This window comes from Emydura macquarii, unplaced genomic scaffold, assembly GCF_026122565.2.
Source record: "Emydura macquarii macquarii isolate MOO-44397 ecotype Brisbane River unplaced genomic scaffold, CSIRO-AGI_Emac_v2 contig_3470, whole genome shotgun sequence".
Taxonomy (NCBI): domain Eukaryota; kingdom Metazoa; phylum Chordata; order Testudines; family Chelidae; genus Emydura; species Emydura macquarii.
In genome coordinates this window covers 3033001-3101260 of record NW_027133607.1, presented here as the reverse complement: position 1 = coordinate 3101260, position 68260 = coordinate 3033001, and the positions used below count along the sequence as shown (strand labels likewise).

The window sequence follows — 68260 nt, the reverse complement described above, 5'->3', positions numbered from 1 at the left end:
CCTTCTCCCTCTCCACACCCACCCGTCCCAGCCCTGGGGCAGCCCTGAGCTGGGTGCAGGGGCCCCAGAGCGGCCTCCCCGGCCCTTGCAACCACTGCAGAGGCGAAGTGGGACGGAGCCAGGCCCGGGTTCAGCTGCCCCCCTCTGGCCTTGTCTGTCCCTTTTTCTGGGTTGTCTCTTTCTTTCCCTTCCTACTTTTCTTTCTCCCCGGTTTAGTTCCCCTCCATTCAGCCCTTTGTCCGTCCCCCCTCCCCAGCCCCCGGCTCAGTCCCACCCAGGTTTAAAGCCACCCGCCCCGCGAACGGTTAACCAAATCGCATTGACCCCGCCGCAACCGGATCCGTGCCTCTTTGACACTCATTTAGGAGCGCGCAGCGGCAGAGCGGACCCTGGACAAGTCCAGCCTGAAACCGAAGCCCTCGGCGAGGGGGAGCGAGATCGGGAGAACCTGATAGCTGGAAACTTGGTCTCTGCAAAGGCTCCCCGGACATTTTAGCCCGGATCAGGCGTCCGTGGAGCGCCAGCTCGTCGCCAGGCGGGGTGTAAACGTTAAATGTTAGCTATTTGTTCCCGAGATTGGCATGAAAACCGAGTCTTCCCCCCCCCCCCCCCAGCCAGGCGGCCGGCCCCTTCCAGCGCCCCACAGTCGCTCATTCATGGGGCGGTTTAATAACCCGTCCAGCTAATCGCATCCCCGGCACCCCCTGGGCGGCGCCCCCCCCGGCCCAAGGCGTCTGCCCGGGGAGGGTAGCGCCAGGCTTCATGAGGGGGGGGTGGGGGGGGGACTCTCCGCTGAGCCTGGCCGGGAAGGCGAGGGGCGAAACATCAGCCCCCGGTTCTTCGGGCGATTCGGGGCACTGAGGCAGCTGGATCGGGGGGCGGGGGGGGGGGGGTTGCCCACCGGTAACCAGTCCCCTGACCCCAAACTTTCAGCCGCTGCTGGAGACACCGGCTCACCCCCTCTCAGCCAGATCGAGCTGGGGGGTCAGCACTCAGTAAAGGGCCAAATCGATTGGAGGAGTTTATTTTATGTTCCCTTTCCCCCAACTAACACCCCCTCCCCGCCCATCCTCTGATTGTAGGGGACGATTCGGCCAGCATCAGCCTCTCTCCAGCGCTGCGTGTCGCAGGGAAGTGAGGATCCAGAGGAGATTGTATCCCTCTCTGGCTGCCAGGATCCCACCCTTCTGCTGCAGAGAGGCAGATCTTTGTTTTCAGGCCCAATGTGAGAGGAAATGGGTCGGATTCAACGTGCATCTCCTTGGCTCCGTAGTTTATAGATTCCGAAGCAACCTTTTGAAACTGGGATTAGTTAAACTGCGTTCTTGTTTCGCCCCCTCTTATTCAGTCCCCCCTCCCGGTCCCCCCCCCCCCGTCTTTGTGAGACTTTCCTGCGCTGCAGCTAAGATATACAATGCTCCATCGGAATACGGTGATAGTCAAGATCAAAAGTGGCATCGATTGAAGACCAAATGCGCAGAAAACAAAGGGGGGGGGGAGGCTGGAAGATGTTCATCAGCTAATTACAGCTGCAAATATTATGCAAATTATTCTTGGCAGAGCGACGGGGAAAGCGAGTTTAAGTGCGGAGATAATGCTGGAAAATTGAATGTTCATCTGGCTATGGGACGCGGTCCAATAAACTCCAGTAGTCTGTTTCATCTAGGGCAGAACCGGTTTTCGTGTGCATGTGTGTATAGACAAAAAAAAAAAAAAAAAAAAACCCTATCAGATCATCTGCACTGCACATGGGGGGGCTGAGAAATGACTGATATAACTGAGACTTGAAACCCCTGCACAAATAGTGCCCGGGATACACTATATAGAAATCGGAGCATTTGGACGCAGCCAGAAAACCCCAGATATAAAAAGCTGATCAGATGTTCCGCCGCTGTGTAGAGAGAGATCCTGGTCCCTAGACCTCCACCAGAGCAATTCGACCATTTCCTTTAAGGGACAGGATCGGAAGGGGGGAGGGAGGTTCATTCAACCCCACGTTGGGACCCTTTCCCTGGATAAAGGACTTCTACCTGGTTAATGGTTAGACACCGCTCCCTGTGCCTGGAGACACATGAATGGGTCCGAGCAACTCCGGTGAACGTAAACCACGCAGCAAAACGCTGAGCGCCAGCATGTGTTTTCTAAATCCTCGATCTAATAGAGATGTAAACTACCCCGGGTATAAAAAAGAATACACAGAGAAACACACCCCTCGTATGAAATTGACTATGGACGAGGGTAGATTTTTAGACCCCATTTTCTCTTATCCGATCCACCCAATTAAGAACAAATCATCCTCTGACATCCAGTCTAGTTTATCAACGTTATCCATTGAGAGAGGGCTGAACAAGTCCGAATGGTCCTTTAGTTAGAACAAAGCCAAATTAAATCGAGATTCACTTTTCTGATGCGTTCTTATTGCAACGTGATTCCCAGCCCCTACCACGAGAAGGTGAGTCGTGGCTGACGGCAGAAAATAATATTTGAAACCCAGCACGTCGATATGGAGGGGCAGATATTTGAACGGCCAGTTCTTTAAAGGAGTAAAACGAACGCATGAAACTGTAGCAAAATAGCATCAGATCCTACCCTCGCCTGAAACACACACACATCATTTCAGGTGAACACGCCCTTTAATTTCTGCAATGGGAAACAAACACAACTCAGGGTTCATTTGCATACAAAGCAACCAGAGCTGTGTCTCCACTTTGTGATAGAGGGGTTGGGTTGGTTTTTTTTTGCTTACAAGTCAGGCGATTGATAACAGAAATGTCTAATCGATTTTTTTTCTTATGTGTGTGTTTGTTTGGATACGGGGCGGAGAGAGAATTTAACGTTATTAGCGGCTCCCTCCTGAAAAAAAAAAAGAGATGCAAATGACTTTTTATCTTAACTCGGCTCCATGCTTTAGTCAATGTCTATGATTAATTATCTCCCTTTTTCATAAAAAATAAATCATGTAAAATTAGGATCTCGCTGCTTATGAGAAAATAAGCAAGCCCTAGTTTGAGGTCGATTTTGTTAATTTCAGCCTGAAATTGACACACTAATTAAAGCGCCGCATATACCCTTCTCCTTCTTCTTCTCCTCTATCAGATCTACCTTCTATTTTCCCAATTAAAAACTGTTAAAAAAAGGGCAGTTGCTCTGCCCCCAGGATAAAAAAAAGCGCCCCTTTTTCACAACATTGCCCATCGCTTCCTGCCATCAGATTCATTGTGATGTATTAGATGCAATAAATTATCCCATGTAACAAAACATTGGGAGCTGAAAGGCTGATAATCTGGAAAGCAGAGATAAGGATTCATTATTCCGAATCATTATGAATCCAACATTGCCTCTGACTTCTTTCTTAATCAGCTCCTCTGATCCTGGATATGTGAGCAGCACAGATAAGGAAAGAGTCATTTATAATTCTGCACCTCGTCTAATATTTTAAAATAAAGTCAGAGGCAAGAAAATGCTATAAAACACAAGCGCCGAATGAAAAATCACTTCTGTGTTGTTACAGCCGCAGTAAGATTTAATTAAAATTCTCCACTTCCACGTGCTTTATATATTTTATATCTTTTTTTTTTTTTTTTTTTGCATCACGTCTATAATTGATAGGAATTTGCAATCGGGGTTATTTGCTGGACTCCGGCTCTGACTTTATTTCCAAAGTCCTTGATTTGGGGGGAGGGGGGGCCAATAACTTGAATTTTCATTTCCAAGCTTTCCCCCACTGCCTGTCCCGCCCCACCTTTTTTACACCATGTCATTAGGCCGATCTCCTGAATGTCCAACGCTCCGTCTCCTGGAAATCGTTTTAAAGGGAATATAGTGTGCACACACAAAGCACAAAAATCAATGACGAAGCGGCTGGCTCGGAAATATCAGATGAAGCTGTTTAGCTTGGGACAGAGAGATTCTAGAGATGAATTTACACGATCAGCTGCGGATATTTCTTTCGGGGGGGGGGGGAGTTATTGATTTCTGGGCGGGAGGGAGGGCAGAGAAGATCAGTTTTTAAAAAAGAGAAGTGGTGGGTTGAATGATAGAGAATAAAACATTCCTGGGCTTTGCTGAGCACCCCTTCCTCGGAGCGCAGTGGCTATCAGTAACAATGACACCGCTTATATTTATGGAGGAGCCGACTGCAAATCTTTGGGTAGCTGGATCCTAAAGACATTTTGTTGATGTGGGTGCTTATTTCGATGTATACAAACAGAAAACGTCTGTGCGTGTGTGTGTGTGCACCTCTGTGTAATGTGTGGTGTTGTGTGATTTTCACACCCACTGCCACTTTAGAATCATTGACTTATTCTGAAAACGCGATGAATATTTTTTTTTTAAAAAAACCCCCACCCGGGTATCTAAATATTGCTCTGATGTATTTTCGGAGGTAAACTGCAGACAGCGAGGGCTGAGATATTTCTGATAAACCCTGCGTGCCATTTAAAACCTCATTAGCGCTGTTTAACCTCTGCATCGCCAGCCATCATATCTGGAAAGGAACTTAACGGTGTGGGTAACTGCGGAGACGCGCGTGTGTGTGTGTGTGGGGGGGGGGGGGAGATCTGCAGAAAAGCCTTAATACGGGCTGAATATTGAAACAAAAGAGACGGTGTCTGGATTGTTTTTCGCCATTTCGCAGGCTAGTGACTTGCTCAGGAGCCAGGTAAATCTAAGGAAGTTCAATATTTCCCTCCCTTCCCTCTCTGCGGTCCTGGGTAGACCCAGCACACTGCAGTGACATGTTTATTGTGACTACATATTTCCAGCCAGACAACTTCTTGGGGGGGGGTCGGGGGGGGATGAGCTTCTGCAGAAACCGGCTTTAATTGTTACAACCATTTAACCAGCAACACGATGACTTAAATCCACCGCAGCAAATAATTCTGTGGGTTAATGATGGGAGGAAACAATCCCGTCATTAATTCTTGCCATGTTTGTATTCCCAATTCTTTCTTTCTTTCTTCTTCTTCAAGAACTGAGCAGGGGATAGTCTTTTCGGCTTACTACTCCGTGGTTTTCACCCGATTTGGACTAACCAGCCCATATGTGTCTGTGTGAAATCTACCTGCTGGGTTCCAGCAGTGTGGTTTGTCTGTTTTTATTTGGATGTCATCGAGAAAAGGCTCGCCTCGGCCGCCCTAATTATCTTGAATTGATTGCCTTAATTGAATTTGCTTTCTAAAGATAGAATTGGGGAAGCGATCGCGTTACTCTTCACCTTACAAAGAGTCACTTTAGAAAGGCAGATAGCACATTCCCAGCGTCAGCAGAAAAAAGAATCCGCGCGGAGTGGATTTTTTTTTTTGTAATGATCGATTTACTCCCTGATTTATGGAGCACAGTTTCAACTGGAAAACAAACCACGACCAAAAAAAACCCTCCCACCCAAAACGAAAACCCACTCCGCGGTGTGTCGGTTCAGCTGACCCGACAGGAGAAGAGGAAAGGTGCATTTCCTGTCAGGCTTGTTCCGAAGCCCGTGGAAATGGATGGAAACCTGGTTTTCAACAGGGCCTTTCGCAAGGCGGGATCGCGGTGCCGTGTAAACGAGCCCACACCTCGCTTGGAAGTAGGCACCGGCTCATTTCCTGAAGCCTAGGAACAAACACGACATCTAAACCCAGGCGGAGGAGGAGGAGGAGGAGGGTCTCCCCCCCCCCCCCCCCAACCTGCTGGTAGTCTCTGATACTAAAGTGAAATATAAATCGTGGCAAAAAAAAATAATCTAGTAGATTTCAGGGGCTTCTTTTTAGTGGCCCGACTCTGGTCTATTTCCAAGAGGTTACTCGGTAAACAGGACTGTCCGGCATCTGTCTGTCTGCCAGTCCCGCATCTCCAGACACGAACAGAGATCCTTACACCCAGACAAGACAGTCACACCGCGGAGGTTTAACTCTCTTCTGCACAAAGAATTGGACGCGAGGGGAACGTTTTCTCCCCTCCTGGGCCGCCCTGCCAGGGGGAAAGGTTATAACGCTGCGAAGTTTTACAGCGAGCAGAAAAGGGCGGTTTGATTTTGTTTGATTTGTATTTCCCCCCCCCCTCACCCGGCCCCCCAAACGGGAGGTTGGGAAGGGAGCCGCACACAAGGCGCCCCCAGAAAACCGCAGGCGTGTCTGCAGGTCCCGTGTGGAGCCTGACTTCACTCCTGATTTCACTGCACCCCAGCTGGACGGCCGCACCTCCGGGCCAGTGATGGAAGGGGCGACATCTGGATCTCCCGGGCAGCCCCGCCTTTGGTCTTTCTAGCACCAACGCGACCCAGGTGTAAATGATACCTCCCCCCCCCCCAGGTTGGGCGAAATAGAAACGATTCTAGCAACGATCTCGGGGGGGGGGGGGGGAAGCGCAGGATTGCAACAGACACGTGCTTGTTTCCTGTCCTGTCCCGTAGGTAGCAGGACTAAAAGAAACAGGAGGCCATGGAAGTGCGCGGGTGTTACTGTCGCAGAGGGGTGCTGCTGCGTTTTCACGTGTCGAAGCACTGAATCAGGGCCCGAAGATCTCCGAGCCACGTTGCCTCCTGCATTAGCGGCGAAGAGCTCGCGGCTGCCGCTGAAAATGCAGAGCTCAGGAGTGGGATGTTCTCCTAGGAATGATTCATGCACAAGGGGCTTCCCCCTGGCAGAGCAGAATAAGATGAAGAGGCTTCCCCCCCCTTCCCCCCCCCCAGGTACAAACTAACTGGCACAGGACCAGAGATCTATGTAACCACACACACGCACGGGGTTTAAAAATAATCAGCGCCGGCGTTTTACTGTTCTGGGGAGGGAGAAACTTGGGGATTCTTGTCTATTTCAGTGCCTCCAAAATGTAACCTCCTCGGAGCAGAGACAGCTTCTCAAACTGGCGGCGCTTCTCTGCCGTGGGCGGGGGTTTTGAATCTTGCTCATTTCAGTCCCCGTTGCTTTTTAGGAAGTTCGCCAGCGGATTTTTGACAACGGCTGACGTGTGTCACCTCCCCGGAGGAAGAACTTCGGACAGGATTAGGTCGCCCTTGGAATGGCTTGAATGATAAGATGCCGATCTCCAGGTGTAATTCAAAATCCGCCATTACATTGGGAGTGTGTGTGTGTGTGTTTTCTCTGCAGAGCTGCGTGTTTGTGACTTTGTATCAATTTTCTCGTGTGTTTGGGTGGGAGTTGTGAGCTCTGAGTGTCTTGTCTGTGGATCTCCATGTACGAGTGTGTAAGACTATTTGTTTTCTCTCTGGTTCTGCGTGTGACAGAAGAATTTGCTCTCCAGATCTGTGTGTGTGTGTGTGTATTTTCTCTCCAGATCTGTGTGTGTGTGTGTGTGTGTGTGTGTGTGTGTGTGTATTTGTTCTCCAGATCTCTGTGTGTGTGTGTGTGTATTTGCTCTCCAGATCTCTGTGTGTGTGTGTGTGTATTTTCTCTCCAGATCTGTGTGTGTGTGTGTGTATTTTCTCTCCAGATGTTTGAGTCACGCTGTAAAGTGCCTTACAAAAACCAACCAAACCCCTGAACACAATACGAATCAAAGCCGTCAGTGGAGCCGCTTTTCCTCGAAAGCTTTTGACCTAAACTGAGCGAACTCCGGTGGTATTTGTACCCTTAAAACAAAACCCCTTTGCCGGCGTTACAGGCTTCTGACAGCGGCAGCTTCGCCTGGCCCATGTTACATCACGTTCTAATCGATTTCCAGCCCCAATACCTGCCTCTTTACCCCCCCCCCCCTCCTTCCCCCAGCCCATGTGATTCGCAGGATGGGTGTGTAATGGCATGCCCATCATATTTCTCTCACTCTTTCTCTGCCCTTTTCCAACCCGGAAGAGCTCTGCTCTTCTCTACAGCCAGGAGGAGGAGGAGGAGGTCAGAGATTCGGGTGGGTTTTCAGAGGATGCGGATCACCCCCTTTTACTTCGGATTGGAAGGGATGCCGGCAGCAGCAGCAGCAGAGGCGACAGGAGCAGCTCGATCTGCCTGGCATTTCGGCCTTTAGATCTTCTGCAGCTCAGGACAAAACAAGAAGCAGCTGCCCAGGTCAGTGCGCATTGAGATTCTCCCCCCTGCACCCCCCACTCTGGCTCGTTCCCGTCTGCACGTGGAGGGCATTAGGAGTGATCCCGGCTCACGCTGGCTGAAATGTAACCCGGCCCCACTCCTATTTGTCTCCAGTCACTCGGGCTCTGTGGATTTTTCCAGTGACCTTGTGGGGAGACACAACTTGCCCGAGAGCTTGTTACCTCCGCAGCTAGGGATGGGAACAAAGCCCTGGAAGAGGTCGGCAGCAAGGTGGCTTTGCCCGTCGGTGCCAGGGCCCCCAGCTGGACAGCCAGGGCCAGCGGCTGCTTTTGCATTTTGCACCGCGTTGGGCTGTGTAAATACTTGTGTCTGGAGGGAAATGCGAGGAGAAGTGTGTACGCGGGCGTGTGTACCTACTGTGGGGTGTTTGACAGATGTGCAAGTCATTCGAATCGGGAGCTACAAGCGAAGTGTGTGGAAGGCAGTGAATTCACCCGTGTGTACACACTCTCCCCAGACACACATTCTTCTGTTTAGATCGAATTTGTCGCGCTCTCACACACACATTTGCCATCACATCACACCTACATACGTGTGTACCAGGAACAGTGTACCCACTGATCTCCGTCACACACCTGCATGTGCCTGTACGTAAAACCCCACACTCCACATTCTACCAGAACACACACAATCACACACACAGAATCTCTCAGCAAACTCCCTGGCTGTATTGTGGACGCCAAGCGGAGTGTGGTACATGTCGGTCCTGCTGTCCGTGTGATCTGCTCTCTAAAGTAAGGTAGCTAGTCTGGCTGGAGGTGTCAAGGTGGTTTAGACAGGTGCCTTGAAGGGAATGGGACCTGTCTGATGGATAAAGATGATTTCCCTGCATCCCAAGGCGTTTCTGGTGCTTCCTCCTGCGGGGTATTCAAACCAGTAATTGGGTGCCGAGCAAATGTATCGGAGTGGTAAGAAATGAACATTAGCTGTAATTGGGCTCGTTCAAAAAATGTCAGCTCCTCTTAGCTTCATTTGTCCAGGGACAGACGCGGGAGCATTAGGGGATGGATTCGAATGTAACCGGCTAATTAATAACCATTGGATTGACTTGTGTTCTTCATTATTCATGGACCTCGCTTGTAAAGCTGGGTAGACCGGGTCTTGTGTGTAAGACTAGTGTCATTGTGTTGAGTATTTCCAGTTGTATACTTGTATCTATGTGTGTCTCTGTGAAGTTTGTGTGTTCCGCTGTTTATGTCGCTGTGTGTGTGGTTAATTAGGATTTGTGTTAATGTGTTTCCCCTCCTCACTTGATCTAGTAAGTTTGTTTCCATTCTTGTGTTGTTCGAGCCGGTATATTAGTAATGTACGTTTCCATTTCTCTGTTGTGTGCGTTTGTGGCTAGCGGCTGTTGTCGTCTCGGTCGTGTGTGAACTGGTGTGTCTTTCGGTTCCCATGGGGCTTTCGGTTCCCGGGCTGTTAGTGTGTAGTTCACTCGGTGTATTGTGTTAACGTGTGTTCAGCTTTGTGTTGTGTTCGCTCGTGCATTAGTGCGTGCTGCAGCGTGTGTGGGTCTGTTGTGGAGGTGTGTGTGCGGTATGTAGGGGACAGACTCGATCGAACTAAAACCAAATGATCCAAAGTTCCCTTGAAATGCCTTAAAAATTGCTTAGGAGAGTGAAAAATCGTCGCTGTTTAGACACGACCCAGCGATCACTTCTTAGCAATGACCCGGCTTGAAAACAAGGAAAACGCCCGGTTCTGTCTGGGAGATGTTAGGGGGGAAAAGCCCCCCCCGGGAGAGCATTTACTTGGGGCAGATAATGTGTCTTCAGGCTGAAAATCACTTTCAGATTCAGCTTCCCACCGAGCAGGGAAAGCGCTGGAATATGACGGGGTGAAACAGATGGGGGGGAAATGTCTCGTTTTTCTAAACTTCCTCTCCCTAGATCTACGGTTGTGATATCGGAGAAATTATCGTTACCCGACCCACACATCGTCAGCGAAGGCTACATTTGCCAAAGCACAAATTAAACCAGATCCAGCTTCTGTTTTCGTGGGGAAAAAAAAAGGAACATATTCGATGCGTGTGTACACATTTGAGTGCGTCTATATGTAGCTAGCTGGAGAAGTGTGTCATCTATATGTATCGTGCACAGCACGTGTGTACGTGTGTCCTGGGGTGGCTGCCGGTTTTTGTGTGTGTCACACCAAAACACACACACGTGAATACATGTGCAGAAAGGAGCACAGGGATTTATTTTAGGATACACAGAATTTAGTTTAGGAGATGGAGGCACTCTGGATTCCGGTGGAGAGAATTACCATCCCCGAGGAGAAGGTCGCTTCCATTTTTTTTTTGTATTTAAAACATTCTGCTAAGCAGAGAAAAAAGATCAGGTTTTTCCTCCAAAAAAGAACTAGTGTCTCCTTCAGTCCTGCTTTCCCACCTCTGTCTTTTTAATTGTCTTATGCGCCCCTGGCCAGATGCGAGGCTGATATGGCAGGAGGATTTCTTTTTTAAATGATTTGTAAAGCCGATTATAGTTTCATTTGTAGCCAGTTTGTGGGACTCCGAGGAAAGTGTCCTTCGGAACTAAAAAACCCGCCGCTGGACTAGCTGCCCTCCAGTTTCGTTTACATGATTTCAATTCACCTTCGAATGTACAGATCAAACTGGCCCTAAACGGCTAGTGATGGAAAGGCGATAAATCCAGGGTCACACGCTTACAATTCATTAGGGGCAGAGATTATTTGGCTGTCTTCAAAGAAGACGCTTCCTTCCAGGAGAACCCAGGCTGACAGCGGCTCCGGCACAGGGTGAAACCGGACTCGCTTTTTAATTCACTTCGTCAGCTCTCAGCGTTTAGATCGAGCGGATGAGTTGGGGGTTTTTTAGATGGATTTTTTTTATTAGGTCTGAGTGCTGATTCGAAGAGCTAAAATAGCTCGATTTGCTGTTAGACAGTCGCAAGCATTTCCCTCGGTGGCAGTGAATTATCTTGCTATATAGCCGGGTTTTTTTCTCTCCAGAAATCTTTCCAAAATACTGTTAAATCCCTAAGCCCCTGCGTCTGAAAGAAGGGTGGGGAGGGTTGTTATATAATAATTATTCTCATATTTTATATCCCCGGGTAGCTTTGCTTGCCTAATACGGTCCCGATGAGCGGCACCGTCTGTGTGTTAAAGATGTATTTCAGTCGGAGGGGGAGTGTGTGTGTGTGTGTGTGTGTGTCTGTGGGCCGTGTGTGTGTGTGTGTGTCTGTGGGCCGTGTGTGTGTGTGTGTGTGTGTGTGTGTGTGTCTGTGGGCCGAATGTGTGTGTGTGTGTGTGTGTGTTGACCCCAGTCCGGTTCTTTCAAGCCGGTGCAAACACCACAGCACTGGCCAGATCCCTCTGGCTGGGAGATGCTGAAGAAAAACCGAAGCGCAATTGACCAGGTCTGAGCTTGAAACTGACCCGCCTGGGCCCCAAACGCTGCTCTCGGGCGGGTGTCATCACCCGTCCTGGAGCAGAGCTGGGAGGGGAAGGTGGGCCAATGAAGCCGGCCGGCCGGGCACCCCGGCTTTCCCCCGGCTCCTCGCTCAGTCTCTGCCGTGCCGTTTGGGAATGTACAAGAGGGAGACAAGGCGCCTCTGGGACTCGCGGAGCCGGTTTTGATCCTTTCTCAGACTTCGTGTCCCGGGGCAGTAGCCCTTCTTCTCAGCTTCAAAGGGGGGAAGGGGGGGGGGTCCGCAGGAAAAGGACCAACCCCTCCCCCAATTTTCATTCTTGGAATTTGTTTTCTTAAGACAGACGAGGGGTTTCCCCCTCTCTCTACCCACCCACCCACCCACCCACAATTCATTGGGGGTTTTTTTGCGGGGAGGGGGGTGCAGAGAGGGGAAGGGGCAAGATAATGGGAAACGGTGTAATCGCTTGTTGATCTTTTCTCTCTTTCAGTCGGCACGGCTCGGTTGCCTCTGTTTCTTGTGCGTGTCTGCATGTTTTGTGCTTCCTCCTGGTTTGCAAAGGAGGGAGCGAGATGAATTATTAGAAAAACCCTGGGGCTGGTTTCGGAGCAGAGAGGAAAGCAGAAGCGCGGAGCTGGGGGTGGGGGGCGGCGAGGGGGGGGGGCAGCACCTCCTGGTCCATTCTGGGCAGGCTTTACTTTAAAAATCAAATGCAATGAAAGGAAAATCCTTAGATCTGGCAGCGCTTCCTGCTTGTGGTTCCTTTTCACAGAGAAGTGTGTGTGTGTGTGTGTGTGTGTGTGGGGGGGGGGGGGGCAGATAATTTCTGGCGGATTCATTCCGCCGGCGCGGGGGGGGGGGGGGGGGTGTTCCCCTCTTCAGTTCTTTGTTCAAACTGAGACCAGCTCAGCAGCACACAGCCCCATCCCAGCCGCTTCGTTCTCGCCCGCAGGAATTTAGGGGGTCGATTTCTCTGGGTTTAAGTGGTGGCATCTTCTGTTGTCTTCCTCCTAGGGGGTAACAACGCAGATCTTCGTAGGCTGCTTTATGACAAGGAGCTCCCCCCTCTTCCCCCCCCCCCCACCGTGGAGACTGTAGTATTGGGCCCCTCGCAGCCCCTTTCCTACCCCACTCCCCTCCCCGGCCGAGCACAAGTTGTTTTACACAGCAAAAAGTCTTCGGAGCTGTGCCCTGGGCCGTGTCCTTTGCATAACCCTCCGATCCGTAGCCCAGGGCTGTTTATACAGCTTTACCTGTGCTATTCTCGTACCCTGTAAAAATCCCAACCCAGCACACGTAATTTAATCCGCTTTCAGTCAATTGTAGTCTAAACGGCTGCGGGGAGGGGGGGGGGCTTTTTCTTCCTTTGCCCACCCCAAGGAGACACAGAAATTCGGACCAGGTGCTGGTAACAGGGATGGGCACAGAACCAGCCTAGGAAGCAGCTTCGAGGGGGAGAGAGACTTTTAGGGAAAGTGGTTTCCCAGCTGCTAACTACTGGTTCCTACTCTCCCCCCCCCCCCAGCTGTTCACACGGGCACAGCTATTGATACGTTCCTTGCTCAGCAAACTCAGGTCCTGTAGTTTTGGGGGTAAGGGGGGCGAGCATCCCGGGTTGGGTGGGAAGCGTCTGGGTGCTATAGAAATCTTCGCAGTGAAAGTGGAGGAGAGATCGCGCCTTTCTTGAACCCGTAAGAGGACAGGCTTGTCCGCCTGTTGTGTGTGTGTGTGTGTGTGTGACGGACCTTTGACAACCACAGCGCCCTGCTTCTCCCGAAAACTGCCCCCTGCCCCTCCGCTCCAGCGCCTGCCTGGAAAGATCTACAGTCCGCCGTGTTGCGTGATCTCAGTGCCACGTCCCTCACTTTCAAATCGAATTAAACGCCTCCCCTCCACCCCTATTGTTTTGTTGCTAATTGCTCCAACAACGGGCCCCTGTTAGAGCCGAGCTGTCAATTAAGGCCCCTGCTGGGGTGGGAGGAATGATCTCCACTGCTCCGCACTCAATTGGACAAAAGGAACAGGCCGGGCTCAACTGAGTCTGTCCCGTGTAAACCTGTAGCCACTGCGATCAGTACTGCGGGTGTGATCAAGGGTTGAATCCGAACTCTCTGAGCTCCCCATAAGAAGTGTGATATTCATATTCAGGGAACCACAGTCAGTGAATATATTGTCCTTCCATGATCATGGCTGTTCTTTTATTATTGATGCTGTTATTAAACTATATCCCCTGCCTAGGAAGTTCTGGAGTATTTGGGACTAATGAATACACACTTCCCTATCCTTTTCTACATCATAATTACTAATACGTGTTTTAAGTACAACGCTTTAATCAGAGGCGTTCGCTTTAAATCAGCCAATCCCAAATCCCCATCACATTTTGTTTTCACCCCCCCCCCCCTCTCTCTAGTCTCAAGAGAGGCGCAGATTATTTCAAATGAAAGCTGTGACTGATGTGTGACAGACAGGTTGGGCTGCAGGTGGAATCAATCCAGGGTCCTTTACAAAGCAGAACTCAGTCGTCTAGCTAGAGAAGTTAGATTTTAGGCCATTCTCGTCCATGCATTACGCCGTGTAAAACTGCTCCAGAAAGTGCATATTTCTAATCCTACCCCCTGGCCGTATATGATCAATGTTCGCTCTCATGCACATATGTATGTTGGTGCACTGCATTGAAACGTTCCTGCTCCACTTCTCCTCTCAGTCCCTTATGGAAACGCGTTTCCGAGGCTGCCAGAAACACAAGTTTGCTTTACTGGGATTAGCAACTTTACGCTCTCTACACGGATATTCCTTTTTTACTAGCTCGCTGTACGTCTGCAAGTGTATGTGTGCTTGGCTATACAACGCTTTCCAAACACGGTTTGATCTCACCTACCCTGGCGTTTGCGCTTTGAAGACACTGATTGTACTGCCATGCATAACCACAAAGAATTTTCATTCTCATCTTCATTCTTTTTTGGGGGGTGTGTGTGTGTGTGTTAATTTCCAACGCAAACGGCTCTAGACACTTCCTCTTCCCCTCAGGGGCTTCCCATCCGTACAAGGGGGTCCTCAGAAAATGCTCATTGTCTCATCACGAGACGCACTGCCATCTTGTACAGTCAGAGAGGGGAGAAGGGGCTGGCTTTTAAATGACCCTCCCCAGCCCGAAAGAGAATGAAATTGAGGGGGAACGGCAGGATCCCCCCCCCTCCTGGGATCCCTTTAAGCAATAAATAATGACATAAAATTAAAAACAAGGAAGATCCAAGTAGAACCCCTCTTACCTACAGGAGCCAGCCTGGGCCGTGGGAGAGAGCCCACGCTTTCTGCATCCACGCTCAGCTGGTGAAATTGACTCAGGAGCCGCCTGCAGAGAACAGGCTAAGGAAGTTCAGATACAGACAAGGAAGCCCGAGATGCCAGCAAATGTTACGGGGGGAAAAGAAGGGAGGGATCTTGCCCCTGTCTCCCCTCATCTCCAGTCCAGAACCTGGGGGGAGGGGGATAGAGAGAGGGCAGCAGCAGGGAAAGGGCATCGTCTGGACACATTGGCACCGTTACTTGGCATGCTGAAAAGGATTTACTAGAGTGGGGCCAAACCTCGTGCGCCTCAGATGAATGAATGCGCAGGTTCTCGTGTGTGTGTGTGTCTGAGCCCCCCTCCCGCCCCGAGAAGCGCCCCTCTCTCTAGCCCCTGGCCTGCCCGCCTCTTGCCCTGCTAATGGGCTCCCTGGCACGCCGAGTGGCTGGCTTCCCCTCGGCAGCAGGGCTCGGCCCCTGACGTCAGTGCCCGGTGGCGTCGGCCAGGCTGGCCAGCGAAGGGCGATGCAGAGAGCATCAAAAGAGCAGCCTCCCCTTTCCCAATTACACCCTGTCAATCTAGGAGTAGAAGGGAGGCGGGGGGAGAAGCCGGGGAGCAGACACTGAAGACCGCTCCTTGCAGCCCAGGCTCCGTTGACACAGAGCATCCATCGCCTTAGACTCGGCCCGTGCCTACCTGACTGCAGACAGGGAACGCGCCCTGCATGCAAGCAACAAACAACGCGCGAACCCCCCAGCACAGCCAGAAATCCAACTCTGCCACGGTGCTCGGCGACGTACGTGCGTTTAAACTAAGCCGATCCAAAGGAGAGCGCGTGAGACTAACTATTGGGTGATTCGATCATCTGGTTTTATGGTATTAGTTAAAAGCACTTGGACTTGTTTATATTCTTGGTCCTCTCTCTTTCTCTTTTTTTTTTTTGTAAACGTCTTGCGTCCACAGATTTCATGTTCTCACCGGCATGGATAAAGGGATAGCTAACCGCTTACTCTTGTGAGCACAACAGTTTGCCTCCTGTTTTGCCTCCCTGTAGCTAAACCTCAGAACTGCTCAACTCAGAAAAGTAAATGAATGTAGGTAGCAGTTTATCCGCTACGAAATAGATATACAAATTAGAAAATATAATCCTTGTAATAAAAACAAATACACAATAATTGATTTTAATTATTATTATTTTATAAAAATTCTCTCTCTGTCGTTTGTGCACGGAGCAATTTCCAGTTTGTACATTAAACATGGACTGAATAATTTAAGGTGTGGAGGACTGACATATGCGGAATGGTTTTATACCTCTTTTGGTGCTGTGGACCAAATCGATAAGGGGTTGGCCCGAGAAAATTAAACAGAGGCAATGAACGGAGCTGTGTGGAAAAAAATCTATCTATCGTTGCCTACTACAATATATATTATATATAATATATAAAATATACTATAATTATATGGTATACTCTATAGTGTATATAATATTATATATATTATATACCATGTTATTATAGCATATATTATATATAGTTGCCTACTAGTTTCTTTTGCTTTCGTCTTTGAATTTCGCCCCCTCTCCCCGCTCCGTGCACAGTTCTATTTAGTTCATTTATTTAATGGACACTCCGCTATTTTGCAGTCTCCCAAGGGGGAGCCATGTAACTTGTTGCCCGTTTACACGGCCGGAGCCCGCTCCTGCCTCTGAGCCACTAGGGGATGCAATGGCTCAATAGACAGAATTGCCAGAGTCGGTTCGAAAGCGCCCAGCCAATCAGGAAGGACTTTCGCAAGCGGCCACTTCCTGCTCCTTCCTGATTGGTGCACCCCTCTTGGCAGGAGCCAGTCCCGGCCCGGCTGGTCCAGAGAGCTCGCTCTCACCCACGGCGCTGGGTCTGGGCGCTTCAGTGGCGCACTCAGAGCAGGCATGGGTTCTCATGGGCCATTCATGTTTTAATGATGCTTTTTGCCCGCTTGTGGCGATGAAAGGGGAGGAAGGGGAGCGAGGACTTTCTCTCCCTCGCCCGTGGAGTTGGAGACCCGGGTCGGAGGCTTGCTCTCAGCTGTGCAGCGTTGCCACTGGCTTCCACCAGCAGCAAAGCAAACCCACAGCACAAGGCAACAACCCCCGAAACAAACTCGTCCCTGTCCCCTCCCCCCCCCCGGTCACTCTTGATTTGGTGCTGAACTCCGCTTTGTTTCCTGGAGCTCTTTGGATTTGGGAATCTGATGTAATAAAGGAACAACGCGGAAAGAAATGTCTCTTCACGTTGTTCCAGCATGTTGATATAGTTAAGGAGTTCCCTCTCTCTCTCTCACAGACACACGCTCAAATATTTATATTTTGGAGAGGGGGAGGGGAAGAACAACTAACTCCTGGTTAGTTCCACTTGCAATGAACTATTTGACCCGAAAGGGGTTATTTAACCAATTATATCGATATTTCGAGTTGCACAAATATCCTTCACCTGCCCTCCAAAACTCTTCCGAGAGCGACTCCAGTCCCCACAGGATAACTTCCTCGTGTCAGGGTCGTGTCTTCAGACCTCAGGTTCTGTGCAGCGTGTGGACGAAAGAAGTGCATACGCGTGTGCCCGGGAAGGTGCACAGACCCTCGGCTGCACAGAAACTAAAGATCAGAATAGTAACAAGACGCCTGGGGGATGCCCTGCTTAGCACGTCTATTTCAAGTGCACTATTCTCCCCCTGAAAAAGGCTCGTTAACTCTTGCTCAGTGTTTCCAGCCCTGACGAGGGTTTTCTTTCAAATACTTTCCGGTCACGGAGGTGAGGGAATTTTTTTTTTTGGGGGGGGGGGGTGGGGGGGGGAAGGGAAGTAAAGTAGAAAGGAGTCAATCTAGGTTGCAGTTTCCTTGTGTTTAGGACCTTGTCCCCTCCTCAGCCAATGACAGGCTCCTCCCACTCCGTGCTGATGACAGTGGAACCTCCTTAAGTTGCGTCTCGCCACAGCTGTCTGTGAGCATTGAGCCGGCTGGCGCCATCGTGCTCCTTTCAGAAAGAATGCCTTCCCTGTAAAAAAAAAAAAAAAAAAAAAAAAGAAGGAGGAGGAGGAGGGGGGAGAGCGAGCGAGCACAATCTGATCTGATCAAGCAGTTTCAACTTCATCTCTCCTGGGTCACTTACTACTTCTCCACCAAGGTTTGTGCTGAATTTCTTTAACAACTTTTTTGTTTGTTTTTTGCACAGGACTTTCCCCCCCCCCCCCCTCTTGCTTTCTTCCTCCCTTCGATTGCACAACAGGGAACAAGCCCTGGAAATGCTCTGGGCCCCACGGCAGCGAACTGGCCCCACTTCTAGGCAGACGCATCTCTGGTGAAACTGACCAACCAGCTTAAAAAAAAAAAAAAAACCCAGTAAAAGGGCAGCAACCGCCCGCAGCGACGCCTGCGTCTGTAACTCTGATCTGTTTCATTCCCCGGCTGCACAGAGAGAGATCGAAAGAGAAAGAGAGCGTGTGTCTCGGAGTAGAATAGGTGGGTCCGATGCTTAGGACGGGAGGTGGACTTCCACAGATCGCTGTTTATGGAGGGGCTTGTTTTCGCTTGCCTAAAAGTCAGGTGATAACGTACCTAAGTATTCAACCACGTTTCTCTCTCTCTTTCTCTCTCTCTGGCTCTTTCCCTTTCCTCTCTCTCACTACAGGTGATCAAAGAAGAGAAACATCTGCAAAGAGCGGACGATATTGCTGGGATCTCGCTTCTTATATATATATATATATTTGTTTGTTTTCTATTTTTTTCATCTGTTTGGAATCGATTATTTTTTATCATTTTAATTAAAAAAAAAAGAGAGAGAGAAACTCTTATCTCCGTCCGTAAACTCACCGCCGCCACCACCTGCCCGCTGAAAGCCTCCCGAGCTTCGCCCGAGGAGGAAGAGAGACAGCGCCGAGCAGCGAGAGAGAACGATGGAGGTGACAGCCGATCAGCCCCGGTGGGTGAGCCACCATCACCCAGCGGTGCTGAACGGGCAGCATCCAGACTCCCACCACCCCGGGCTCGGCCATTCCTACATGGACCCGACTCAGTACCCTCTGACGGAGGAGGTGGATGTACTTTTTAACATCGACGGACAAGGGAACCACGTCCCTTCCTACTACGGCAACTCGGTCCGAGCCACGGTGCAGAGGTACCCGCCGGCCCACCACGGTGAGTACCTTTGCCCCCGGTGGGGGGTGGCCAGCGGGCAGGGCAGGCCGGCTTTTGAGAGCCGTTTGCAGGCGTTTGCTCCGGCCCCAGGACTGCGTTTTGTGTGTGTGATCTCACAAACTGCCCGTGGAAAGCGGGAAGGCAATATGGGGCGGGCAGCGATCAAGGGCGCCTTTAACTTATCCCAGGAAGACCGTGCTCTGCAAAACTCCCTCTTCGTGCCTAAAATGCCAGTTTGGCCTTTCCGCGGGGGCCTGTGACTAGATCTATATTATATATAAATCCTGCCAGGAGCAGCGAGATCCGAGTTTTTCTCCTCCAGTCCATCCGCACCATAAAAACAGCAACCGCGTTCTTATCAGTGCCAAAACCGTCTCACTCCGGAATTCGTTGGGTTGGGTTGTCCCAGATCAGGAACGAAAAAGTAGCCGGTGCCAGTCTCCCTCTCCCAGCAGTTCAACGCCATTTGGATTGGTTTCGGATTGTGTTTTGTACTGACATGTAGATGTCTTTGTATTGTTTTGCCGCTTTGTCAGTTAATATTGGGGGCAAGGGGGGGTAGATATGAAATAGTAATTGTGCGTTGCGGGCTGGGATGTTAAATCCGCACTTCCTGGGAAGATGCGAGCCTTTATATTAAATCTTCTGTCACGTTATGGTGTGCATTGTAGCTGGATTTACACCTCCGGTGTTGCATTCGGATGCAGCACGTCCATGTCATTGTGTAGGTAGCTCCGCGTAATGTGGATTGAATGCGAATTTACTGGCGCTAGCATAATTCACACGCCCAGCCTCGCGCACGAATGCACCGGGGGAGAGGCGTCTGCTGGTTTTACAGGGCCTAAATAGATTTCAAGATGAATCTTCTGCCTCCTGTTTCAAAAGAATAACTGACACGGTTCATCTCGAAGCACCGGAGGTCTGTCAGTGATTTGAAAAGCAGGGCATAACCTCCCGAGCGTGTAGCGAACTCTGGGGGAGCCCTAGATTAGAAATAAATTAGGGGGGCGAAAAACCCGCCCTAAAATCAAACACAATTGCAGAGAGAGAACATAGCAGCTAGTCCGGATTCACTGAACGGCGTGCAGGACTTCACCCACTTGTTGAGTATTAGTCTCCGTTCAGTAAATGCATTGTTCTGCTGCTCGAGTCTTGCAAATAATTATTGCCAAGGATCAGCAGCTTTTATCCTCCCCTCCCAATTTATCAGCAGAAAGTGGAAATGCGGTCGCTCTGATGTAGCCTGTGTATTATTTACTATGCTACTTCCTGCGTACGATAATGAATTTTGACCCTTCATGTTCAAATAACCCACCTCCCCTTCCTCTAGAAAATTGACTTTCAGTATTGTTCACAAATGGCTAAAATGATAAGAACCTGGGGCACAATGTAAGGTCATATATCTCTATGTCTATCTATCCCTATATCTCTATATCTGTATCTACATATCTATCTCTGTCTCTGTATCTATATATCTATCCCTATACATATCTCTATCTCTGTATATATCTATCTATCTCTGTATCTCTATCATCTATATCTATATATCTATCCCTATATCTCTATATCTATCTCTGTCTCTGTATCTATATATCTATCCCTATATATCTATCTCTAGCTCTAGCTCTATCTATATATATCTGTCTCTATATCTCTATATGTATTACTCTGTCTGGCTATCCCTGTCTCTAAATATCTGTATCTATTTCGATATCTATAGCTTTCCAACGTATGTAGACATAACACAATAGCTATAGATTTGAATGCCTCTGTGTAGATCAATGTATCTTTAGAAAGATCACAAGAAGCACAGGATGGGTGCTCTCCTCGGGAAAAAAATATGGTTTATTTACATATTTAAAAGACGAAAAAATAAATCATGTAAAATTCATTAATTTTTTTTTTACAATCACGTACAAGAATAAAATGGGCGAAGTGGACTGCAGAAACCCAGTGCAGTATTAGGGAGCAGAGGTGTCTATTTTAGGATACAGTCGGAACATTTCTAATGTAAAGATCTTTTGAGGCCGTTGACACGCTGTGCGTGTGTGACATTGTCCTTTTTCTGGCTCTCTTCTTGTGGCTAAAATATCTCCCTGGCTCGTAGTTCAGAGTTACTTCAGTGCAGGGAATGAAGAACTGAATAACAGCTAAAAAGTAGCCGGAGTGGATTCTCCTCCGCGGGTTTGTAGGTTTATGTGGGATCTTCACTGAAGAGGCCCTGGCACGATTGATTGGAGAGGAAAACGGAATAAGGGCTTGACAAATTCATAAGCAAATAGCCCAAGACTTGACTCCCTTTTGCCCTCCAGCCAACCACACGCGGGCATCGCTCTGGGCCTCGGTCCGGCCACAGATTCACACACCCGCTTGCTTTTACGCGTAAGGGTGATGCCCGGGGTGTGTGTGTGTGGGGGGGGAGGGCTACTCCTGCTCGTACAGTTAAGCACGTGGGTAAGTCTTTGCAGGATCGGGGCCTTTAAGCCAGCCCATCGAGTTCATAGATCTTGGTTCCCTCCCTGCCGCCGTCTTCTCTCCCGGTCTGAGCCCCGGGAGCCAGGGAGCTGTGTGTGGACTAAGTTTTCAGTTTGCCCAGGTCACTAAAAGGGCTGAGGTTGGTTGCAAGGAGACCGGGGGGGGGGGGGGTCCTGCGTGTGCTGGCTCGTCCCTGCGGGAGTGTAACCTTGCCTGCTTCTCTTCTTGCCTACCAGGGAGTCAGGTGTGTCGCCCACCGCTTCTGCACGGGTCTCTCCCTTGGCTGGACGGGAGCAAAGCCCTGGGGAGCCACCCCAGCGCATCACCTTGGAACCTGAGCCCCTTCTCCAAGACCTCGATCCATCACGGCTCCCCGGGACCCCTCTCCGTCTACCCGCCCGCTTCCTCCTCCGCTTTATCCACCGGCCACTCGAGTCCGCACCTGTTCACCTTCCCTCCGACCCCTCCCAAAGATGTCTCCCCGGATCCCTCCATCTCCACCCCGGGATCCACCGGCTCCAACCGGCAGGACGAGAAGGAATGCATCAAGTACCAGGTGTCCCTGGCTGACACCATGAAGCTGGAGTCCTCTCACTCCCGCAGCAGCATGGCATCTCTAGGCGGGGCCTCCTCTTCTGCTCACCACCCCATCACCAGCTACCCGGCCTATGTCCCAGAATATGGCTCCGGACTCTTCCCCCCGAGCAGCCTTCTAGGGGGCTCGCCCACTGGGTTTGGTTGCAAATCAAGGCCGAAAGCACGTTCAAGCACAGGTAAGGTTCTTGGATTATTCACCCCGGGACAGGGAGGGGGAAAACTAGGGGCAGGCCCTGACCCCACACGAGCAAGGCTCAGCCGGGGGAAGGTGGTACCCGAAGGATGGTTTCTATCTCCTCCAGAACATACTAGGTTAGCCTCCCGATGGGCCAGATCAGGACCCCCCTCCCCAACCAGCCCAGAGCCAGGAGAGGGGGTGGGAAGCCATGTGCAACGGGACCTAGTCAGAAAACAAAGGTGTGTGTGACGAGGGGAGGGGAGAGGACATCAGTACAGCTGCCCGCACACTCAGGGGGGGGAAAGGCTGGAAAAGTCCCAGCCGGAGTTTACACCCCGAGCTGAATTCGATGGACGCTAATCCGCCCACCGAGAAATACATCGACGTCAATCTGGTTCAGGCCGTAGGCCTGCCTGCTTCCAGGAACAGGATGAATGGTGACAGCTCGGTTTGTAGCCCCGGCCGTCCCCCTCCAATCCACCCCGAAGCTGCCGTGGCCATGGCCTCTGCCACTCTCGTGTTTGAAGTGACTTGGCGGAGCAGGACAGGGTTAGGGTCCCCCCCCCCCCAGGGGAGTTGTCACAGAACCCAGGACTCCTCGAAAATCGCCCTGCATTTACTGGCGCAGTGGCTTCGCTGGGCAAAGAGGAGAACAGACCAGCTGGGAAATATTCATCCTGCCTCCTCACCCCTCAATCCAGTTTGTGGTAGCGCTGGGAAGCATTTTGCAAAGGGGCGTTTCTTCAGGCTGCGCCGCTGGGGTCTCGCTCCCAAATATCTCCTGATCTGGATTGAAACCAAATACAGACATTCCCTGATCTCTCTGTGTGGAGGAAGGCACCATTAGTCAAAACTCTTTTTCTCCCCCCTTCTTCCGTGGAGGCTGCTCGCCGGGTTGCCTGGCATGAATGCGATCAGTTTTCAGGGTTTTTCCAGGGTGACATTTACTCTGACTGTCTGGGCAGGGACTGGCTCTATTTAGCTGAGATGTTTTAGCTAATCCAATTATTTTCAGACTGCTGCACGCGACAGTTGCATTGTTTATCCAGCGCCAGGAACTTTAATAGAGTCCGGATGCGGTTAGAGTGACAAAAAAACCCCAGACCTGCATGTTCTGTACATGAAAGCAGACGGGTGTGTGTGTGTGTGTGTGTGTGTGTGTGAGAGAGAGAGAGAGAGATGGAGTGAAACAAAAGAGAGGGAAAAAGAGTAGAACAGTGAGAGGGGCTGGTGCTGGCCGATTCAGTGAAGAGAACAAACCGATCAGGGTATCAAGGGGGGAGGAAAAAAAATCGGCTGTTGGGGGAAGCAAGCCCCGGTTTTCTTGTCTGGGTGGTAGACAGGCGGCAGATCAGATCCCTCCTACCTTGTCTGGGAGACGAGCCCCCCAGCCCGAAGAGCCGGGCGGGCGGCTCAGCGAAGAGATGCCCGAAGCAGGGCGGCCAGGTGGCGTTCGCAGCCGCCGCCGTGTCACAAAGGCCCGAGCAGCGTTTCCAAAAAGCTCCGGGCGTGCGTCGTGGGTTGGCGTTCGCCCCTGGCTGCGACGGCTCCTTCGAGCAAGGTGCCTGCGGTTTGCATCACCCAAAGCCAGGAGCAGCGCCTGGTTTGTGCCGGGGTGGGGGGGTGCCGCTGTGCATCCCCCCCCCCGACCCCCGGCTCGGGGCTTTAGCTGGATGGGAGCGGTGGGTGGGCGAAGGGGAGCGGAGGTGTCGCAGGTGAAGCAGGAGGGAGGAACGGCTGCTCCCTTGGCGAGGCTGGGCTGTTTGCAAAGTCTCGGGCTGCAGCGTTTTGGAAAAACGGTTGCAGTTTGTGGTTAGGGCGCGGATGCTTTTTTCCCCTCCTCTCTCTCTCTCTCTCTCTCTCTCTGTCTCTCTCTTGAATGCAAGGATTGCAATGGGCCCAGAGTGTGAACCCAACACGCCGCTGCCCCCAGCCCTGCCCGGGGCCTCAGATGGGCCGGGAGTGAGTGTCCTGAGAGCAGCGTGTTAGAGACCATGGGGGGGGGGGGGAGCCCTTTGCGAGGGGTTGTCTGTGGACACGTCTGTCTGTCCCACTGGGGTTCGTGCACCCACGGGCCGGAGCCCGGCTCAGGAAGAGCCAGCGCCTTGCACACAGCGACGCTCTCCGGCTGGGGCTGGATCCCCCCGGCTCTCTGCCCCGCAGCGAAGGGCCACGCTCCGCCGGGGCTAGGCGAGGGCACGGGCCAGGGCTTAGCACGAGAGAAGCGGGGGAAGAGCCCGGCCGCGGATGAGACGCTTGGGGCGCGATAGGTCCCAAGAGGGGCGCCCCGCGATGGGATTGCCCGCGCTGGACTCTCTGCGAGCCCCCCCGGGTTCCCCGTCCCGGGCACATGCCTCGGGAAAAGCCCTGGATGTGTCAGCTCAGCGCTTTCCCAGGAGCCGAGCCCCCTTCACACACACACACATGGGGGGAAAGGAGGAGCGAGCTCCTGCCCCTCTCTGGTTTCGGTGTCGGGACGGCAGGATCGGGCCCCTCGTTTATGATTAGCACCATGAGTTGGGGTTTTTTTTTTTGGTGTGGTGGTTGTTTAAACCGGGCCCAGTGGAAGGATTTTTAAAGCGGTTTTTGATCTCAGCTTGCAAGAAAATCTGAGGTTGACAAACGACCTCTTCTTTTCTTTCAAAGAAGGAATCGAAATAAATTGTTTGCGGGCAGGAGGATGGGTCCCTTCCAGCCCCTTGCTGAACCTATCTGTGCTGGTTCAGCAAAGCCCTTGGCACCCGGCTCTCTTAAACACTCCAGTGACCGGAGCGAGAAGGCATAGCTTTCCTGTTCCCAAAAGCCTAACAGAAAGATTTGAGCCTCAACAGTTACATCTGCCCCCTCACCTTTGATCATCCTCGTTTTTGCTCTCTGAGCACATTTGTTCGTTTGCAGAGGATCATCTTTAACGGAACCAATAAGCACAGTCATCAGTACATTTCAGTATTGAAATCAGAGCTCTGGGGGTGTGTGGTTAGAGTTTAAAAAAAAAAATGGTTTGCCTGAACCAAAGCCAGGATTTTTGGTTGTTGTTGCAATTTCAACCTGACTTTAGCTAGGCAGAGGAAAAAGGAGGCAATGGAGACTTTACTTAGGTTAAACAAGTGGCAGTAGTAGAGGATCTAACTTAAAACGGTAGACAGCTTACAACGTCTTTCCCTAGGCACTTGAGAAAGAAAGGAATGGGGAAGCAGACTGATAAGAAGGAGAGAAAACAAACTATTTTATATGGACAGCATGGCCCGATCTACCCACGGCAGGCTCCCTAAGTATCTCTGGTGGAAGGCTTAATTAAAAGCCTCATCAGTGGCAGAGACTGTCAGAGCACCTGCAGGGGTGATGCTCAGAACCTGAGTTTGTGGTTGTTTGCTTCTACGCCTGGCAAGGGAAACACTGTCCTTGTTAATTGGATGCTCCAGGAATCTACCAAATCCACTGAACCGGTTGCTAATGCTTTGCTTTGCTAGCTGACTTAAAAGAAAACACAGCCCTCTAGGAACGCGTCATAGGCCACGTCAGGGCTGGGGAAAGAGCTTTCATTCAGGTTTTGAAGATCAGTTGGTGTTGCCAAGCCAAATGCAGGCGAATTGGCTGGTGCCCGAAGTCACTGGACTGTGCCAATAACTTCCGATGGGCCCATCTGGGCAAGGAAGAGAGGGACTCACGCATTCGGTGGTGCCTTTATTCAAGGGAGTCAGTAGCGCTTTACTTGCAGGAGTAGCTCCATTGGCTTCAATGGAACCACTCCCTAAGTAAGGGGCTACTGACGTGAGTAAGGGTGACAGGCTGGGCCCTCCATGGGTCGACGGCTTGTGGACAGGACAGTGTGTGTCCTACTCATACCAAGATCCCTGGCCTGCTGGCTAATAGTCCTTCCTGGTAGGAGAAGCGGGCCCAGGTAACTCACTGGGACTGCCGCTAGCCAGCTCTGCGGGCTCAGAGCCCTCTGTGTTTTGCTAGCTGTCATGATCTCTGCGCAGGCTAGGGTGCAATTTTCAGCAGCACAAGCGAAGTGAGCAAGCCTCTGATCCTGCCTCCACTGGTGGGGGAAGGGGCGGGGAGGGGGGGGGGGGAAGGATCGGGCCCCTAAAGCCCCCAGGCTGCAGCCCAGATGGTTTGTTGGGCTACCAGAACAAGGAAGAGGGGATGGGAGGGGGGGGGGCAGGGCCACTGGTGAGCTAGATCAGAGGCCTTCCAGATTTGTCCACCTCCCCCCGCCCCCGCTGCCCGCCCCCCCTGTGCTTTCCATAAGTGAACTATGTGCCCTCTTGTTTCCAGAAGGCAGGGAGTGTGTAAACTGTGGCGCTACCTCAACCCCCCTGTGGAGGAGAGATGGCACCGGGCATTATCTGTGTAACGCCTGTGGACTCTATCACAAAATGAACGGGCAGAACCGGCCCCTGATTAAGCCCAAGAGAAGGCTGGTAAGTCCCTTTCTGGCGCTCCGAGTCAGACGGCACTAACTCTCTGTCGTTGTTGTGTTTAATTTCTTCAGCCCAGGATGGCGAGCTTTCTGCAGGGCAAGGGCAGGACAGCCGGCAGACATGTCAGTCTGTACTGAAGAGGGGTTTTAAAGTACGAGCTATAGAGAGACTCTCAGCCCATCCCCTACATTACACTGTGCCTGCCAAGTTACGTACCATTTTTTTTTTTATATTTGTGCCTTTAAAAATATCTATCTATCTCTAGGAGTTACTTTAAGGGACGCTGATTTTCTCACCAGGATCTTGGGCGGGGAATTGGGGCTGGAGGAGAAGCGTGGCAGAGCACAAGGTCTGAGAGGCCTCACCTTGAAAGAGTGAGATTTTGAAACCTATTTTTAAAAAAAGAAAAAAAAAAAAAAAGGAAACCTTCATGGGAAAAAATGAGCGTTTCTTTCTCCTCCACCCAAGAGGGATTACAGGGACAGCTGGATTTTAAAGGAACACAGAGACATATCTTTCCTTTCTCTCGCTTTGTGAACTCAGAAGAGTTTCCCAGTTTATTTATTGCAGTATTTACGCTGGCGCCTGTCACCCGCCATGGTCATCTTCTGCTGATTGGATGACTGATCACCTTGGTAATTAGCACGGATAGATCATAGGTTAATAGAATCCAAGGCCAGAAGGGACCATTGTGATCATCTTGTCTGACCTCTTGGATAAGACAGGCCAGTGAAATTCCCCCAAAAGAATTCCTAGAGCAGATCTTTTAGAAAAACATCCACTCTTGATTTAAAAATTGTCAGTGATGGGGAGTCCACCGGGTAAATGAATGCTGGGTAAATGAGGCCCCAATCCTCAAAGAATTACACCCAGACTTAAATTTGGGCCCCATTCTCCATTGTCCTTGTATAGTCATTTGCATCAGTGAAATGTGGGTGTAAAATGCTACCGTTCCGGTCTGGTAGGAGTTTTACACCCACTGGTGTAAACGAGGATGCTGGGTACAGGGCAGTAGCATAGCAGAACCGGTGAGTAATCCCACTGAAGTGAATGGTGTATGTAAAGTTAAGCATGTTCATCAGATCCCTGACGGAGGGGCACCTAAATAAATGCCTCATTACACTAAATAATGGTTGCAGGTCTTGTAACTGTAACACACATCATATGCCTAGCATCCCCAGTGATCTATTTGTGGATTGCCCTGGAAGCCACAAAAAGGTCTGGAAGGCACGGCTAGTGTACTTAGCAAATAATCATGCCAGCAACAAGGGGGTGGGGGCGAAAGTATATCAAGTGGGACAAAAATATGTTCCCTGCCTGGGAAGTTATTGCGCGTTTAGAATCGAGGCACATTTAGTCTCATTATTATTATTAAAAAGGCTGACGATATGCTGACTGCTGTTCAAAACACAGAGGAAAGTGGGATTCCTTCCCCATGGTGCTTAATAGCAGAATGAACAGGCAGAAAAAAACAACTCCTCTTAAAGCCCAGATCCGGCAAACACTGGAGGCCTCAGTCCTGCAAATCATGCTTAACTTTATGCACAGCAAGTAATCCAGTGGGTTTTTGCAGGGCACGCGGGTAATTTTGCTCAAGTGAATAGTGCGTGGGATTGACGTCAATGGGATTGCTCACATGAGTAGAGGTATGCATGCACCTTGGGCCCCAGTCTTGCAAACAAGGAGGCACTTGCTTAACTTCATGCCTCTGACTCGTCGCATTGCAGTGAACAGAGCTATTCACGTATGCACATGCTATGTGTTTGTGGGATTAAGTTCTAGATGACCAGAGGAAAGCTAACACTGCAAGGGAGCAATGCTGTTGTCTTCGACTGGGCATGTGGGTTTGGAGACGGAGGTATGAGTTCCCCGGTACATCCTCCTCTCCTTTTCAAACACTACACAATACAGGCAATACTGCTCCACTGCTTACAATGAACTTTTCCCTTTAAAGAAGATGTTGGTCCTACTTAACGGTGTCTCATCTTTCCTACCCTTATTGGAAAAAGGAAAAACTTTCTAGGGAGGGAAGTGCTTGTAGGATTTTAATTTTGGGAAGCTCTGTCCCTCCCTCCCCCCTTCCATTCCCTTGCTTAAACACACACACATTTTTCTTTCTTTTTTTTTTTCTTTCTTCAATTCTGCATGTGTAAAGCTAACTTCCTAGAAAAAGCTGCCAGATATCTGAGCACTGGAGATAACCCATAAACAACAGCTCTGCTTCCCCAACCCAAACACTAAGGAGTTTGAATGTATTAAAAGTAGAAGGGGGTTGAAAAAAACAAAACCAATCCAAAACCCCAGATAGCTGCAAGGTGTTCTCTCAAAGCAGGTGTGATCAAAGAATGTTCTGAGTCACCCCAGGCCTGCACTTACACAACCACACACACAAATCCTGTGTTGTGCCCTTAAAATGAAGCACCCTCCTCCCACCCCCCGGATAAAAAAAAAAAGTCCCTGCAGTTTGAACACAGTCTGTTTCTGGTGACATATAAATGCTACCTTTCTAGATTTTTGCCTTTCCCTTTTCTAGTTAAACTGAAAAAAGTAAATGCTCTGCCTCTATTTGATATCATGTTGCTTTTGCCAAACTTCCCCAAGAAGGCAGATGTCAACAGAGCTGTGACTTATGTTTGCATTTCATTATGTGGAAAAAAAAAAGGGTCTGTGGCTCAAATTGATCAGTTCTAACTTTCAAAAGGAGAGTGAGAGAGACAGGCTGGGCGTGTGCTTAAAGCACAGGATCTAGGATGTATCTCTCGCTCTCTCCCACAAACTTCCTGTACGACCTTGGGTTAGTGTCAGAGGGTCTGATCCACAGCTCTGTGAAGCCAACAAAAGGGCATGGATAGCCTTTGATCCAGCCCTTCGGCCCCCACCCAACTCTCACAAAAATCAATGCCGTCTTCATTTATGTGCGTTGGATCAGGTTCAGAACCTTTGTGGGCCATAACGCCTAAGAGCAGATCTACTTAGTTTCACAGGACAGTTGTGACGCTTGATTCATTAGTGAATGGAAAAGCGCTTTGAGATCCTCACCCAGGAGATGCTCTAAAAGTGCAAAATATTATTGTGCATTCTGCCAGGGAGGATTTGTATCTGCAGGGTATGACATGGTAATCTCAGACTCCAGCTGTAAAACATACATCTCATTCTGGGCTTGCTCTTGTTTCTAAGACCCTTAGGTTGGTTTTTTTTTAGTGTTTCTTTTCAGAAAGTGATAATTGTAATAATTTTCTTGCCTTTAAATTACATTTATCGTTCAAATTTTTTGTCATGTGGAATTACTGATTGTGAACATCAGTGGCGTATGCACAAAACCGCCAAATGTCTCCAAAGGAGACATTTCCCCTTGTGTGGGCTGAGTCAAATATCACTGGTTTTAGAAATCCCCTGGGGCCCAATCCCTCAGGTTTGACGAGGGCAAAACTCCCACTACAAGTCTTGAGCTTGGTGCTGCTGCCCCACTCGTAGAACGGCGACTGGCATGAATGGGAAATGAGCTAACGCAGAAACTGAAGAAGCTGTCTCCAAGTCAATTTTAGATGCTGATCCTACAAACACTGACACCCACACTTCACTTTCATTGATTTCACTGGGATTACTCAGATGCTTGAAGTTAAGCATGTGCCTAAATATCTGCAGGATTGAGGCTTTAGATTTGTCTGAGCAAGGACAGCAGGATGATAAGCGGCATGCACTCACACACACACGCTTTTCCCTTTTTCTGGCGAGTATGCGTCTGCCCTTCATATTTTTAATTCTGAATATACTGGGTTCAGAGCATGCAGAAATCTGCCATAATTTTAAAAACAAGTTGGAGTGTTAACATACAACTTCTTTGCAATTTTTGCATTGGAAAATGGGTTAAAAAGAATTGCCAAATTTAGAAAATAATCCTAAACTGCAATTTATTGTTTACTTTACATACTACTTTACATGTAACATACTACTCCCCCGTTTAACAGTGTGACAGTCAGATCTCTTAATTAATCCTAGTTTTCCTTAATGAGATCATAACAAAACTGCCCTTTTCTTTATCACGGTCACTAGCTGTTTTTGCATCCCACCTTGTCTTCACTCGTTTTTTTTGGTGGCCTTGGAGAGGCAGAAAATATAATATTTGCATGTTAGTTTTAGCACATTTAGGGCCCAATCCACAGTGCACTGAAGCCAACTGGAAATCTTTTGGTGCTTGGGATCAGGTCCTTAGAGCTCGATTCTGTAGTCTGTGGGAGTTTCCATTGAGCAAAGTGTAGGTTCAGGAACTCAAGAGTCATTGAAATCAATGGAACAAAGATTTCACCCATAGTATTTTTCCAGTTATAACCCCTCCTATGCAGACTAACAGTTCCAGCTAAATTCACTGGCTTGATCTACAGACCAATTGCTGCACACCTTGCCTACTTTGTTTACGCAACTAGGACCTGATCCCTGCACTCTTTATATACCCGAAATTCCCGTTGACCCAGATGGTGGCAACTACTTTGTATTAGATCACGGTGCGAGTTCTAAGCAGGGTTATTGTTTGTGTATATATTTACTTTATATTTCACGCTCCTTTTGTCTAAATAATGAAAATCCCAACCTGCCAATAAACAAAGGCTGTCTAATGCACAATAAAACATTCCCCCCACCCTCCCAACTCCCCACGCTACATTTAATTATTATTTAAGTTGTAACATGACCTAACAAAAGCCAGGAAAATCAAAGTTAAAGTGAATGCTACCCCAAAACGTCCACAAAGTATTACAAACATGTTTGTGTTTTAGATTTGTTGTACAGTGTCCAAAGACTTAGTAGTGTTTGAACGTCGTATGTGCTGCAATCTGAAGCTGCAATGGGTAATGGAGTAAATGGTTAGATTACTAGCACAAAGAAGAAAATTAAAATTCAGCTCTTCAAGGTACGGAGTGGTGCCTAGATACAGCAAAGCACTGAAGCACATGCTTAACTTTCAGTTCATGAGGAGTCCCATTGAAGCCAATGCATAGGTGTGGAATCAGAGCCCAATAACTATTTAATGTTCATGATGGGTAGCCAGGACTTTGGCTTTCAAGGTCTTATTTTAAAGGCTAACACATGATAAAGCGTAAGGAGCTCAGTTTATCCATCTCAGAAGCCTGGAGTGGAGTAAAAGTGTAAAAGTTGTGATTGTTTACTATAGCATATGAATAAAAGAGGAAGCACATTCCCAAATGTCCCGCTAAATTCTTATTTTACGAGTAATGAAAATGGTTCTTGTTTTTTTCTTTTCTCATATGGCTTCTATAAAACTGTAAATTCTTATTTCAGATCTATAAATACTCAAATAAACTGAAAGGTTTGGTTTAAAATGATGGGATCAATAAGTCAGCTGCTGCCACCCTTAGCTGAAATATTAGTTACAAGATGGATCCTGTACAGTAGTTCTACTCGCTTCAGTGTGAGTAAAGTCCACAGGACTGAGCCTTCCCTGGGGCCTGATCCTGCATTCTTTGTACATCCAAAATGCCCAGTGAAATCCGAGTTTTGAGTGTGCTTTAGGACCTGATCCAATGCCTACTGAAGTCTGTGCAAGGCTTTTTGTTGACTTCAGTGGTTGTTAATTTGGGCCTAAATGCAGAATCAGACCTCTGGGCAGCTGAGAGTTTTAAAATGGAAAGGCATGATGGCAAAGTGATATTTTCCCCTTTGAAACGTGATCTGCCAGATCCGCTATTTTTTTCTAATGATTTCTTCCGGAGGGTTGGTGCTCACCTTTGGATGCCCTTTGGCACCCAGTTCAATTCATATATAATTTGGGATGTATGCATTTTGGGGATTTTCAGAATTACTATTTTTTTCTCACGAGTCATTTAGCGACGCGCGCTAGTTTTGTCCATTTGCTGGTTTCTGGCTCAGCAGTTTTGCTGATTGAATCTTTTTAATATGGGTGCTTTTTCTTCTCCCACCCTACCTCAGTCTGCAGCAAGACGGGCGGGCACGTCCTGTGCAAACTGCCAGACCACCACTACCACGCTGTGGAGGAGAAACGCCAATGGTGATCCCGTCTGTAATGCCTGTGGGCTCTATTACAAGCTGCACAATGTAAGTGTAACCGTAACTCTCATAAGGAAGCTTCTGTTTCAGCCAAGTACATTAAAAATTCTCCTGGACTTAAAGGATCCCAACCCTGAGAGGTTCTGAACACCCGCTTATCCCTGTCAGGATCAGACCATTAGCTGGGATAAGGAATCACTCCCTGTCCCCGCCTTAGTAATTTTTATTCAAATAGAATTGATGTAACAGGACCTGGTTTGAAGTGCTATAAGGCAGAACGGTATATCAGTAATGATACAGCTTTACCATGCGCGATCCAAGAAAGGAGTTTATCAACAGAGAGCAATATTATCTACTTCATGTTGGACTCCGCACACTGGAAAAGACAACAGACCATGTTGCAAACTGATACTCAGTCCAGTTCCTTGAGAAAATACGAACTCTGGAAAAAAAACAAAACACACTGATCATTATTTAGATCTTTCTTACACCCTCCTGCTTCATTCTTCCCTGCCCTCCGCTGCCCCTCAAAAAGGTGGCTGTAGTTGCCAGGGATGATATACGCAATTCCTAAAATGAAGAGGATTTGATTTAGTTAGTGGGATGAAGAGTTTGCGAAACCTGTGCGGTGAATTTTAAAGCGCTGCTCATGGAAGGGAAGGGGAAATGAAATGAAATGTCTGGTAGATTTAATCTAATACCTCCATGCAGAGTCAGCTCAGCTAAACCAGGGATGCACGCCCTAAGGAAAGAGCTAAAGGGATCTGGAAAGAGTTATACCAAATAAAAATGATAATGAAAAAGGAGTCTTCAGGGTCACACTGTTACCCTCATTCCGTATGTGGCATTAGAATGATAATAATAACAACGTAAGAAGAAGGCAAAGACTTTCAATTGCTTTGCTTTGCCGTCACATTTTTTTTTAGTGGTTGTTTGCTTTCTGTTTCATTTCGAAATATTGGGCTATGTTCTGCCCTCCGCAACACCCACAGAAACCCATCAAAACCAGCTGGGGTTACAGGACTGTAGCTGAGGCCATTAGTGGGACCACCATTTCCATGTAATATTCCATCTGCTTTGTTTCTAGGGGCGAGAGAACCCGTTTGGGTAAAATAAAAAACAACCTAAATCTTTGCCCAAACCTTGCCATGAACCCCTTATTGAGTATGGAACAAAGTTTGGCTACCTTGCCCCATTAGTTTTCATGTTCTCTTCTCTCTGCCCTCCTGGGGTCCTACGCACTGAACCAAAGGCATCACCTCGCCCATGTCAGTGCAAAAGCAAGCAGTGCCTCGAATGGCGTCTGGCACGAAAGCACTGAGCTGTCCCATAAAAAGTCCTTCTTTTGGGGCATTCCCAGTCCAAGAGGGACTAGAAAGTAGCAGAGATCTCAGGAGACAACTTGTTCTTGCAAAGTTTCCAGTTCATTCATGCGTATCAACGCTTGGGCTCCTATCCAGACCAGTCTGGCTTTTGGAGGTTCACGCACCATTAATTATTTTCATGACTCTGTGTTCTGGGGATTGTGAACAGCTATGGACCTGATCTAAACCTCCAGATCCAATTGTTGGGGAAGTTTGGATTCAGCTGTGAAATATTTGGGACACGGGGCACCTTGCCCATGCTGAGCAGATTAGAACCACTGTCACATGCGTTAAAAACGCCGTCAGCTGGTGACAACAGCAGCACAGGGAGTGACTATAGCATAAGGGCCTTACTCAAATCGAGTAGGAGTGGATCCATTGACTCATATGGGATTGCTAGTGAAGTAAGACACTAATCAGCAAGAGTTTCAAAATCTGGCCCTTAATGAATAAGACTCTTGTTCCCGGTGGAGAATGTCCAGTTGCGGCTCTGTCTTTGCCCTGATGGGAAAAGGAAGGGTTCAAGCCCTAACACTGCTTTTCCTTTGAAAACACTACCTCCAGATCTAAAGATCTTTGACTGCGAGGTGGAAGATCCAGGATTTATTTATTAACATCTCTCTCCTGCCCAGATAACGTAAGAGCCTCTGACAGCAAAGGCCGTAGTGTGCTGCAGAGCTTAGGGAGATTAGAGAATACCAGCAAATAAACCAGACCAGAGGGAATGTAGATGGGAGAAGACGGGCTGTGAAAACAGACACCCGTCCGGGTGGTGGAGGAGAAGGCAGGAAGCCTGCATCCCACATGGAGGCCGGTTTCCATGATGTGCTGTAAAGTTTTGTTGAGTCGCCTTCAAGCTGAGGCCTCCTCCTTTGCTCTCTTTCTGGGAGGCCGGATCGATAAGATTGTGTTAACTGTCTTGTGAATAGCACCAGGCTAATCCTTTAGTCAATGAATTGCTATGGAGAAGGCTTAGTCATGGCAGGTGGACAGGCTTCCTTTAGAGGGTAATATATTGACAGGAAAGTGTAGAGATCCTCAGGTGCTGTAAATGGGCATCCCTGAGATCATGGAGGAAAGCCAGCTTACCCAGGCCAAGGATCTGGCCATGTTGGTTTTCAAACCAGCACTAGTTCTAGTGAGCAGTGGTACAGAAGTATGTATGTCTCAGGGTCTCATCAGATAAGTCCGTTCTTAACAGGTGCCAAGTGTCTCTAGTAAGGTGTTGTGGTCAATGTGAATTTAAGGCCTCCAGTCCCTCCAGAGAAGTTTTCAGCATCCTTTGGAATGGTGCTCGTGAGGAACAGTCACTGAATATAATAGATCAAATGTATGGAAGACACTTTTTTATGGTTCTTACACTTGCGTGTTTTTATTCAGTCCTTTAAGCTGTTATGTTTTTTTAGGGACCAGTCCTGCAACTGATCTGTAGGGAAAACTCCCAATAAGATCCGTTCCATGGCTGGAATGACAGCGGGGCTGGGTCCTGGTTAATATAGCAAGGGAATAATATTGATGCTATTCCCTTACCGTCCCAGTTATGCTAATTTATTTTGAATGTTCCACTAGATTCCTGCCGGGAAAGCAAACCCAACTGCCTGGAGGAGATTAGTAATAATAGTCTCGGGTCTCATTCCTGCTTTTATTGAATCACTGGCAAATGTCCGATTGACTTTAATAGGTCCCATTAACGATCATATTAATAATGACTAGTATTTCACATTTATGGGGTGACTTCTAGGATCCATAAGTGCTTTCGCAGATACAGGGTCTCCTGGAGAGTAATTGAACATTATAATGACTAAATCTGCTGCAGTCACAGAGCACCATGGAGGTCAATGGCAAAAAAATCTCAGCGTCTTCAGTCGGAGCAAGATCAGACCTGTAATATATAAGACTATCCCTTCTATTTGACATGTTGAATCTGGGGCTTTCAGGCCTGATCTTGCCACACTGAACTCACGTGCAATATTCCCTAGACGTAGGATCAGGCCCGATTCAGACTTCAAAGGGCGTAGAGGGCGCTCAGCACTTTGTGGAGGAAGGCACTGAGCCTCTCCCAGGATCAGGTTCACAGAGCTCAGGCACGCACCCGTTTAAATGTGCGCGCTGCCACTGTCTTCAATAAGTGCATGTTCTGACCCTTCTTTTGCAACAGCCGGAAGCTGCAGGGCAGCAAAGCTGTGTGCGCCAAGAATATATTTCCTTGCTAAACTGCCTATAATTAATTGAATCCATCTGAAATGAATGATTTTCATATCCAAGTGTTTGGCTCAGTTCTATTATTATTCTATTCTAAATAATCTCTTATTTAGCATGTGTTTAGCATTTTTATTGCATAGGTGTTTTTGTTGAAACGGGTGCCCTGTCCTACCCTCTGGATCTCATGTTTATGTGCAGTGGAAACAGAGAAAGATCCAGGGGTTTAGTTCGTATGGTGACATTTTAATTACACGGCACCTGTACTTTAAAGACAGCGGAAAACAAAAAGCTCTTTCCATCCTACCATTGTGATCGCAACAAAATTCAGCCTCAGGTCTCTCCTGCTGGGTCACCGAGGGCAGCTTTGCTATACACGGTGCATATTGCAAGTGATCTTGTCGCACTGAACTCACGAGCACTCACTCTGCTGGGAGAAATGGGGCTACGTGTCCTGGTATCTCCCCCAGAGTTGGTGGGAGGTGCAGATTTGACCACCTTGACTGCAGTCGTCTGGGCATCTAAAATCACATATGGAGCGGTCACTAATGGTGCAAACTGTCTCCAATACCTTTCAAACCCGAGTGTCTTTAGGACTAAATGAATAGCACATGTTCTGTGCTCGTTTGTCCCAGGCTTCTCCGTTTACAGTTGGCAACCTCATTAACAATCCAATGGGAATACTTCTCCGCTAGGAACTGGGCTGACACCACTGAATCATTTAAAATAGGCCATCAAACAGACTCGGGTGATACCAACTTTTGACTACTACAGACCTGGGCTGAATTGGAGCCAGTATTCAAGAGGTGAAAAGCTTCATCTCTCCTAGGTTCCTATCCTCTGAGTTACAAAATGAAATTGAGAAACAGGCTGGTCTTTGGAGTTAAAGGTGCTAGACTGAGACCCATGGAAGCGGGGTTTTTTTTCCTGGCTTTGCCATAGGCTTCCTGTCCTGGGCCTCTATCTGTGCCTCAGTTCCCCATCGCTAGACTCAAGATAATACTTGCTCTACCTGAACAGGATATTGCATAAATTAATTAATGACTCATATGCTATGGTGAAGAGCACCATGCAGTAACTACAAATAAGAAGGTAAGTTTTCCTATAATCATGATTAATGGTCACAATGGTGCAGGAACAATATTTTTACAGCTTTATTTATCATCATATACTAGAGCTGAGAAAATAATTTGCAGTGGATAATTTATCAGATGTATTTAGCTTCTTTACCGGCTTGCACGATATCCACCAGCTGATTGTGATTTCCTCAAATATATTATTAATAGTAATATTCAAAATTCTCTGGTTAATATTTTGGGGATTTTGTTGCACTCTCTGGATGGAGCATAGTTTGCTGTGGGTGAAATTCATCCTTGTGCAGAGAAGTCAGCAGAAAGCCTTTGCATCACGTAAGCCCTTAAACCTTACGTGGGACATGTGTCTGATGCTGGCCCTTTGACTAGGAATGAATTTCATCCTGTGAGAATTAGATATGCATTTCCTATTTGAACTTAGTTGTGGTTGGTTAGATAAGTCACATGGCATTGTTTCTCTTTCCTGATTGGATGTGTGAATAATAATGTCTGGTGCAACTATTCATGCATGAGAATTTAATGTTTGGTTTTCTGCAAATGTTTGTGTGTGTGAATTTGAAATTTGTGTCCTGCCAGTAAAACTTGGATCAAGCAAATGTCTGCAGAAAATGAACATAAAAAAGGAGTAAGCATGTCCAAAGCAAATTTATTTTATAAAGAAATTGCCTGTATTACTTTTTGCTCAAGTTTTGCAGTATTTTCCCAGGTATACAATGGTGACAAGAGTATTTTAGGCCCTTTGTAAAGAAGCTTGAGATTTAACTATTTCATTGGATATTAGCTTCAATGATTTTAAATTTGCCTTAACAAGAGGCCTTTAGGGTTGAGATAATGCCTTTAAGGAATATACTGAGCTGATACTCACCAGCTTGTTTTGCAAATGCACTCCGGTTACCTAGTATCCTGGAACATGGTAACCTAAACCTTTTGATCACTGGAAGTTACATAAATTAGTCTTTGCAACCAGGAAACCGTACCAGCTTTTTTCACATGCCTCCCAAATTCGGCTCTGGAGTTTTGGTGGTCATTTCCAAGGTTTGATGATATGTCGGTGATGAGTCCCGCGGTGATTTGGGGTGGAGGGATGACAGCAAAAAAAAAATAAAAAAATAATTGATTTTTGTTTAGATTAACAGACCCTTGACTATGAAGAAAGAAGGAATTCAGACCAGAAACCGAAAAATGTCTAGCAAATCCAAAAAGTGCAAAAAGGTCCACGACAGCCTGGAAGATTTCCCCAAGAGCAGCTCCTTTAATCCCGCCGCCCTCTCGAGACACATGTCCTCCATCAGCCATATTTCACCTTTTAGTCACTCTAGTCACATGCTGACTACACCAACACCGATGCACCCACCATCCAGCCTCTCTTTTGGACCTCATCATCCTTCCAGCATGGTCACTGCCATGGGTTAGAGACAGACTCCCCCTGCTGAATGCTTACAGTCTCAAAATGAGATTTACTTTATATACTTGCATTTTTGCAGGCGTGCGGTTATCAATTTGAAACCCAAAACAAATGGATCAAAATTTAAAAAAAAAAAAAAAAGTTATTTGAAGGCATAAAAGAAAAAAGGAAAAAAAAAAAAAAGGAAAAAAAGTGATGTTGGCCACTTTTAAAGGAGCTCACTATGGTGTCTGTATTCTCAGCCTCTGAATCTGGACTCCATCTGTGAATAAGCCATTCAGACTCACATTCCCTATTTAACAGGGTCTCTAGTGCTGTGAAAAAAAAAAAGCTGAACATTGCATATAACTTATATTGTAAGAAATACTGTACATTGGAGGAAGACTTTATTGCATCTGGGTACGCTGTAAAGACAGGCATGAAGGACTCCGAGGAAAACTTTTTAAAGGCGGATGGGGAGGAGAATAAAAATTTCGACCAAGAAGAATTAGGTCCAATGAACGAATGGACAAAACGCCAGTCGTGTCTTCTCTCGCTCTCTGGCTGGCTCAAATTGTTTGATGCATTAACTAACGAACTAAAAGCTGTAGGCAGATCATTCATTCAAGGCACCAGGCCTTTTACATAGGATGTAACAATGGTTTTGGGGCAATCAGTGTTAACATACGGATATTGCCACTGAGGGTTTTCAGATAGCCATTCTTCAGGCCTATATGCATTGTGAACAAGTTCCTGTAATTGTTGTTTGTATGTATAATTCAAAGCACCAAATTAAGAAAGATGTAGATTTATTTCATCCTATTATACAGACTGAATGGTTGTACAAATTTATTTACTGCTAGCGTTAAGACCTGCTTTTTTTTTGGTTTCGTTTTGTTTTCATATTTTTTTTCCCACTTTTTTTTTTTTTTTTTTTTTTTGGAGAATAAACTAGATTCAATTCTGTTGACTTACAGGTGTTTTGTGCTCGGCAATGTGTGGAGGGGGATTCTTTTCAGTTTTGTTTTGATGATATTTATTAAATAGCTTTCATGGGATTGGGCGACGTGTATCTTTTTCAACTCCTTTCTCCGGCCAGTGCAATGTTTGCGGTGGTTTAAAAATAAAATAAAATAAATGAAGTGCATGTTCGAGTGACCCACTGTTCAGTGTCTGTTACACAGCCCCTGATTTTCCAAATGTATGAATCGGCTGTAGCTCCCAGTTAGGAGAGTCATTCCTTTCACTCATGCTGGAGAAATTTACGCTGTCGAGGTTCAGGCCCCTGTGGTAACCAGGATAACAAATGTACTATTAGGAATTTAATGGCGAGGTTTTTTCAAAGGTGCAGAGAGGCATCGGACTCTGCTTTAGGCCTTTAAAAAAAAAGGCCCAGAGACCTTTGGAGAGAATCCTGTATAAGCTTTCCTTATGTTCTGTGCTAGTAATTGCTGCCTCGAACCACCTCTTTATATAGTGATACATTTTTTACAGTCTAAAGCCCTGATCCTAAAATGAGCTGTATATGGACAGAGCCTGACTTCATGCTGAATCCAAGAGAAGTAGATGGAGCTTACTGCAGAATCAAGAAACTTAACAGCTTACAAAGCTGATGATCTATATTGCCAAACCCTAGCCATCAAAAATCATGAGTCAGACCCCCAAAATTCAGGAGATTAATTTTAAAATAATGAGACTTAAAATAAATCAATCAACCTGGGGTTCTTTTAATTTGCTTTTTGGTGTTGAGTCTTTAGGGTTCACGTTTTTTCTCCACAGCCATGAGGGCTGGAAACGTATTTTAAAAAGAAAATCAAAATTCTTACATAATCACATGACTCCAGGAGCTCGGGCTTTCAGAGATATCATGAGACGTGTGATAAAATCACAAGGCTGGGCAACACCCTGGCTTGAAGACCTCATAGTTGTATTATTATTAAACAAAAATAATATTAAACTTTCAATAAAAGTGACATTAATTATATATTAATTATGTATATTAATTATATGTGCTGGGAGTGGCAACATAGGAGGCCAATACAACAGCTGAGCTCCTTTTACCTCCAAAGTGGGGAGGCCCCAGCTTGCAACCAACTAGATGAAAAATGATTACTCATTCAAGTAGTCCCATTGGACCAAAGTGGTCTCTCAGTGGTCAGACAGTGGTCTGAACTCAGAATAAGATTTGCACCAATTTAAATGAGATCAAAAGTAAATCCACTGGGCTTGATTCACTTTTGCTCTGAATTGTGCATAAGCATTCACTCCAATGCAAAGCGGCTATAAAATACTACCATTTTATGCATGCGTTGTACTGGGTACATGACTCTACAAAGCGCTGGGCAACAGATGCAGGTTTATTGACTTCAATAGGCTTGCTCACTGACTATGGATTTTTCACGTGAGCAAAGGGTTGCAGGACTGGGCTCATGGTTTCTGTTGGTAACTAGCGAGATGAAAATAAACTGGGCCAGAGAACAGTTTGATTTATTGTTCCGTCTTTGTTTTAGCTTCTCCTTCCCCCTGCTTCCAGATAAACAGAGCCAAAATAAGTCTACATGGCAACTGAGGAATTAATGGGATGTATATGGCACATGCAGTAACCATTTTGTAACACTGTCTATTTCCCTTTTACGCTGTTGACAAAGATGTGTAAACATAAAATCAAGACGATACAAATTGATGTTAATCACCTTTCCGCTTTCTCAATTAATATTTTAAACATGAAGACTAAATATTGAAATAAAATGGAATGGAGGATTACTGCGATGCAAATAGAGATCTCATTGGCTCCTTATTAATCATCAGCTAACTATAAAGCTAGTCTCAATTAGTCTGACGAATCAAAGGAAGTAATCATCTTTGGTGATATTAAGCTTGAGATATTTTTGCCTTTTAAAAAATTCATAACACTTCAACCTTTCTCTCCTTTGCCTCATCAATGGATTGGAGTTAAAGATTAAGATGTTGATTCTGATCTGACTGATGCTGGTGTAAATGAGATCAGACCATGGCTTTAAGAATCTTTCACTGATGCCTACTCATTTGGTGTCATTCCATTGTCTGTAATGGAAGCTGGAGCAGGCCTTATGACCAAAAGTCTTTCATGAAGAACAGGGAGAAAAATGCTGCTTCTATCTATCTATCTATCTACCTAATGTAATTGTAATTAAACATTGGATGCAATTCTTTCTTGAACATCTTGTCATTTGAGATCTGAGCTCACAAGCGCTCTTTGCTTCGAACTCCAACTGAAGTTAAGGTTTGAAAGATCAGATACTTTAGCATTACATGTACCATGTTAAACACATTGGGTACAGGTATAGAGAGTGGATATAATCCTGATCTCATTGACGTCAATGGGAGTTTTGCCGCTGACGTCCCTAGGGCCAGGATTTCACCCATTTTCTTTATTCTGCATGGCGATGAGACATTCTGTTCTCTATAATACATATTCTAGAGTTTAGCCATCTTAGATTTTCTTCTCTATAACACAGGTAAGAAAGCAATACCAAAGCTAGATTGATACATGAAAACAGGCCAAGATCTGTCGACCAATCTATTGCTACAATAGTTCTAAGTAAAACTGATCCCTTCTGTGCTTTGAATCTGCCTTGCTTCATTTTTGAAATAACACAGCAGATCTACCAGGTACATGAGAAATCACTTGTGTGCATCAGACAGGAAAGGTCCTTTTTGGCCAGTTTATTCTATTTGTAAAAACATGTTGCATAAGAAACATCATGGACGGTATCATTGAGGCTCACATTCCTCGTCTTTACTCAGGCAAAACGAACATTAAAGTCAATAAAAACAACGCAAGTCCTGTAGTGCATTAAAGACTAACAAATTTAATTTCTACAGCCCACGAAAGCTTATGCCTGCAGAAATGAAACTTGTTAGTCTTTAAAGTGCGACAGGACTCGCGTTGTTTTTGCTGCATACAGACTAACATGGCTACCCCGCTGGAACTTTTCATTAAAGTCAATGGGAGCTTTGTGTGAATAATGATTCCTGGGTTTGATCCTACATTAACAGCTTCGCTTTACTGAGGGCCTGGCCCAAAGCCCATTGGTGGCTTTGACTAACGGTAAATGGTGCTAATATCAGCTCCAACTGTCCATGCTTTACTGACCCATTGCTATTCATATTCAAATCAGTGGCAGAACTCATGTTGGCTGTAGGGGTGCTGGATCAGTCGATATATATGTGTGTGTGTGTGTGTAAACACTACAACCACAAAAGCTATCATAAAAGAATAATTTTAAAGTTGCAAAGCCAAGCACTCAAAAGTTGGGAAACACCAGAATTTGCTCTCTTTTACTGTATGCGTGTGATATAGTCTTTAATTACACGATGAGCACCTATTTTCTCCCCACAATAGCCCACTCATTCAGTGTACAGGATGGACCTGTTCTGGGGATGAATCAGGGTGGTGTAGGGAAAGACCCCATTGTCTGTAGGACCCCCTGCCTTTGTTGCAAATGTTGAAAGGTGTGCACTGTTTGTAGTACTGGGGACAGGCAGGTCTAGGCCTGCCCAAAACTAAGGTCTGGTCTACACTGCTGGCCAAATTTGGTGGCAGTCGATGGGAGATACACAAGCTACATAGAGTAGCTTGCGTATCTTCCGTCAATTTCCTAACTTCTACCTACCGCAGCGTCCCCACTGCCCTGTCCCGATGGGAAATGCCCTCCCGTTGATGCAGCGTTACTCTTTTTGCATGGGTGGATTAATGGCGTCGACTTCTGGCTCAGTTGAGTGGGTCTCCACTTCTGCTCAATCGATCCCGCTGAATTGATCCAACAGCACCAACAGTGCTGCCATCAATACAGACATACCCCCTCAGTTAAAGGGAGGAACCGCTAGACCCAGGCTACAACTGATTTCTGGGGACAACAAATGAAACGACAGGATTGGGGGTGAGGTCAAAGGTTAAAAAAGAGGGAGGCAGAGGGAGCATGGAGCAGAGAATCCTGAACAGTGCCCACTGCTCCTCAAAGGTGACCAGAGTCAGTAGACACTGCCCAGAGGAACTGTGCCTAGAGACACAAGCAGACAAGGGACTGGAAATAGGCTCCACAGTGGCATAGTGATCCTCTCCCCACCCAATCCAGCTTCCTCCCCATGGAGTGATGGATGGCCGTCTTGGCGAGAGTCAGGAGGAGGCTGACGAGGCGGTCCTTTCCTGTCTGACGCATACGAATGATTTACAAATCTGTAAATTTGGGTAGCACAATTTGTCAGTCTCAATCTGTGATTTGTCGATTTGTGATTTGTCAATGTCACTATAGCACCATTCACAAAATGTCAACGGCGCTTGTGATTTCCACCAGCTGACGATTTGGCGCTTAGCGGAAGAACAAGTTATGGGTTCAACTAGTGTGAGAAGATGGTAACACTGCTAATGTAGAAACAGTTATGCAAGTAGTTCAATTATAAGATTAATGGTAAACAGATCATGTACCTATAGATCTATAGATCTACAAATTATTTCTACCATGTACCTGGTAGATCTATCAGGATAGCAACTAGACATGGTCAAATGGCTTCCATAACATAAGAATCTTTTACATGCTTTGGCCTAATGCTAAAGTCAATTATTTTCTGAGGTGCACAAACATCTGGGCAACTGTTATTTATCCCATTATTTTACCTTTTCTCTCCGCCTCTTGTTCTTCTGGGTTGCAGCTAACTTCGGAGGTGCTAAAATACTGCATGAATGCCTGTTCTCCAGCCAAATGGAAGACGGAAGCAATCAAAATCTTGTTCTCAGGAGATTTATAGGCCAATTTTGATGTTAGTTGGGATAAGTAGCTGAAGGCATAGCTTATTTAAGCTAAATCCTAGAACCATTTTAGGTTCAGCCATCCCTAATGTTTACCATTAATCTTATAATTGAACTACTTGCTTAACTGTTTCTACATTAGCAGTGTTACCATCTTCTCACTCTACTTGGACCCATAACTTGTTCTTTCACTAAGCGCCAAATCGTCAGCCGATGGAAATCACTATAGTGCCATTGAGTTCATAGATCACCAAAGACAATGGACTGATTCCAATTCACCTCTACTGAGGCTCAGACCTTCTGGTTCAAATTCTGCACTCAGTTACACCTTGCTCCAACGTCAGTCCATCAAGTGAGAGCTTAGTTTAAGAGCTAAGTGTTGCTTACAAATAGTTAAGATGCCAGGTGAAATAGATATTAACTTCTGTAAATGCTGTGTTATCTCAGCTATTTTTAGTTCTTCTTTGAGAATGTTTTTTCCTTAGTACAAGGACTGACCACCACCACATGGCCCCAGACCAGCATCAACCCATTTTAAGGAGCAAAGGTGTCAGTATCTTTCAAAAGTGCAAATGCATTGCTAAAAATGTTAATCCCTTCCTGAGTACAGCAACGATCAAGAATGAATTTATTTCCAGAGAAGTCACTCTGGGGTAGATTTATAGATTTCTTGATATATTATAATATATATTTAGCTACTTTGCAGAAACAATAGTGATTAGGCATGGGTCTGAACCGTGACATTAGATCTGAACAACCACTGAATTTTGTAAACTGCAGTATAAATCCAGATCTGAACTTCACGGCTTGGGCCCATCTATAATATTACCAAAGAAGAATCCCACATCCCATTACTGCTGGACTTTGGTTGAGTTTGCCTTTGGATCTGGATTCTTATCTGAACTCTGCAGCTTGGGTTCATCTGTAAGAAAAACAATACTTTGTAGTTTTGTCTTAAGATCTCAGAGCACTTTACAAACATGAACGAAGTGTCACAACACAATATATATCACATCACTTCACCTATCCTTAAGGCAGAATGCAGCATCTGTTTAGTAATGGTTTTGTATAATAGTTTGGGACAAGATGTGAAAAAGGATATTGTATCCTACTGAAACTGCAGAAGGGGTTGATTAAGATAGACAGGATCATAATCAGAAATTTGGTCATGGCTCTGGGTCAGTGGTTTTCAACCTATTTTCATTTGCAGACCCCTTAAAATATTCTGAATGGAAGTGCGGGCCCCTTTGAAAATCTTAGACATAGTCCATGGACCTCCAGGTTGAAAACCACTGTTCTATGATAATGACAATCTTTTGCAGACCACAGGTTGAAAACCACTGATTTAGGTGGAACCCGAAATGAGGAGGAAAGGTCTTACAAATGATGGATTTCTGAAATGTGCCATGGGACGTTTCATGAAGAGAGGTAGCTGGGATGTCTTTCTGTATGGAAAATCCTGTAGAATTTAATAGAAAATAGTAACCTTTCTGTAAGCATTTTTATACCAAATCTATCTATCTATCTATCTATCTATCTATCTATTCTTTCATGGGGATATAATTCTCTACAGGATGGTTACTCTGTAAAACTCTATAGATGTTCAGAGTAGTTTCAAAAGAAACCATTTTAATTTCTATAGAACCCTGTTGATTCTAGCCTTATTTAGGGACTTTTCCAGATGGGTCATCAGAAAGGAGTGGAAGTTTTGTTCTCCTGGGAAATTTGAATAAGTATATTTCTCTATATTTATTTGAGGGATCTGGCTCTGCTCTGCATACTTAGATCTTTCATTTGTTGTCACAGAGTGAATTGCTGTTATCTTTGCAAGGCAGGCCAGCCCTTTTGCATTGGGCCATGTAGAGTCCATTGAGGACACTTGTCTTTATTGTTACTTCTTAAAGTACAAAACTGACTTGAATTGTATCTTTATAACTCAAGACTTGAGTTCTGTCTCTCTGACCTGAGTCACTCTTTGCAAAATTTCCAACTCCCACCCCTTAAGCTGAAAACGCGTAGTACTTACTTGTCTTGCTGACTTTTGCAGCAAGTTTCATATTTCAGTCCTCCACTGTGTAGAGAAATTCTGCTTGAATGGCTTATTGACTCTTCTAGGAGATGTAGCAATTGTCTAGGGTTTTTTGGGTTGGGAGGAGGTGAAGGCAGGGAAGGGGGCAATAGGTCTTTAAAACCCTCCTTTGGGATTTCTCGGTGACTGTGCCTTTGCTAATAGAGCACTTGATCTACTAAAGAACTTAAGCACATGCTTTATTTTAAGCACGTGAATAGTTCCAGAGACTTCATTGGGACTACGCACATGCTTACAGTTAAGCATGTACTTAAGTGCTTTTCTGGATCAGGTCCACAGTGTGCATCCACATCAGACTGGAAGAAAATGGTTCCCTTAAAGTCTGGGGCTCTTTTGGAATGAGGAGGAAAAACTGAGTGGGGGTTTTGACCATTCTCTCATCATGGATTTTTCTCAACATCCCTCGGGTGCTAGACATGACCTTCCTCTTCTACTTTAAGTCCTCTTTAAGACTATTTGTAATGACGACACCTTTGTAATGATAGGTCTCTGAACACCTGTTAGGCGTTAGATCCAATTTTTGCATTTCAGGCCTATGTCCCATTGTTTTTGAAACACATTGCTTTGCCTCATACATTTCCTTTCCAGAGCTACTATGCTGATTCCTTTGGCTCTGTTTTGATCTCTGGCTGTTAGACATACATATGTTCCCCCTCTTCCCCACCATCCATCCACCACATCAACGGCTCTCAACCTTTCCAGATCACTGTATCCCTTTCAGGAGTCTGATTTGTCTTGTGTATCCCAAGTTTTCCCTCATTTTAAAACTACTTGCTTACAAAATCAGACATAAAAATGCAGAAGTGTCACAGCACACTATTACAGAAAAATTGCTTACTTTCTTGTTTTTATCATATAATTATAAAATAAATCAATTAGAATATAAATATTGTACTTCCATTTCAGGGTATAATATATAGAATAGTATAAACCAGTCATTGTCTGTATGACATTTTAGTTTGTACTGACTTCGCTAGTGTTTTTTATGTAGCCTGTTGTAAACCTAGGCAAATAGCTCGATGAGCTGATGGACCCCCTGGAAGACCTCTGTATACCCCCTGGGGTATGTATACCCCTGGTTGAGAACCACTGCTCTACAGAGCTCTTCTGCTGGGGGGAATGGTACATTAGGAACCTGAACTAGTGGTCCATTAAAGTAAATGGAAAGACGCCATCCGCTCAGACCCTGGCTGCATTGAATTTAGAACATCTGCATGCTGCTGAGTTTGGCCAACTCTGTATCTGAATATGGATTAGGAATATGGGCCTGTTTGCTTAGCTAAATAAGGGTCATATACTGCGATCAGTCTGTGTGTGCAGCTACCAATACAAGTTGCCAATATCAATTCCACCAGTGGATCCAGAGCGCTACACATCCCTAGGGCAATGATACTGGCCGTAGAATCGTAAGGCTGGATTTTGCCATCAGAAACATGAGCACAGTTCCCACTGAGATCATACTTCAGGGTGGAATTAGACCAACAGCAATGGCACAGACCCATAAGGTCATAGAATCATAGAATCATAGAGTTGGAAGGGACCTCAGGAGGTCATCTAGTCCAACTCCCTGATCAGAGCAGGACTAACCAGGACTAACCTCAGCTAAATAATCCCAGCCAGGGCTTTGTCAAGCTGCAGCTTAAAAACCTCCAAAGATGGAGATTCCACCACCTCCCTAGGTAACCCATTCCAGTGCTTCACCACCCTCCTAGGGAAAAACTTTTTCCTAATATCCAACCTAGACCTCCCCCACTGCAACTTGAGACCATTGCTCCTAATTCTGTCATCTGCCACCACTGAGAACATCCTCCCTGGAACCCCCTTTCAGGTAGTTAAAGGCTGCTATCAAATCCCCCCTCACTCTTCTCTTCTGCAGACTAAACAAGCCCAGTTCCCTCAGTCTCTCCTCATAAGTCTTGTGCTCCAGCCCCCTAATCATTTTTGTTGCCCTCCGCTGGACTCTCTCCAACTTCTCCACATCCTTTTTGTAGTGGGGGGGGGGGGGGGGGGGGGGCCCAAAACTGGACACAAAACGCCAAATGAGGCCTCACCAATGCCAAATAGAGGGGAATAATCACTTCCCGCGATCTGCTGGCAATGCTCCTATTAATGCAGCCCAGTATGCTATTAGCCTTCTTGGCAACCAGGGCACACTGCTGACTCATATCCAGCTTCTTATCCACTGTAACCCCCAGGTCCTTTTCTGCAGAACTGCTGCCTAGGTCATTTCATCTCACTCCCCTTAGGAGAGCTCAATGCCAGATTCTTTCCTACAGTGTAAACGACAGCGCTTTGTCCAGCCCTGTTTTAAATGTCCTCCAAATGGGGCTTCCACTGCCTATCTCTGGAGCCTATTCCCCAGTTGAATGTGTCTCACTGTTAAGACTTTTTTTTGTGGTCTCCAGCCTACATTTTCCTTTGCTCAAATGCTGACTTGCTGACACTGCTCTTTGCATTCAGCTCGACAGGCAGCTTCTGTCAGTGTGTTTAGCAGCAGGAATGGACTGTTTTCAGAAAAGCTGACTCAATTCAACTGAGTCCGCTTGTGCTGATTCTCCCGAAGCGGCTGCTTCTAAACAATTTGCTGTCTCCTCAACCTCTGTTGTTAGGGCCGGATCCAAAGCCCATTGAAGTCAGTGGAAAGACTCCCATTCAATTCAAGGGGCTTTAGATCAGACCCTGAGTGAGGGACAGACCTTGACTTTCCTGTGCTGACAGCCCTTCTTGGTCCTCGGAGGAATGGATCTACTTGTCGTAGATGATCAATAAATGTCATCACTTGCCCTATGGCACTAGACTTTTCTAAAAAGAATCTCACAGAAGGAGACTTAAGCCTGTAACATGATTTTGTCCTGACTCCTTCAGTACTCAGGGATTTGGTGCTAGTGGTGGATTGTTTCCCTGAGGTGCTGAGAGGAAAACACGTGCTGCAATAAAAAAAGAAGTGAAAAGAGAAGGGGCCCGATCCTCCTCTCATGCCGTTTTTGTGCCGATGTAACTTCTCTGACGTCAGTGGAGTTACTCCTGAGTTAGACTGGTCTGAGAGCAGAATCTGAACCAAATTTTTAACGTTTTAGATAGACAAAATTGGCCTCATTCTGCCTTCCATGACTGACTACTGAATGGAGTTACATGTGTGAGACAGAGGTTGGAACTGAGTCCAAAGAGCCAAGTTCTGTCCTGATTTACACCCAAACAAAGTCAACGAGACTGGGTGGAGTCTGAAGGCAGAGTTTGGGTCAAACTCTGTTTGGGCCTTGTCCAAGAGCGAGGCACTTATGTTTCTGAAAATCTGTGTTCTTGTAGATTCATCTGATTGCCTCAACCTGCTTGCATAACTCCCATAATGTCAAAGGCACTTAGCTACAAAGACTGATTACCCATCTCCACTAGCTTTCCATATGCGTGTACCTTGCTGGCTGGCTCATTTGGTACTTCCCCTTCCCCGTTAGGTACTGGGTCTGTATCCCTATGCAATGCTAAACACCCAGCTGATTGGATGCCCACTGCATATAAATCCGGTCCGAACAGCACATTCCACCAGGTGTCGATCTGAGTGATGCAGGGATCCCCAGTATGTGGGATATATCTGGTCCCAGCATAAGCTTGGACTCCTTCATTCTATGTTGTACAGGCTGAGTCTATATTGTCGATCCCTAAGCCTCATGTTAATGGCTATTATATTGAAGGCAGCGGCTAGGTCCTTGTCTCAGCAGAGATGAGGCTTTTCTATATGTCCCCTTTTATGCATGGGATGGAGTGAAAGTCCCATTGTTTCCCCCAACGTTTAGATGCAACTGGGAGATGAAAGGGGGAACATTTTTAAAGAGGCCTTAACCTGGACTCCATTTGTGACTCAATGTGTCTGGTGTGGATAAGGTCTACCACCTGGGCTGGAAAGTGCACACACAGCTGGTTGTGTCAACACATTGCTGCCTGAAGGCAGGCCACCGTTTGAAAACTGGTCACTTCTCAAGTGCAGGTGTTCTTCTTCTCCTCAGTTCATGTCAGGTTCATAGGGCCTGACTCAGCATCTATTAAAGCCAATGGACAGACTCCCATTGGTCACAGGGAAGTTAGATCAAGGACCTAGTCTACTGATGATTTTTTTGCCATCCAGCTTATTGACAGGTTTATCTTATACCGTAGATCTTCAGGTGAGTCTGTTGGGTAAATCGGCACATCTCAGGGAACTCCTCTTTCTCTGGGATTAAGTACTGATGGCAAAAGGGGAGAGCGGAGTCACACAAGCTTTGCTCTCTTAAAGGACTATTCCTTACAATTCAATTACAGCAAACTCCCAGAGCCTGACTCTTTAGGTCTGAGCGTCTCCATTTTTACTGACACCTGCTAATAGTTCAAGCCATTTTGACATGCTTCTCGGTTAGCTCTTTCCCTTTACAATGAATGAATTTACATGATTAAACTTTTGTGTTGGATGTGGTTTCAAAAGCCTTTCAGAAAGCGACAGCAACTGTGCCCACAAATTCTTTTAATATTTATCTAATCTAGTATTGGTGTGTCTAATTAAAGGCCACTCAGATCCTGTGATGGCGTTAAATGCCTTAGAAATGCCAATACATAATTCAATTATTTGCCTCTCAATAGTACCACAAGAAGGAATGTTATTTTGTGGTTTGAGCAAGTGACTGGACGTCAGGAGTCCTGAGTTCTGTCCCCTCCTCTGCCATGACTCACTGTGCAATTGTAGTCATTTAGGCTCAGATTTTCTGCTTCTAGGCATCTCCATGTTTTCGTTGCCCCTTTTGGTCTTAGATACCTTATTTGGGGATGGCTGAAAATAGATGTCGGGACTTAATGTCAGGCACCCGGGTTTTTTAAAAGTGTTAGCTTAATGTTTTTGTGCATCAGTTGCCCTATTTGAAAAATGAGGAACAATAATAGTATGCACCTCTGCAAAGTCCTTGAGAGCTACAGATGGAAAACGTTATAGATGTGCCAATATAATTATTAACACCAACCCGTCAGGGTGGCAAGCTATAATGCATTGAAGCCTCGAAACTACTAGCCTAGGCATATAACAATTGCCACAATAGTATAGACCAGTAGTCCATCTACTTTGGTATCTGTCCTATTCTAGTGGAATATAGCTACTTCACAGTCAGGCTAAAGCATGGCGCCTAGCCAATATTACAGTACTGCACCATGGTGGGGGAAAAATGTGTGTCTCGAACCTAGCTGGGATCTCAGTTTATGGGAGGGTGATTTCTGAGGACAAAGGGTTGAAAGTACTTCTAAATCATGTCAGCATGGTCGCTTGCATACAAACACAGCTCCAGCAAAAGCAGTGAGTCACTTCACTTGCTGATATTGTGAAGATGGAAATGAATAATGTGAAAGATAACATGGGGGCAAGAAAGATGGTGTTGCGATTACGGTGGCGGGTTGGGCGTCAACTGATGTGAGTTTTTTTCTGGGCTTGGAAATGGATTTCTTCTGTGCTTAGAGTGAGAGGGTAAGCTTTTCAAAATTGCTCAGCTTTAGCCGAACGCTGCTCATCTTGAAATCAACAGTGTAGACCAATAATGAGCACCTACGAAAATTCCTTCATCTCGCCATGACTCAGTTTACTTCAGCTCTTAAACAGGGATGATGACAGAGGTGTCAGGAGGTTAAATTCATAGATAGCTGTAAAGGAAAGGCCCTAGGAACATGCCCAGTATAAGGTAAGCTGTATTTTATCTTGTGAAAGGAACAGTGACATTTTGACCGGCACCCAGGAGAGAGTCTTCACATTCATGATCAGTGATAAACGATAACAATAACATAGTGAAAAACAGCATAGACACCCTAAATAAAGAGCTGGTCTTCTCAGCTGGTCACATAAATCAAAAAGGGCTCCAGCTATATAGCTATCAATTAAGTTGTCAAGTAATAATTACGCCACTTTCCACTCGATTTCTGGCATGTAAACCTTCTAGGCTATTTTGCCAAATTAGCACTAGCGGAGAGTTAAACTGGCTGTCAACTTGTTAAGGCTAATAGAAGATTTATCCAATCGGTATTCTATTCTATTCTGTTCTAGCTCTCACCCAGCTGTATGGTATCTGTGTGTATTCTCTGGAGCCATGGGGAATATTTATGACCATGATATATTTAGTTTGAAAAGATTTATGATCATCAGTAACCTTGGCCAGCTATGCTATGCGAAATGAAGACGATGCCACAAGGTACCCAAGCCTCACGCTTCAGAGTTTTAGCTACCTGTTGGTGCCAGGAAGTGATATTCATATTCAATCAGTACTGGGTGTCTTTCTAAGCGAGATGATCTAATTAAGCCACAAGTTACTGGGCTCCAGGAGGAATCACTGGCTGAAAATTATGCTCCCATGTGGTGCAGGAGCTCAGAGTAGGTGATCAAAATGGTTCCTTTTGGCCTGGTCTATGGATGTGGCACTGGTGAGACTTGGAAATAGGATGCCAACGAGATGGCATCTAGATGGACCAAAGGTTTGACCTATCGTGACAAGTAATTTTATGGTTCCTGTGTGGTCTAGGTATGGAGCTGTTGGTTTTTTTTAGTGTAAAACCCTTATTGCAGTACTATGTTTGCATCTAAGCCACTTCTAAGAACAGCATCACCAGACTGCTGTTGAGTCCTACCTCATTAATGTTTGTAAAGCCGCCTCATATCCTTGGCTTTAAATTACCATCAGAATGGAAATACATAAATAAATAATGACTCCATGACTAATTCCAATGGTACAACTCATTCATAGATTCCAAGGCCAGAGGAACTATTAGGATCATCTAGTCCGTGCTTCTGTATAACACACGCCAGAGAACGTCCCCAAAATAATTCCAAGGACAGATCTTTTAGAAAAAACATTGCCTGTGATGGAGAATCTACCATGAGCTTTATCAAATGATTTCACTGCTAATAACTGCAGTACGGTCTCATGGGTAGGGCAGTGGCTGGAAAGTCGGGAGACGTGAATTCTGGTCCTGGCTGAGCCAGTGATCTCCACCTATTCACTTTGGCTCCCTTGTCTATTGAGACTGTGAGCGGTCTATGGCTGAGAGTGTCTCTTAGTAGGTATTCGTGTTGCACCTAGCGCAAGGGGAAACCTGATCTTCTGGGGATCCTCTAATCATTAAAGATAATCTTCACCATTAATTAACGCCTTTTAAATTGTACTTTAATTTCCGCACAAAGACCATGAAAAAAACTCACTACTCCCCCAAATCATTTCACACCTGGAGCAGGCCGGGCGCACTCCAAAAACTTGCTGAAGGCTGAAAGCTCCCCCTCCTTCGATGTCTGTGACTGGTTCTGCAGAAACATCCAGTTACCTCTGCATGACCTTCCTTTCAAACATGGACGGGAGGTGCTCGGCAGTGGAGCAGATATTGGATGACTCTACACGAGCTGTTGAAAGACAGGCGTGATAAATGGCGTTAGAACTGGGTTTCTCTTCTCCTTCAGGCAGAATTTGAGACTCTCAGGTACACAGCCCTGGAGGGTGATTCACAGGGCCCACCATGGCATGCGTACACATTCTCCTAGGTAGAAAGCTGACACTGTCAGCACATTGACCTCAAGACTGTGAGTGTTTAAAATGGTTCAGCACACACAGAAAAACCACAATTAGAATTTACTTCCCTGTGTTTAACACCCGAATCACTTAGAGCACGTCTGCAAAATAAGTGAGGGTTTTAGAAAGATAGGTTGCAGGGAAAAAATCCGCCCAGTCAAATTCTGGCCCATGTGGAAATAGCCACAATGCCCCCCCCGCTATATGGGGGCACTAATACGCTTCCAAAGCAGGCCTGTTATACAGATGTAGCTGTCTGAGATCAACTCGACGTTCCTTGGGCAGTCTCTTCCTGCTCAGAGTATGAGGAAGGCCTGGGTAATGTAACTATACCAGTAAACCCTCCTAGTGGAGGTGTGGCTTATACCGGCAAAAGAGTACAGTTTATGCTCCTGAAAAAAGGAATTTGTTGGTGGTGTAACAGCACGTACACAAGGGCTTTTGTTGGTTGGAGGTGTGATTTTTTTTTTTCATACTCCTAACTGACATCACTATGCTGGCAAAATTTTTGTGTAGACCAGGCCTTATCTACATGGGAAGCTCAGCGTAGGCAGGAGCTCAGATATCAGTCTAATATAAATAACCAAATAGATAGGCTATATATATAAATTATATAGACAAATCAACTGATAGATATATTGATAAGGCAGTCAGGACGGCTGCATATGTGTACACGCATAAATATGTGTCCTGGCCAGTTGACCATGCCCCATTATGCCGCTCCCATAGGAAATATACTCTAGTAGTCTATCAAAATAGGCCCAAACTCTATGATAATAATACATAGCCCTTTCCATCTATAGAGCACAATACACTTTACAAAGGCGGTCAATATCAGTATGTCCATTTACAGATGGGGCAGACTGAGGTACAGGGAAGTGAAGTAACTTGCCCAAGGTCACCCAGCAAACCAGTGGCAGAGCTGGGAATAAAACTCAGGTCTCTCCCATGCCCCTGTCCAGTGCTCTGTTCACTATTGTGACATGTAGTGTTTTGGACCATTATTGTGAACTTCCGTAGTGCTTCGTTTGGCAAGTGGCGTGCAAGGAATGTTTGTGGAAAGGCCCCTCCAGGAGTGATAGGAGGTGGTCTCCAGGCATCCAGCATCCTCTGTGCCTGGCCCTGTTATTTCTGGTAGATGGCCATTGGCAACAGCCGGTAGAATTTGACCCCAAGGCTCCACAGAGAAGTTTAAAATAAAGTTACACATACATTGTTTTTCCCTTTTCTGAGGGACAAAGTCAAAATGCCAAGTTCAGTGATGTCCCACCTGGTGGAATATCCAAGTAATCCCTGGGGGAGAGCGGGGGTGGATGGCTTTGATAACCGGTCAGAGGCTATAAAGTCTCTTACCCAGTGGTTCCTCCTTTGGGCTCACTTCTGTTAACATGACCCTACCGATGCCTAGTATGCGGGTTGGTGCTGCACAAATGAACACTCCATCCTACCAGTTGACTTTGAAAGCTATGGGTGGGGATCTGGGCCTAGATTAACCTATGTGCACTCAGTGCATTTGCACATGGCCCTTATCTTGGGAGGGGGGGCCCAGTCACCGGACCAAAAGAGTCCTCCATCACTGGCTCCCCAGAATCTACATCCAGCCTGCCAGATCATTTGATCTGCCCTGCCACGCTGCATGTTGGGGAGGGGTGAGATCCCCCCACTTCCTGATCTCATGCCATTGCTCCTGTGTCCTCGGCGGGGGATTTTGTGACCTGTTGCTGGCTACTGAAGGCGTGCTGCTGCTGCTGCTGTGAGAGCTGTCTGGGAGCCACTTCTGAGGTTCCCCTGATTTAAATCCAGCCTGTGGTGACAAGCAACCAAATATTTCTTCTTCTCTGGTTGCTGTTTTGTGGCCTATGTGAAATGGGTGGGCTCTCTCTGGAGGACTCATCATAAAAACTATATACACAGATATAGTGATGCATTGCAAATTGATAGCCGCTTTCTTGTGGCGGTTGCAAAGCACGTTAATGAATGAAGGTGCTAATATTAGTGAAGCAGGACAAGACCACTTTGAGGTAGATAGATGTTATCCTCAAACGGGTAAATTTAGACAGAGGGAGATTACGGCCCAGGTTCTTAAAGGTATTTAAGTGCCTAACACCTATTGAAGTCAATGGATGTTTGGAGCCTAAATGCCTTTGAGGATTTGGGCCTAAGCGACTTACCCAAGGTTACACTGTAGCGGTGGTGGGGATAAGACCCAGGTCTCCTAGGCAACACTGCTTCCTGGACACTAATATTTGACAAGCTCAGACAAAGGTCAAAGATGGATTGGGCATGGAGACCTGATGCTATCTCACCCCTGCAGGTGATCAGGATTGAAACATAGTGGCGGGACAGTATGGGGAAACTTGCACCGATGCTGCCTTTTCTGTGACTAAGTAGAATAATAGAATCATAGGACTGGAAGGGGCCTCGAGAGGTGATCCAGTCCAGTCACCTGCACTCAAGGCAGGACCATGTATTATATAGATCATCCCTGACAGGTGTTTGTCTAACCTGCTCTTTAAAACCTCCAGTGATGGAGATTCCACAATCTCCCTAGGCAATTTATTCCAGTGCTTCACTCCCCTGACAGTTAGGCAGTTTTCCCTAATGTCCAACCTAAACCTCCCTTGTTGCAATTTAAGCCCATTGCTTCTCGTCCTATCCTCAGAGGTTAGGGAGAACAATTTTTCTCCCCCCTCCTTGTAACAACCTTTTATGTACTTGAAAACTGTTACCATGTCCCCCCTCCGTCTTCTCTTCTGCAGACTAAGCAAACCCAGTATTTTCAGTCTTTCCTCAGAGCTCATGTTTTCTAAGCCTTTAATCATTTTTGTTGCTCTCCTCTGGACTTTCTCCAATTCGTCCACATTTTTTCCTGAAAGGTGGCTCCCAGAACTGGACACAATACTCCACTTGAGTATCAGCATGGAGTGGAGCGGCAGAACTACTTCTTGTGACTTGCTTACAACACTCCTGCTAATACAGTTCAGAATAATGTTTGCTTTTTTTGCAACAGTGTAACTCTGTTGACACATTTAGCTTGTGGTCCTCTATGACCCCCAGATCCCGTTCCGCAGTACTCCTTCCAAGACTGTCATTTTCCATTTTGTATGTGTGCAATTCCTTCCTAAGTGGAGTACTTTGCATTTGTCCTTATTGAATTTCAGCCAAGCTGGCTGCAGGCTCCAAGATTGTCAGACTAGGCTATTTTCATAAGGGATATGCAAATCCAAAGACAAAAGAGCTGCCAAGAGGGAAGAATGATCATGTATGTGCAACAAGAAGCAAACCAAAGTTTTGCTTCCCCCTCCCTTGAACCAAAACTACTTTGAGGTTTTGTAAAGTATATTAACATTTTCATTTTCACTCCTCCCACACATGCATTTCCTGCTTCCAGCTAGGACAGGCAGCCGGCCGTGCAGAGATACCGCAAGGACAGCCTGATCTAGTAAGGTTTCCCATACAAAACTTTTGCAGACTCCAAAATATTTGGTGCTTGAAATAAGGTCTTGATCCATGGCCGTTGATCCGAACACCCCTGAGCTGTAAGGGTGTTTGAAATCTGAACCTAGGTCTGGATCCAAATTTTGCAAATGACCCGTCTCTTTATAAGGAGGCCAAATAAAATCTTTGCTCCTAACCCACCCAAAATGAAATCTGGAGCTGCATCTGAATTTTGACGCTTGAGCTCTCTGTAACTTGAATGTTCAGGTACTTCTCTGAACCTAAGTGAGCTGGCAAACACTCTACTCTCATTGAAATGAATGAGACTTTAATTAGAGCAGGATCACACCCATAGACTGGGACTGGAGGAGAAAGAGAATAAAGCAATATATTTCACCGGCGCATGACAGCCACGTATTTGCGCTGTTTCTCCTCCGAAGCTCCATGCTTCGTATAAAGCTGTCTTTGTTAAAAACGAGGTTGGCGTATGGTGTTGGATTTACAAAAAGGCATTTTGACTAGGATTTAACGCAGCAGAGAAGCAAGGTATAGTTGCTTTAAATAAAAATCAAGGGTAGAGAAATCTCCCAAGAGTCTCAAGGTTTAAACAAATGACAAGAAGTATTTCTCAGGTTAAGTTGGAACGGGTGTTCTTTGACCCAGGAGAGTGACTATTAGTTAGCTGTGTTCACACTACCTTGGGTATTGTAAGAAACTTTCTTGTGAAGCTGTTCGCCAAAACTGAAGTCCTAAATTGAAATGTGTTGACAGAAGGAATCTTCCTGCTTATTTATTATTTAAATACATCTTGAGTATGATATGATGAGGTACGTCACAATTCGCTCACTTTCCTTCCTCTAGGGATACTTGCATTGATTCCCAGCCGGACCTTCCAGATGCAGCTCGAGGACTCTCAGCTTCTATTGGCTTGAGTTGAGGTACTCAGCATCTTGCAGGATTGGGCCCTTACTCACTTAAAAACCTGTTATCATTAGGGAGCCCATAAAGATGTTCAGCAATGCCATCAAGCTACTTCACGGTATTTAAAGACAGGCTGTTTTCAATTTTAGGTTTAAAATGGAGTTTGATACATTTATAAATGGGATTATATGCTGGGGTTGCCTGCGATGGCTGGACTGGATGAGCCCCCTTTCAGTCATATGTCCTGTGTTCCTCCTTGAATGTCTGATGTGGCCAACCTGGCATGCACTCTGCCAAATGCACCTTGATTTAAATCCTTCATTCCAGGATCTATCTATCTATGCGGCTATCACCACATTAGTGTCACATACTATGTTGTGCTATCCTGGTGGGGGTACATGGATAATCCTTAGACAGATAGATACTTGCGAATAAGTCAACCCCTAATTTAACAAATGAACTGAATACAACAGAGTCACCTGTAAGTTGATCTCCCTGTAATATCCGGGGGACATCCCCTCCATATTCCTTACTGGGATTTTGGAACAAACATAAGAAACTGCCTCAGCCAATCTGCTCTAGGTTTTGCGCTGAACTCAGTGCCTACGGAGACTTTAGTGAGCACTGTCTGAATACTGAATCTGAATCAAGATGGCTCCTAATTCTGTATATTTCTACCTGGTCTCAGTGGCTTGATTTCAGGAACTCGCGGTAACTGTCCACAGTGGCCCTCTTCCTCCCACTCTGCTCTCATTTCCTTGCTGCCTTGAGTCATCACAGTTTCTTTGCATCCTCACGAGGTTTTCCTCCTCCCTACTGCTCACCATTGTACCACCAGCTCTTCTCTTAGTGCAGTAAATAAGTTACTATAATTGGTATACTACGCTGACCCACAAAAAAGCTGACCTCTGTGGCATATGCAGCTGTCACTGAAAGGAAACACTGATGTTCTGTTTTCTGCACGCTGCATCTTTACACTTTAGAGACATCTTGTTTCTTTTTAGAGGAAACGGTGAGGCATCTGCCATTTTGTGTTTCCATTCAGATGCAGATTGTTAAGGACTGTGTGCTCTCTCTTCTCCGTCACACAGACTTTATATAAGTTCTTTCTTTCTTTCTTTCTTTCTTTCTTTCTTTCTCCTGTCATCTGAAAGAGCCATGCTTTGATCTCTGGACATAGTAAAGCACATATCTGGCATATATGTCTTTGGTTTACTGGCCAGAATATACATATAGTAACTTCAAAAACCAAACAAAGAAAACCCAGTCCAATAGGAAAAGAACAGCTAGTGAAGACAGAGGAAGAGTTTCAATATACAGAAGGAAATTGGATCTCTTATTTACATAAGATTATACTGTGCTAATTTGCTATGTAAATTGAAATAGGAAAAACAAAAACACATCTTAAAGTGTGCAACTGCTTTCTGCCTTGGACCAGTACTGGAGAAATCAGTAATCAGCATGGGTCCAATCCAGAAGTCATCTCCATTCAAACCTTGCTTGGGCAAAATACCCATTGGCTTCAGTTGGAATTTGTCTTGATGAAGTGAGGGCATAGCATCCTTCATGGTCTGTGTCTGGCTTGCTCTGCTAGTGGGTGGGGAAAGTGGGGTCATAGCCACATCTCCTCCCCTCTCCCTTTGAGGTGTCTAGTGCCCTAGGCGGAAGGCAAGGGGAAAGGTTTAAGTCAAAAAGTAAAAGGGAGTGGGGTGGGAAAGCATGGCTGCTTTGCGTCTCCGTGGCTTTGGTGAGCAGTGTTGCATCACAGCTACGCCTCCTGTTCCAGTCCACTTTAACTATTGAGTTGGCCACTTGCTCTTGGGCAGAAGTTTAAGGGGGTGAAGGGATCCTGGAAGAGGGAACCCTGACTCCCCTATGCAAGAGACAGCCACACTTCAGGCTTGCTGCTGAGAAGCAGGGCCACCCTCAGTGGCAAACATGGATTTGGGTTTGGCCATTACTTTATACATATAGTGCCAGAGGGAACTTTCACACGGGCAGAGAAAGAAACAAAACAGACAAAACCCAAGCAGCTGTCTCCAACTAACCGTCCCTCTCAGAGGTGTGCTGGGAGTGGGAGGGGCCTGTGGTCTACATAGGCCACACCCACCTCTTTCCAGAGAGAAAGGTGGTGAGGCAAAACCCAAGAATATTGAGAGGGTGAAGGAATGCCCAGGGGAAAACCAGCATCAGATGGGCTGGAAGAGGAGGAGAGGCAAACACCTTGTGGAAAAATGGTACTGAGTTTGGGGAGAGCTGGACACAGGCTGGCGCTTGCTTGCCTGCCTGTCTGAAAACTTTGGACTTGCCTGAAAGGTAAGAGAACCTATGGGAAAACAGGACTAAAGACTTTGGGAGTAGATGATGATAAACTACACTCCTTTTATAAGTACTCCTACATTCTCTCTAGCATCCTTCCCTCCCTTGCACTTGCACGCCCCTCTTTCTGTGGTGCTCAGGTCATCCTGGCCCACCAGGCAATGGCTTGGTGACATGTGGAGTTGTAGGATATGGACCATAGCTGGAAGGCCAAGCCACCTGAGTGACTGTTTGTCAAACTCCCTGCGGCTGGTGAGAATCCACCACTATGCACATCCTTCCATCTATCTAGCTCGTTAATCAGCAGGGTGGATTTTCTAGGTAAAGTATGGAATACCCAGGATTAGATGTTGGATGAAATGTGCTTTTTGCTAAGCATTTGCTTCCCCCACCTGTGAAGAACTGGCTATTTTCTCCACAAAAATGATTTATTTAACTAGCAATATGGAGTGATCCTACAGCAAGAACAAAAATAATCATTTCTTCATATGCAAAAGCTCTTCATATTGCATTTCTTCATATGCAGAAATAATAAATGCCAAGAGCACTGCAAGATAAAAGGCTAGAAGCGGTTGCTCTGAAGGAAGGGAAGCTGCTTGATGGAGAAGAGCAATAATATCTGCCTTGCCTTAAAACTCTGAAGGCTGTTCTGTTAAAGCATCCCCCCCATCGCTTTACCAGGATAAGGCCATGATATTAAACCTTCGCTAGCCCACAGCCACATAGCAGTTGTGTGACGGATTGCAACAGTAGAACTTCACATTTGTTTTCCCTAATAGACTTGATCACATTTTAACAGTCAAGTTAGATGAGAATGATGCTGAGCACAACAGATTGAACGTTGTAAGCAAGGACACACCAATCTTACAGTGGGAGAGGCAAGGGGTATGGCTCGGGAGCCACAAAGCCTTCTAAGTGTCTACCTGCAAACCAACCATAAATGGAGACTTTGTGAACAGAGCGAATACCCGGCTGTGTAACTGTGAAGTACACCACCATTGCTTCTTTTCTTTGGCTTGTTGGCTTCAGAGCTCTGGCTGAGTGATGTCACCATAGATGATGGATATTAGTCGTGAGAGAGACAGGATGGGTAAGGTAATATCTTTTATTAGACCAACTTCTGTTGGTGGAAGTTGCAAGCTTTCAAACTACAAGGAGTTATTCAGGTCTTTAGTCGGGTAGCTTAAGGCACAACAGGAAGCATTCAAATACTTTGGTGATCGATGCAGGAGAAGAACCTAGACAGAGTAGAGTAGAAGTGAATGAGAGCTGTGATCAGGTGTCTTGCTACAAAAACAATGGAAGCTCATAGTAAGCTCAAAATCACCAACTAAGTTACATGGAAAACACAAATGATCCCATGTCCCCTCTGGAGCAAACATCCGTCATCTGAGCAAGACCCTTCCCTGTTGGACTGCACACACTGGCCCTGCTAACAATCCACGTGGTGAAAAGATACAGCCATTGAGGGGCCTGATGATCCCCAAACAATCTGCTGATATATTTCACCTGCTGGCCAGGGTGCTTAGCCATTGGCTATTGCTAGACTGCCCAATCACCATTTGGGATACACAGTGAGGACTAATTTGATCTGGGCTCCCTTTACAAGTATGGGGTGAGCTGATACCTGAATGCTCTGCAGATAGGGACTATACAAATTCGTCTTGTATACATTGCTGTGTGGGTCCACTCCCAAATCTCTCATCTTCTTCTTATGTGGCATCTCCAGAGGGAGGTTTGCAACTATGGTAGCCCATTCTATATGGTCCTCTGCTCATCTCTTTGTGGCTGAATAATCATTTTGATCCACTCCAGAATACCACATGATCCATCAAAGATCTTCTCTTCCTGCCTCGTGTTCTTTTTCCATCAATGTTCCCTTCCAATGCTAGTAAACATACACTATCCACTGAACCTCTTAAAAAGTACCCTGCAAATCAAATCTTTCTTTCCATAAGTGTTTGCTTCATTCCAATCATTTCTAATACTTTTTAGTTGTTACACGACCTATCCATAATATTTTCAGAAATCTTCTATAATACCATGATTCAAAGGACTGTAGTTTCTTTATTATTGATTGTTTAAATGTTCATATTTCCAGCCCTAAGTTAACACAGACCAAATGTAAATTTTTTCAGAGTCAAATTTAATCTTCTGATTTACGTCCCTTCTCATCAGATGTTTATTCTCCTGGAAAGTGTCTCTCACTCTTGCTTTTCTGGTGCTGATTTAAATATTCTATCTTCTAGCTTCCATCTGTAATGATGCTTACTAAGTAGTAATAATATCTTGCTTGTTGCATGGCTGTGTCATTCATTTGAATCTTGCATGTTTTCCCAGCATCCTTGCATACTATCTGTCTTGTTTGTTCTGTCTTGTCCACATTCAACTCTAGATCACATTCTTCATCATATTCATATATAATCCCCACTGACGTCATCAGAGCTTCTGAATCAGCCAACAGCACTGTGTGATCTGCCCAGCAAATGTTATTCACCCATTTTCGATTCATCTTAATACCTTCTTTTGTTTCTTTGATTAATTTAATCAAACAATAGCTATAAAAGTTAAGTAAAATTGGTGACGTTATACAACCTTGTCTCATTCCTCTCTTGATTTCTATTAGGTTTTCATTTTAAACTCCCATTATAAATCTCTGATAAGCATATGTAAATAGTTCATTAGCATATTCAGATGACTTCACAACCATCTTATAGTCTCTTACAAAGACATGTTCATAGAGCATATGTGTCTTCCATTTCCATTTCCATAGGCAATATTTTCCACTTCAGGATTATGTGTGTCCCATCTGCTATGTCTACCACTGAGGGAAAATGGCCTACCCAAATGTTTATTTCTTTTCATACATGAGATGACACTGCATTGCTCTAATCATCTTGATGATGAGATAAGCCTTGAAGAAGTGAGAAAAAGGAGACTGATTAAGGCCAGTGTATTACACCTATAGTATCCCTTGTGTTTTTTGAAAAGACTAGTAGTGACTAGTTACCCAGTGCTCTGATGACCCTGACAGGGACCCAGAAGGTCTGACTTTTGTATGTTATCTCCTCCAGCCCCCCCCTCAGCTCACCAAAGAAGTCCTTGATGACTTCTGAATGGACTATAAGATGGACAGAAAGCTGGCTAGATTCAACGGGTTCAATGGGTAGTGATCAATGGCTCGATGTCTAGTTGGTAGCTGGTAATAAGCGGAGTGCCCCAGGGGTCAGAGCTGGGACCAGTTTTGTTCAACATCTTCATTAATGATCTGGAGGATGGGGTAGATTGCACCCTCAGCAAGTTTGCAGAGGGGAGTGGTAGATACCCTGGAAGGTAGGGATAGGAGACAGAGTGACCTAGACAAATTGGAGGATTGGGCTAAAAAAATCTGATGAGGTTCAACAAGGATAATTTCAGAGTCCTGCATTTAGGATGAAAGAATCCCATGGATTGCTACAGACTGGGGACCAACTGGCTAGGCAGCAGTTTGGCAGAAAAGGACCTGTGGGTTACAGTGGACAAGAAGCTGGATATGAGTCAGCAGTGTGCCCTTATTGCCAAGAAGGCTAATAGCATATTGGGCTGCATTAGTAGGAGCATTGCCAGCAGATCGAGGGAAGTGATTATTCCCCTCTATTCGGCATTGATGAGGCCTCATTTGGAATATTGTGTTCAGTTTTGCCCCCCCCCCCCCCCCACTACAGGAAGGATGTGAACAAATTGGAGAAAGTCCAGAGGAGGAGAACAAAAATGACTAGGGGACTGGAGCACATGACTTATGAGGAGAGGCTGAGGGAACTGGGCTTGTTTAGTCTGAAAAAGAGAAGAATGAGGGGGATTTGATAGCAGCCTTTAACTACCTGAAAGGGGGTTCCAGGGAGGATGGAGCTAGGCTGTTCTCAGTGGTGGCAGATGACAGAACAAAGAGCAACGGTCTCAAGTTGCAGTGGGGGAGGTCTAGGTTGGATATTAGGAAAATCTTTTTCACTAGGAGGGTGGTGAAGCACTGGAATGGGTTACCTAGGGAGGTGGTGGAATCTCCATCCTTAGAGGTTTTTAAGGCCCCGATTGACAAAGTCCTGGCTGGGATGATTTAGTTGGGGTTGGTCCTGCTTTGAGCAGGGGGTTGGACTCGATGACCTCCTGTGGTCCCTTCCAACCCTAAGATTCTATGATTCTGGGGTGAGCCTATACCTCAGGATAACCTATGCCTCATGGAATGTCCTTGGTGCATGGGCCCTGTTTGATGTGGTCTGGATGATTCCTTAATCTTGATCCAGGACCAGGCTTGCTCTCTTCCGATTCCTCATCTACCATTTATCCCTCACATGGCTGCTGTGCAGCAGTGCCCTGAATTGCTATCCACTAGCTCAGGGGTTCTCAAACCTTTTTTTGCTGGAACCACCTTTGAAAATAGTTCTGGCTGTGAGGACCGCCCCCATGCCATGCCATGCCACGCTACGTACTTCCCCATGCCATGCCACCCTTACTTCTGCACAGCTTCTGGGGCCAGCCCTGCCTTCAGAGCACCCGGCTAGTAGCCGCTGTTCTCTGGCCACTGAGCTCTGAAGGGCTGAGGCTGACAGCTCACGACCACGCCATAACAGACTCGTGACCCCTTGAGGGGTCCCGAACCCCAGTTTCGGAACCCCTGTTCTAGTTGCACCCTCCTCAGATATCCTCTGTCTGTCCCTATCCCGTTCTCTGCAACTCTCCTGCCCTCTGTTTTAAACCCCAAGCCTTGTAGTCATATGCTTTCTTGTGTGTTTAGGTGTGTTGTGTGGCCGGCTCAAACCAATATGTGGCCAGTTCAGGCGTTTCCTTGTTTAGTTTGACCTCTGACATGGCCATGGCAGAACATCTGTCTGACTCGGCTGGGGTCAGCTCATTGACCATACAGCCTCTGAACCACTTCCTGTCTGTGCCAATCTGGAGAGCTCAGCACCCAGAATGCACAGGGGCCTCGGACGTGACTACCCACCTGTTCTGAAAATTCCATGGAAACCCAAACCTGCACCGAGGCCTTGTTACTGCAGTCAAGAAAAGATCTCCAATATGGCAGAGGCCTGGAAGCCATTTCATAGATCTAGTGACGACATAGATCAAATTCGGAAGCCTTAATTCGAAATGTTTGCTTCAGGTATGGCAGTAACCGAGGGTGCTGTCCAGGCTTTTCTGACTTGGCACCCACTGATTTGTAGGGATTTCTGAGCTCCCAGTTTTGCAGAATAGCCTCCACCAACCTTGGAATATTTTCTTCTACTCATGCCTATCTCCTCTCCTCCCACAGTTCTCTGGCACTCACCTGGAGCCAGCTCAGACAAGAGCAGTTATGACAACCACCATTTTTGCTGATACACGGGGAACTGCATCAGGGACCTTCAGCAAGAAAAGCATCTGCTGCTACACCTCGAGCTAAAGCTTTCTAAACAGCACTGTCACATACTCATAGCGTCTGCAGACTGGACAGAGGGGGTGCCTCACACACTCCCCAGTGGATTACAACACTAAGTGGAGGGTTGGAGGGAATGACTTATCAGGAAAGATGAAAAGCGTTAAATACATCTAGCTTGGCCAAGATACACCTGAATGTAGGGAGAAACATGATAACAATCTACAGATACTTGAATGTGTAGATAGCAAGGAGAAGGGATTATGTAGGGTGGTTCAAAGAATAAACCAAGGAATAATGGGATACCACATGCCTGTGCCATGGTGATGGGTACAGTATAAAAACTGGAGTAGGACTGAACAGGCAAAATTAAGGCCAAGATTAAATTGTGCATCAGGAAAATCTTCCTACCAATGAGATCTACTGAGCTGAGGAACAATCTTTGCAGGGAAGTTTTGGAAACTCAACCACTTGATGTATTTAAAACTGGAGTGGACAGTACACTAGGAAGTGTGCAGCAGTGAATGACCTAAATGGTCTTTTTCCATTTCTAAGATTCTTTGATTCATCTGATCATGTTCCTGTTCTCATGACCAATAGATCTATGAGGTCATCTAATCCAGCCCCCAACCAAACTGGTACTCTGTAGGATTCTCTGACTGCACCACTAACAACAAAAGCGAGAACGGAGAATGTTGTTTCATGATCGTTTCCCCATTTCTAAATTGGAAGTAAACCCTCTCTACATCCATAGAGCCGAAATTATAGCATGCAGAGTCAGGGCTGGGTCCTGGCGTCTGTCACATTGGGATGAATGGGAATCCCTCTGCAGGCTGAGCGGAATAGGTAACCTTTAGAATATAGGGCTCATTGTTGCCTATTCAACATCTGTAATGTGTGAGGTCCAATTCGAAACATCCTGGGTCTGATTTGTAGGCACAGGATTGTTTCGCTGATTTGCATGATGGCTTTCCTACCTCTTTTTTGAACATGAAGATGGGAGTGCAGATTTTGCAGGTAAATTATAAAATGATAGGAGCGTGTGTCAGCTTGTAGAGGGTTCATGTGTAGAAAGCAAGTAGGGGCTGGAAAGCAGAGTTGGTTGCCCAGGGAAGGTGTAATTAACACATGGTAAAAATTTAGAGGTTTTACTAAGTCCTGATTCAGTGAAACGCAAGAAATCGCTGCTCTAATGTGTTGCTTAGCAGTACACAGACACTCCACCATGTCACACCCAGGGAAACTCTCCCTTCCATGCAGCCCACCTCATTACGTGGTGAGAAAAGAACAGTAAGTGCAAAGCTTTGTTCTCATAGCACTCCTCTACTATAGGTACAGAAGTGTTCAGCTACTACAGTGATAAGTGTGGTGTAACTATCTGGATAGTTAGACTCATCTGCAAATGCCCGGGCTTCAATTTCCATTCTGTAAGCACCCTTCACCCCTTAAAAAGAGTCTGTAAACCCATGTTGTTCTGTGTCTGCACAGCCCACAGCACAGTGGGGTCCTGGTCTCTGACTGGGGCTTTGAGGCGCTGCTGCAATAACAGAATTATTATTATTTATAATACTCGCTTACTGCAACTGGCAATAGGTGGATTTGTCCTTACGATGTTCTCCAGAGCCGGAGATGACAGACAATGCAACCCTACATTGAAGTTGAAGTCAGTGGGGCTACTCCTGTGGGGAAGGCTACTCACATGAGCACAGTTTTGCAGGATTAGATTCCTACTTTGTATCAATTGTATGCTTTTATGAAGATGATCCTTCTCAGTATTTTAGAGATTCCTATTGATTTCAACAAGATCAGTTCTACTATTTTTATCATACTAGCACCTAGAGACTCCAGTCAAGGGTCAGGCCCAGTGTAAGAAAGAAGTACTTGGCCTAAAAAGTTTGCAATTTAAGGGTTGTGCAGTCTGACCCACATAAGAGCATAAGAATGGCCATATTAGGTCAGACCAATGGTCCATCTAGTGCAGTATCCTGTCTTCCGACAGCGGCCTATGCCAGGTGCTTCAGAGGGAATGAATAGAACAGGTAATCATCAAGTGATCCATCCTGTCGGCCATACCTAGCCTCTGGCAAACAGCAATCCCTGCCTATCCTGGCTAATAGACATTGATGGACT

The 68260-nt window shown here is 46.2% G+C and overlaps 1 protein-coding gene across 6 annotated transcripts; it reads left to right on the top strand.

The window, feature by feature from the left end:
- Nucleotides 1-7815: 7815 nt before the first annotated feature.
- GATA3 (GATA binding protein 3) lies at nt 7816-39785 on the top strand. 6 transcript variants are annotated; one of them, XM_067535021.1, is made up of 7 exons: nt 7816-8000; nt 17927-18213; nt 18383-18888; nt 21600-22136; nt 26420-26565; nt 32509-32634; nt 38372-39785. In XM_067535021.1, exons 3-7 carry the CDS (start codon nt 18648-18650, stop codon nt 38654-38656), a joined length of 1335 nt encoding a protein of 444 aa, XP_067391122.1. In that variant the 5' UTR covers nt 7816-8000; nt 17927-18213; nt 18383-18647; the 3' UTR covers nt 38657-39785. The 6 variants fall into 6 exon arrangements, with proteins under 6 accessions (XP_067391122.1, XP_067391125.1, XP_067391121.1 ...); XM_067535024.1 differs by lacking the exon at nt 17927-18213; XM_067535020.1 differs by lacking the exons at nt 7816-8000; nt 17927-18213 and adding an exon at nt 17766-17878.
- The last annotated feature ends 28475 nt before the right edge of the window (nt 39786-68260 follow it).

Bases quoted from the DNA above. Each gene is read 5' to 3' on its own strand.
- GATA3 (XM_067535024.1), top strand. From the start codon at position 18,648: ATGGAGGTGACAGCCGATCAGCCCCGGTGGGTGAGCCACCATCACCCA. The intron at 22,137-26,419 runs GTAAGGTTCTTG...TCTTGTTTCCAG, and splicing joins GAAAGCACGTTCAAGCACAG to AAGGCAGGGAGTGTGTAAAC. The intron at 26,566-32,508 runs GTAAGTCCCTTT...ACCCTACCTCAG, and splicing joins TTAAGCCCAAGAGAAGGCTG to TCTGCAGCAAGACGGGCGGG.